Below are 72,089 nucleotides of genomic sequence, written 5' to 3' on the forward strand. Positions count from 1 at the left end.
TGACAAAAATGACAAAAATGACAAAAATGACAAAAATGACAAAAATGACAAAAATGACAAAAATGACAAAAATGACAAAAATGACAAAAATGACAAAAATGACAAAAATGACAAAAATGACAAAAATGACAAAAATGACAAAAATGACAAAAATGACAAAAATGACAAAAATGACAAAAATGACAAAAATGACAAAAATGACAAAAATGACAAAAATGACAAAAATGACAAAAATGACAAAAATGACAAAAATGACAAAAATGACAAAAATGACAAAAATGACAAAAATGACAAAAATGACAAAAATGACAAAAATGACAAAAATGACAAAAATGACAAAAATGACAAAAATGACAAAAATGACAAAAATGACAAAAATGACAAAAATGACAAAAATGACAAAAATGACAAAAATGACAAAAATGACAAAAATGACAAAAATGACAAAAATGACAAAAATGACAAAAATGACAAAAATGACAAAAATGACAAAAATGACAAAAATGACAAAAATGACAAAAATGACAAAAATGACAAAAATGACAAAAATGACAAAAATGACAAAAATGACAAAAATGACAAAAATGACAAAAATGACAAAAATGACAAAAATGACAAAAATGACAAAAATGACAAAAATGACAAAAATGACAAAAATGACAAAAATGACAAAAATGACAAAAATGACAAAAATGACAAAAATGACAAAAATGACAAAAATGACAAAAATGACAAAAATGACAAAAATGACAAAAATGACAAAAATGACAAAAATGACAAAAATGACAAAAATGACAAAAATGACAAAAATGACAAAAATGACAAAAATGACAAAAATGACAAAAATGACAAAAATGACAAAAATGACAAAAATGACAAAAATGACAAAAATGACAAAAATGACAAAAATGACAAAAATGACAAAAATGACAAAAATGACAAAAATGACAAAAATGACAAAAATGACAAAAATGACAAAAATGACAAAAATGACAAAAATGACAAAAATGACAAAAATGACAAAAATGACAAAAATGACAAAAATGACAAAAATGACAAAAATGACAAAAATGACAAAAATGACAAAAATGACAAAAATGACAAAAATGACAAAAATGACAAAAATGACAAAAATGACAAAAATGACAAAAATGACAAAAATGACAAAAATGACAAAAATGACAAAAATGACAAAAATGACAAAAATGACAAAAATGACAAAAATGACAAAAATGACAAAAATGACAAAAATGACAAAAATGACAAAAATGACAAAAATGACAAAAATGACAAAAATGACAAAAATGACAAAAATGACAAAAATGACAAAAATGACAAAAATGACAAAAATGACAAAAATGACAAAAATGACAAAAATGACAAAAATGACAAAAATGACAAAAATGACAAAAATGACAAAAATGACAAAAATGACAAAAATGACAAAAATGACAAAAATGACAAAAATGACAAAAATGACAAAAATGACAAAAATGACAAAAATGACAAAAATGACAAAAATGACAAAAATGACAAAAATGACAAAAATGACAAAAATGACAAAAATGACAAAAATGACAAAAATGACAAAAATGACAAAAATGACAAAAATGACAAAAATGACAAAAATGACAAAAATGACAAAAATGACAAAAATGACAAAAATGACAAAAATGACAAAAATGACAAAAATGACAAAAATGACAAAAATGACAAAAATGACAAAAATGACAAAAATGACAAAAATGACAAAAATGACAAAAATGACAAAAATGACAAAAATGACAAAAATGACAAAAATGACAAAAATGACAAAAATGACAAAAATGACAAAAATGACAAAAATGACAAAAATGACAAAAATGACAAAAATGACAAAAATGACAAAAATGACAAAAATGACAAAAATGACAAAAATGACAAAAATGACAAAAATGACAAAAATGACAAAAATGACAAAAATGACAAAAATGACAAAAATGACAAAAATGACAAAAATGACAAAAATGACAAAAATGACAAAAATGACAAAAATGACAAAAATGACAAAAATGACAAAAATGACAAAAATGACAAAAATGACAAAAATGACAAAAATGACAAAAATGACAAAAATGACAAAAATGACAAAAATGACAAAAATGACAAAAATGACAAAAATGACAAAAATGACAAAAATGACAAAAATGACAAAAATGACAAAAATGACAAAAATGACAAAAATGACAAAAATGACAAAAATGACAAAAATGACAAAAATGACAAAAATGACAAAAATGACAAAAATGACAAAAATGACAAAAATGACAAAAATGACAAAAATGACAAAAATGACAAAAATGACAAAAATGACAAAAATGACAAAAATGACAAAAATGACAAAAATGACAAAAATGACAAAAATGACAAAAATGACAAAAATGACAAAAATGACAAAAATGACAAAAATGACAAAAATGACAAAAATGACAAAAATGACAAAAATGACAAAAATGACAAAAATGACAAAAATGACAAAAATGACAAAAATGACAAAAATGACAAAAATGACAAAAATGACAAAAATGACAAAAATGACAAAAATGACAAAAATGACAAAAATGACAAAAATGACAAAAATGACAAAAATGACAAAAATGACAAAAATGACAAAAATGACAAAAATGACAAAAATGACAAAAATGACAAAAATGACAAAAATGACAAAAATGACAAAAATGACAAAAATGACAAAAATGACAAAAATGACAAAAATGACAAAAATGACAAAAATGACAAAAATGACAAAAATGACAAAAATGACAAAAATGACAAAAATGACAAAAATGACAAAAATGACAAAAATGACAAAAATGACAAAAATGACAAAAATGACAAAAATGACAAAAATGACAAAAATGACAAAAATGACAAAAATGACAAAAATGACAAAAATGACAAAAATGACAAAAATGACAAAAATGACAAAAATGACAAAAATGACAAAAATGACAAAAATGACAAAAATGACAAAAATGACAAAAATGACAAAAATGACAAAAATGACAAAAATGACAAAAATGACAAAAATGACAAAAATGACAAAAATGACAAAAATGACAAAAATGACAAAAATGACAAAAATGACAAAAATGACAAAAATGACAAAAATGACAAAAATGACAAAAATGACAAAAATGACAAAAATGACAAAAATGACAAAAATGACAAAAATGACAAAAATGACAAAAATGACAAAAATGACAAAAATGACAAAAATGACAAAAATGACAAAAATGACAAAAATGACAAAAATGACAAAAATGACAAAAATGACAAAAATGACAAAAATGACAAAAATGACAAAAATGACAAAAATGACAAAAATGACAAAAATGACAAAAATGACAAAAATGACAAAAATGACAAAAATGACAAAAATGACAAAAATGACAAAAATGACAAAAATGACAAAAATGACAAAAATGACAAAAATGACAAAAATGACAAAAATGACAAAAATGACAAAAATGACAAAAATGACAAAAATGACAAAAATGACAAAAATGACAAAAATGACAAAAATGACAAAAATGACAAAAATGACAAAAATGACAAAAATGACAAAAATGACAAAAATGACAAAAATGACAAAAATGACAAAAATGACAAAAATGACAAAAATGACAAAAATGACAAAAATGACAAAAATGACAAAAATGACAAAAATGACAAAAATGACAAAAATGACAAAAATGACAAAAATGACAAAAATGACAAAAATGACAAAAATGACAAAAATGACAAAAATGACAAAAATGACAAAAATGACAAAAATGACAAAAATGACAAAAATGACAAAAATGACAAAAATGACAAAAATGACAAAAATGACAAAAATGACAAAAATGACAAAAATGACAAAAATGACAAAAATGACAAAAATGACAAAAATGACAAAAATGACAAAAATGACAAAAATGACAAAAATGACAAAAATGACAAAAATGACAAAAATGACAAAAATGACAAAAATGACAAAAATGACAAAAATGACAAAAATGACAAAAATGACAAAAATGACAAAAATGACAAAAATGACAAAAATGACAAAAATGACAAAAATGACAAAAATGACAAAAATGACAAAAATGACAAAAATGACAAAAATGACAAAAATGACAAAAATGACAAAAATGACAAAAATGACAAAAATGACAAAAATGACAAAAATGACAAAAATGACAAAAATGACAAAAATGACAAAAATGACAAAAATGACAAAAATGACAAAAATGACAAAAATGACAAAAATGACAAAAATGACAAAAATGACAAAAATGACAAAAATGACAAAAATGACAAAAATGACAAAAATGACAAAAATGACAAAAATGACAAAAATGACAAAAATGACAAAAATGACAAAAATGACAAAAATGACAAAAATGACAAAAATGACAAAAATGACAAAAATGACAAAAATGACAAAAATGACAAAAATGACAAAAATGACAAAAATGACAAAAATGACAAAAATGACAAAAATGACAAAAATGACAAAAATGACAAAAATGACAAAAATGACAAAAATGACAAAAATGACAAAAATGACAAAAATGACAAAAATGACAAAAATGACAAAAATGACAAAAATGACAAAAATGACAAAAATGACAAAAATGACAAAAATGACAAAAATGACAAAAATGACAAAAATGACAAAAATGACAAAAATGACAAAAATGACAAAAATGACAAAAATGACAAAAATGACAAAAATGACAAAAATGACAAAAATGACAAAAATGACAAAAATGACAAAAATGACAAAAATGACAAAAATGACAAAAATGACAAAAATGACAAAAATGACAAAAATGACAAAAATGACAAAAATGACAAAAATGACAAAAATGACAAAAATGACAAAAATGACAAAAATGACAAAAATGACAAAAATGACAAAAATGACAAAAATGACAAAAATGACAAAAATGACAAAAATGACAAAAATGACAAAAATGACAAAAATGACAAAAATGACAAAAATGACAAAAATGACAAAAATGACAAAAATGACAAAAATGACAAAAATGACAAAAATGACAAAAATGACAAAAATGACAAAAATGACAAAAATGACAAAAATGACAAAAATGACAAAAATGACAAAAATGACAAAAATGACAAAAATGACAAAAATGACAAAAATGACAAAAATGACAAAAATGACAAAAATGACAAAAATGACAAAAATGACAAAAATGACAAAAATGACAAAAATGACAAAAATGACAAAAATGACAAAAATGACAAAAATGACAAAAATGACAAAAATGACAAAAATGACAAAAATGACAAAAATGACAAAAATGACAAAAATGACAAAAATGACAAAAATGACAAAAATGACAAAAATGACAAAAATGACAAAAATGACAAAAATGACAAAAATGACAAAAATGACAAAAATGACAAAAATGACAAAAATGACAAAAATGACAAAAATGACAAAAATGACAAAAATGACAAAAATGACAAAAATGACAAAAATGACAAAAATGACAAAAATGACAAAAATGACAAAAATGACAAAAATGACAAAAATGACAAAAATGACAAAAATGACAAAAATGACAAAAATGACAAAAATGACAAAAATGACAAAAATGACAAAAATGACAAAAATGACAAAAATGACAAAAATGACAAAAATGACAAAAATGACAAAAATGACAAAAATGACAAAAATGACAAAAATGACAAAAATGACAAAAATGACAAAAATGACAAAAATGACAAAAATGACAAAAATGACAAAAATGACAAAAATGACAAAAATGACAAAAATGACAAAAATGACAAAAATGACAAAAATGACAAAAATGACAAAAATGACAAAAATGACAAAAATGACAAAAATGACAAAAATGACAAAAATGACAAAAATGACAAAAATGACAAAAATGACAAAAATGACAAAAATGACAAAAATGACAAAAATGACAAAAATGACAAAAATGACAAAAATGACAAAAATGACAAAAATGACAAAAATGACAAAAATGACAAAAATGACAAAAATGACAAAAATGACAAAAATGACAAAAATGACAAAAATGACAAAAATGACAAAAATGACAAAAATGACAAAAATGACAAAAATGACAAAAATGACAAAAATGACAAAAATGACAAAAATGACAAAAATGACAAAAATGACAAAAATGACAAAAATGACAAAAATGACAAAAATGACAAAAATGACAAAAATGACAAAAATGACAAAAATGACAAAAATGACAAAAATGACAAAAATGACAAAAATGACAAAAATGACAAAAATGACAAAAATGACAAAAATGACAAAAATGACAAAAATGACAAAAATGACAAAAATGACAAAAATGACAAAAATGACAAAAATGACAAAAATGACAAAAATGACAAAAATGACAAAAATGACAAAAATGACAAAAATGACAAAAATGACAAAAATGACAAAAATGACAAAAATGACAAAAATGACAAAAATGACAAAAATGACAAAAATGACAAAAATGACAAAAATGACAAAAATGACAAAAATGACAAAAATGACAAAAATGACAAAAATGACAAAAATGACAAAAATGACAAAAATGACAAAAATGACAAAAATGACAAAAATGACAAAAATGACAAAAATGACAAAAATGACAAAAATGACAAAAATGACAAAAATGACAAAAATGACAAAAATGACAAAAATGACAAAAATGACAAAAATGACAAAAATGACAAAAATGACAAAAATGACAAAAATGACAAAAATGACAAAAATGACAAAAATGACAAAAATGACAAAAATGACAAAAATGACAAAAATGACAAAAATGACAAAAATGACAAAAATGACAAAAATGACAAAAATGACAAAAATGACAAAAATGACAAAAATGACAAAAATGACAAAAATGACAAAAATGACAAAAATGACAAAAATGACAAAAATGACAAAAATGACAAAAATGACAAAAATGACAAAAATGACAAAAATGACAAAAATGACAAAAATGACAAAAATGACAAAAATGACAAAAATGACAAAAATGACAAAAATGACAAAAATGACAAAAATGACAAAAATGACAAAAATGACAAAAATGACAAAAATGACAAAAATGACAAAAATGACAAAAATGACAAAAATGACAAAAATGACAAAAATGACAAAAATGACAAAAATGACAAAAATGACAAAAATGACAAAAATGACAAAAATGACAAAAATGACAAAAATGACAAAAATGACAAAAATGACAAAAATGACAAAAATGACAAAAATGACAAAAATGACAAAAATGACAAAAATGACAAAAATGACAAAAATGACAAAAATGACAAAAATGACAAAAATGACAAAAATGACAAAAATGACAAAAATGACAAAAATGACAAAAATGACAAAAATGACAAAAATGACAAAAATGACAAAAATGACAAAAATGACAAAAATGACAAAAATGACAAAAATGACAAAAATGACAAAAATGACAAAAATGACAAAAATGACAAAAATGACAAAAATGACAAAAATGACAAAAATGACAAAAATGACAAAAATGACAAAAATGACAAAAATGACAAAAATGACAAAAATGACAAAAATGACAAAAATGACAAAAATGACAAAAATGACAAAAATGACAAAAATGACAAAAATGACAAAAATGACAAAAATGACAAAAATGACAAAAATGACAAAAATGACAAAAATGACAAAAATGACAAAAATGACAAAAATGACAAAAATGACAAAAATGACAAAAATGACAAAAATGACAAAAATGACAAAAATGACAAAAATGACAAAAATGACAAAAATGACAAAAATGACAAAAATGACAAAAATGACAAAAATGACAAAAATGACAAAAATGACAAAAATGACAAAAATGACAAAAATGACAAAAATGACAAAAATGACAAAAATGACAAAAATGACAAAAATGACAAAAATGACAAAAATGACAAAAATGACAAAAATGACAAAAATGACAAAAATGACAAAAATGACAAAAATGACAAAAATGACAAAAATGACAAAAATGACAAAAATGACAAAAATGACAAAAATGACAAAAATGACAAAAATGACAAAAATGACAAAAATGACAAAAATGACAAAAATGACAAAAATGACAAAAATGACAAAAATGACAAAAATGACAAAAATGACAAAAATGACAAAAATGACAAAAATGACAAAAATGACAAAAATGACAAAAATGACAAAAATGACAAAAATGACAAAAATGACAAAAATGACAAAAATGACAAAAATGACAAAAATGACAAAAATGACAAAAATGACAAAAATGACAAAAATGACAAAAATGACAAAAATGACAAAAATGACAAAAATGACAAAAATGACAAAAATGACAAAAATGACAAAAATGACAAAAATGACAAAAATGACAAAAATGACAAAAATGACAAAAATGACAAAAATGACAAAAATGACAAAAATGACAAAAATGACAAAAATGACAAAAATGACAAAAATGACAAAAATGACAAAAATGACAAAAATGACAAAAATGACAAAAATGACAAAAATGACAAAAATGACAAAAATGACAAAAATGACAAAAATGACAAAAATGACAAAAATGACAAAAATGACAAAAATGACAAAAATGACAAAAATGACAAAAATGACAAAAATGACAAAAATGACAAAAATGACAAAAATGACAAAAATGACAAAAATGACAAAAATGACAAAAATGACAAAAATGACAAAAATGACAAAAATGACAAAAATGACAAAAATGACAAAAATGACAAAAATGACAAAAATGACAAAAATGACAAAAATGACAAAAATGACAAAAATGACAAAAATGACAAAAATGACAAAAATGACAAAAATGACAAAAATGACAAAAATGACAAAAATGACAAAAATGACAAAAATGACAAAAATGACAAAAATGACAAAAATGACAAAAATGACAAAAATGACAAAAATGACAAAAATGACAAAAATGACAAAAATGACAAAAATGACAAAAATGACAAAAATGACAAAAATGACAAAAATGACAAAAATGACAAAAATGACAAAAATGACAAAAATGACAAAAATGACAAAAATGACAAAAATGACAAAAATGACAAAAATGACAAAAATGACAAAAATGACAAAAATGACAAAAATGACAAAAATGACAAAAATGACAAAAATGACAAAAATGACAAAAATGACAAAAATGACAAAAATGACAAAAATGACAAAAATGACAAAAATGACAAAAATGACAAAAATGACAAAAATGACAAAAATGACAAAAATGACAAAAATGACAAAAATGACAAAAATGACAAAAATGACAAAAATGACAAAAATGACAAAAATGACAAAAATGACAAAACTGACAAAACTGACAAAAATGACAAAAATGACAAAAATGACAAAAATGACAAAAATGACAAAAATGACAAAAATGACAAAAATGACAAAAATGACAAAAATGACAAAAATGACAAAAATGACAAAAATGACAAAAATGACAAAAATGACAAAAATGACAAAAATGACAAAAATGACAAAAATGACAAAAATGACAAAAATGACAAAAATGACAAAAATGACAAAAATGACAAAAATGACAAAAATGACAAAAATGACAAAAATGACAAAAATGACAAAAATGACAAAAATGACAAAAATGACAAAAATGACAAAAATGACAAAAATGACAAAAATGACAAAAATGACAAAAATGACAAAAATGACAAAAATGACAAAAATGACAAAAATGACAAAATGACAAAAATGACAAAAATGACAAAAATGACAAAAATGACAAAAATGACAAAAATGACAAAAATGACAAAAATGACAAAAATGACAAAAATGACAAAAATGACAAAAATGACAAAAATGACAAAAATAACAAAAATAACAAAAATGACATAAATGACATAAATGACATAAATGACAAAAATGACAAAAATGACAAAAATGACAAAAATGACAAAAATGACAAAAATGACAAAAATGACAAAAATGACAAAAATGACAAAAATGACAAAAATGACAAAAATGACAAAAATGACAAAAATGACAAAAATGACAAAAATGACAAAAATGACAAAAATGACAAAAATGACAAAAATGACAAAAATGACAAAAATGACAAAAATGACAAAAATGACAAAAATGACAAAAATGACAAAAATGACAAAAATGACAAAAATGACAAAAATGACAAAAATGACAAAAATGACAAAAATGACAAAAATGACAAAAATGACAAAAATGACAAAAATGACAAAAATGACAAAAATGACAAAAATGACAAAAATGACAAAAATGACAAAAATGACAAAAATGACAAAAATGACAAAAATGACAAAAATGACAAAAATGACAAAAATGACAAAAATGACAAAAATGACAAAAATGACAAAAATGACAAAAATGACAAAAATGACAAAAATGACAAAAATGACAAAAATGACAAAAATGACAAAAATGACAAAAATGACAAAAATGACAAAAATGACAAAAATGACAAAAATGACAAAAATGACAAAAATGACAAAAATGACAAAAATGACAAAAATGACAAAAATGACAAAAATGACAAAAATGACAAAAATGACAAAAATGACAAAAATGACAAAAATGACAAAAATGACAAAAATGACAAAAATGACAAAAATGACAAAAATGACAAAAATGACAAAAATGACAAAAATGACAAAAATGACAAAAATGACAAAAATGACAAAAATGACAAAAATGACAAAAATGACAAAAATGACAAAAATGACAAAAATGACAAAAATGACAAAAATGACAAAAATGACAAAAATGACAAAAATGACAAAAATGACAAAAATGACAAAAATGACAAAAATGACAAAAATGACAAAAATGACAAAAATGACAAAAATGACAAAAATGACAAAAATGACAAAAATGACAAAAATGACAAAAATGACAAAAATGACAAAAATGACAAAAATGACAAAAATGACAAAAATGACAAAAATGACAAAAATGACAAAAATGACAAAAATGACAAAAATGACAAAAATGACAAAAATGACAAAAATGACAAAAATGACAAAAATGACAAAAATGACAAAAATGACAAAAATGACAAAAATGACAAAAATGACAAAAATGACAAAAATGACAGAAATAACAAAAATGACAAAAATGACAAAAATGACAAAAATGACAAAAATGACAAAAATGACAAAAATGACAAAAATGACAAAAATGACAAAAATGACAAAAATGACAAAAATGACAAAAATGACAAAAATGACAAAAATGACAAAAATGACAAAAATGACCAAAAAACTTAAAATTTTAAAATTTCACAGTTTGGAAGGGCCACATTTAAGCTTTTATGTTTTCAATAAACCAAAATTAAAATATATGAATTATCAGCCATGAACTTGAGTTTTACGAAAATTAATTTAAAATAGTAAAGACTTTTTTCTTACTTTGGATATTTTTTTTAAAAAACTGATTCTTATTTCTCTTTTCTTCTTTTTCTTATTTAGTAGGTACATGAATTAGCTTTTGGATCGTCAAAAATGTCTCAAAAATGTCTCAAAATCCCATACAAACATGGCGTGATTCTATATTAATTTTAATGCGTTGGCAAATATCAGGTAGAGAAAATTTAACATTCATATTAAGATTAAATAAATACTTTGCATTATGTTAAAGTGAAAGAGTTGAACATATTAACACAATTTATTATTATTATTATATTATGTGTATAGCACCAAACCGAATAGCGACAGTATTACTAGCGACACTTTTTTACTAGCGAGATTCCTGTCATTCGAAGGTTTGTTATTAATTTTTCAGTCTAGTAGGCAATTTCAATGCAGTGCACGAAAATTGTTTACGTTATTTACTGTACATTTTCCCTAGGCCTTCAATCGCATGCTTCAAGTCTCCTAGGAAACTCGCGATGTGTTGTTTTGTTTATATTGTTAGGATCGGAACCGAACGGAATCTATTTTCAGTTGAAAAAATGTCCAACATAATTATTCAAAATGTAAGGCAACGTCATGCCAGTGTGAACACCGTGTACCACGCGCTGTACGGGAATTATTTTCTAGGAATGACCAGGAAAGACATTTCCAAAGTCTACGGAAAATCCTTATCCACTGTTTGCGAATGGTTCAAGAAATTTGAAACAAACGGGTTTTTCGAAAGAAAGAAACGAAAACAAATTTTCAAAAAGTTTGGAGGCCACATGCGTCAATGGATTTTTGATTTGTATCGAAAGGAGCCAGTTCTGTTCCTGGAGGAAGCGAAGATTAAGTTCCAGAAACATTTCCGAATAAATATCAGCGTTTCTTCCATTTGTTCGATTTTGCATGAATCTGGAATGTCGTGGAAAACTATCGAACGCCGTGCCATTCAAATTCGTGACGATGAAATTGTGCGCTTCGTTAAGGAATTGCTCGCAATACCGTGGGATCTGTTCAACTTAGTTTTCCTAGATGAAGTGAGCATCAACAACAAGGACATATTACGGCGCAAAGGATATGGTATCGTCGGACAGAAAGTGGTGTATCGAGGAGAGTTTTGCAGAATGCCGAGGGTATCATTTTTATGCTTTTTGAACATGAATGGATTGGTTGATAGTTTTTTTACGGATGGCACCTTCAATCGCAAAAAATTCTTCAACTGCTGCAGGAATTTTGCCTTGAAAAACTCTCAAGTTCAGAGGTATCCCGGATTTAATTCGATTTGGATAATGGATGGGGCCCGTATTCATTGCCACCCTAATATTGTACGCTACCTTCGATCCATTGGAATAATGGTTATTTTCTTGCCAGCGTACTGCCCTTTCTTTAACCCCATAGAAAATATTTTTGGACTATTGAAGAGGAGTTGCAGAAGACAGCACATTGATCAGAAACCAGTCCTGTCCGAAATTTGTGACGCAATGAACCGCTTCAAAACCTATCCCTGCAGTAAATTATTCAATCACTGTGGTTATTTTGCTGGTGGTACTTTTCTTCCCGAAAAAGGCCTATCCCAAGATCCCAAGAATATGGATTTCAATATTTTTCCGGATTGATTAATAGCTGTAGAAGATTTAACGAAATACAAATACATTTTTTTCGATATTTTTTATTGTTAATAATATGAATAATAAAAATATGAGAAAAGTTAAATGAAGAGTAAAAAAAAAGAAAAAAGAAAAAAAAACAATAAATTAAAGTGAAAAAAAAATTCAACAATGATCAACGTCGTAACTGTCAGTAACTCTTTCGGAAAGGATACCACTAATCTCTGTTTCTTCGGGGCGTGTTGTCGATTCCATTGCGGTGCACAATTCCGAACCGTACTGTCCTCTTAGTTCTAGCGCTTCCATTTTACTTATAGCACTCTGGAGGAGTTTTGATGCCATCGCAAGTTCCCCTTTGATCTCTGTGATACCTCGCATCCAGCCTTCATTGATGGTGTTAGCTACCACCATGCCTCTATGGACGGATTGTAGGCGTGCAGCTTCAGAAACCGTTGCCCAGCGAAAAAATTTTGCCAATTGTACAGGTGGCGCATCGGCTTGCCTTAACAAGTCTCGTTCATGAGCCGGCGACGAATTTATCAAATTGGCCCACAAAAGCCAAGAACTGAAGTGTCCTTCTAAATCAGGATGTTTCTCGCGCAGCTCATTCGCCAACGCGGAATCATCTCGAGTAGAATGCGCTCCTGACCGATCAGGGATTTCCGGGGAGACAAGTTTTCGGAGCACAGTCTGATACTGTGGATTTGTCTCGACGTTGATTGAGTATGGATAAATGTACAAATTTATCACCTTTCCACGCCACTTTGTTAAAATCCGATGGTTTAACTCTCCGACCGAAAATCCCTTCCTCTGAGCCTTATTCTGGAGGGTGATGAAACGTCCGATATCTCCAACATCGGGCTGCACCTTATCGCTCCAATATGGCACAGCATCTTTAAATATCACCTCGCGGCGCACGTGATCTTGTGCAACCTGCCATATAGCTCCCAGTACTTCCTCCATGGTGTCTCCTCCTATACTCACTTCCGTGAGCTCTTTAGGTCGTAGTTGGCTCCGGAAGAACCGAATGAAGAAAAGTCCATTGAAGGAAAACAATTCATTCGCCTGCAGAGGACTCACATTTTCTGTCGCGAACTCCATATCTTCAGGGAAAGACGGCGGAATAACATAATCATTTCCCTCATCCAGTTCTAGGTGCTCTTCGTGCAACCTACAACAAAATTTGTCGTAAGGAATACAGGGACAAAAAAGATAAGTTATACTCACTCATCTTCCAGAGGATCAGACCTGATAACAGACATGATTTTTTTTTCGTGGAATCTGAACCGCAATCAAACTGACACTTCTTGGTTTTGATTCAGTTTGTTTATCCAAAAAATTACATTGGATTTCAATGTCGCTAGTAGGCTGGGCTACTTGGTTATTAGCGCTCATATTACGGTTTTTTTCTAGATGCATAATACTAGCGACACTTTTTACTAGCGAAATTCCTGTCACTCGCAGGCTTGTTATTCTTTTTTTCAATCCAGTAGGCGATTTTCATGTAGTGCGCAAACTTTGTTCATGTTATTTACTGTTGATTTTCCTTAGGCCATCAATCGCATACTCCAAGTCTCCTTGGAAACTCACGATTCGTCGTTATGATTTTCAACGTCGCGACGTATGCATGATTATTAGCGCTCATATTTTGGTTTATATCTGCATGTATAATATAATTTCTTCGGCAAAGAAAAGCTTTTTAAATGACAAAGTAAAAAAAAAGAGGAAATAAATTTAAATATTCTTGAAATTTTCAAGCTTTCTCATGACAATTCTCCTGCATTAGTAAATTCTTTCCAAAATCCAGAAGTATGAGGTTAAGTTCAACAGAAATTAATGAAGCCATAAATATAAATTTTCAAAACGATGCTTCTGATAACAGGTTACGTATGTCATTCCAAATTTAAAGTTTTCGAAATTTATGACATCAAACGAACGAGTCTTCAGAATTTAAGACGTCTTTAAAATTCAAAAATAAAATTTTGCGTCACATGTGATATCTTCAGCATTGTTCGTCCGATTAAATGAAGAATGAAATTCAATACTTTGTAGATAATCCATCAATACTTACTAAAGCTTAAATTACTGGAAAAAACAGTGGTTTCACCAGTATAAATCTGTAATAATGTGATTTTGTAGCCTTCATTGAAAATTCGTGACAAATAATAAAGGAACAGTACATTTCAACTGGCAAGATAAGGTCAAGGATACTTTTGAAGTTTTGAAACAAAAATTAATAAAAATACATCAACAGTTATTACTTAACTCTTAATCAAAAATGAAAAAAAAAAATAATTATGCCCGTTACTGAAACTTTGTTCAAATTTGTGTGCTTTTGGTAAATCTTAGCACCAGGCATCATACTTAAAATATTAAATTTTTTAAAAACCTAAATACAATCAAATTTATAAAAAAAAATTTTCGAGGTGTACAGGTCTATTTAGTTTTCGATTACAAGTATGAAGTATTTCAAATTTCAAAGTATTTCTTATTTAGGAGTTATGAATTTATAATTTGAATTTTATGCATATTCACTTTCTGAACCGTTATTTATTTAATAAGCTTTCCAGTTTTTTTTCTGTACGTATTCAGGCTTGGCAAATCCGGGCATTGGGTTTCTGAATTTTTAACTCAAAACGAGGTAATATCCGGGCAAATCCAGCCGAAATCTAGGTATTTTGCAAAAAAGGCAAGAGAAAAGCTGAAAAATGAACACAAGAAAAATGTTCGTTCCAACCTTACAATTATCCCACAATTTCAAAACTGCATGCGAATTTATTTCGCTGAAAACGGGTAAAAAATTTGGAATTTTATGAAAATTGTGGATAATTCTGGAAAAATCGGCCATTTTTCCTCCGGGCAACCGGACCGGACCTGGAAATCCCATTTTTTTTTTTTGAAAATCTGCTCAATCCCGGGTAAAAACGGACAATCTGGAATATTATTGAGGTATCAGTATTTTTATATAATTATTTTTTTAAAAACGGCTCATACGTGGTATCTGTATTAAAAACCCGATTTAATACACTTATCAGTGGATTGGAGGCTTTCTTACAGAGTGTCAATTATCTTTGGAAATAAATGACACAATAATGGATTCCTTATTTCTGAATTATTTATTATTAATCTATAAAAAAGATTATGATTAAAGAAAATCGATAGCAAAAATTACTAAACTCAATATAAAAAAACCCGATTTAATACACTTAACAGTGGATTGGAGGCTTTCTTACAGAGTGTAAATTATGTAAGGAAACATACTACACAATGATGGATACCTTATTTCTGAATAATATATGATTATTCTATAAAAAAAGATTATGATTAAAGTAAATCGAAAAAACAAAAATTACTAAACTCAATATAAAAAAAAAGATGGCCAGAACGTTTTTTGGAGGATAAGCGAACTGATATTCAAGGAGTTCATCTACTATCAAAATATTTCAAACTGTTCAAGTTTGAGAGCCACATTTATCGACGCACACTAGTAGTCTAGGGGTTAGCCTCCTAGATTCTCATGCTAGTTGACGTGGGATCAATTCTCTGCTGTTTGTTGAACTTTTTGTCAAATTTTCGATCGCCTCCGTAATAAATTTAGCGATTGCTGGCTACTGCTGCTGAGCAAATGACTACCTTTTTTGGATATTTTATGCAAACTTGTGTTAACATGATTATGGTTGAAGCTCTATCATGAATTATGCTCAACTAACAGAAAAGGAAAAAAAATACGGATTAAAAAAACAACTCCAAAGTCGAAGCAGTTTCCTGTGCAACCCCTTTTTATCGACGACTGAATCTAAATCTGAAATATAAACCTGAATTCGTAATCTGAGTTCTGAATCAGAATCTGCATTTAGAATTCAAGTCTTGAGTGAAAATTTTGAATTTAATTTTTCAATATTAGTTCAGAATCCGAATCTTAAACTGATGTCAATTGTAAACTCAATTTCTAAATGAGAATTTCAGTACTAAATCTGCATTCTGCATTTGAATTTTGAAACAAAATTATGAACAAAACTTTTAAATCGATCTGAGTTCTGAGTCTGAATTTACACTTTCTGATTCTTTTCTCAATCCGATTGATGGATCTGAATCTGAGATTGCAATTTGAATCTGAATTCTGAGTTCAAAACATTGAACCTGATATCTATTCTGAGTTCAATTTATAGTTCTTAATAAGAATTATGAACCTGACTTCTAAACTGATTTTAATTTCCATAAGCATTTGAATTTGAAATCTGAAATAAGAATGAAACTTTTTCATCGAAATTTTTCTTATGAGTTCAGAGTACAAATATACAGCACTCTGAGCCTGAACTTTTTTTTAAACATTTTATTCCGATTTTTTAATCTGAATCTGAGATTTTAATTCGAATTTAAATTTAGAATTCGAATTCTGAGTTAAAATTTACAATAATTATTCTGGATCTGAATTTGAACTCTGAACCTGATCACTATTCTAAATAAGATTTATAAAATGGAATCAGAGTTTTAAATATGACTTCTAAATCGGAATCTAAATCTAATGTTTGAAGAAAAATTTAAAACCTAAATTGTATTGCCATTATGTATTGACAAAAAAAAATCAAATTCTGAATGAATGAATTAACTAAGGTGGATTTGGATGTAATATCTTAAGTCTGAATTTGAACCAGAATTTCGCAAATAAAAAGGTTATTCAGAATCTGAATTTGTATTGACGTTCTTTGAATTCAATATTTGAATTCTGATACTGGATTGTGACTTTGAATTCTTAATACTATTAGAAATCAATGATGGCATGCCGTTGAATAAAAAAAATCAGAAATTCTGAATATGAATTCGAATTTAAATTCTAGTCCTGAATTTGAATTATGAATCTGAGTTCAATGATTATGAATTCTGAATTCCTTTAATGTGAATTAAGAATTTCAATCTTATATTTGATTCTAAATTTTGTATTTTAATCTGATTCGGAATATCGAATCTTGATTCTGAGTCTGTCATAAGTTAATGTTTAAATGCAGTGCTCGATCCTTATCATCTGAAAATTTAAGCTTTAATATTAAACTAAACTAAGCTAAAAAATATTGAACTAAATAAGTCAGTTTATTTTGAATTCGATCATGGCTTAAGCAATTGGTTAAGAACTAAGAAAACTGAATGAATGGTAAATGGTGAACATTATATTCGAATTCGAATTTTGTGATCCAAAATATCTTTTAATAGATTCCAAAAAGAAAAAATAAATTTTCATAAAATTAAAGGGCAACTCTTGGTAATTATAGTTATGTCATCTCCGTCGAGGGACGGAAATAATATGAAAATGAAAATTAACCGAATTGAAGCTAATAGAAATTTATAAATTGGGAATCATTTTCATCAATGCTCCTTCAACAGATAAGTCGAATTGTAGAGGCAACAAAAATGTTCAAATTCAAACAACGAAAAGGGGATTTGAAAACGGGTGAGAATAACCACCCACTGTAAATAATGTAATTACCTACTGCATATACAGTAAGTTCATAATACTCACGGTTCTCAGATTGGAAATCATTATTGTTCCTGTCCAGTTAAACAAAATTTCTTTTCTGGATTTATTGGACCTCACAACCATGGACCGTAGGGGTACGAGCATGAAAAATCTTCAAAATAGGTCGTCTACCAAAATACATATTTCCGATCCTCTTTGTTTTTATTATTGCTCCGATTGAGTATGGTTATCCATCGATGAAACTAAAACGAGAAGAAAACCACCCCGAAACCCCCCCGGAAAGTTCCATCAATAAAAAACATTATTACTAATACATACTTTCTACTTTCCTGGGAAAAAAACCGCCACATCAGCCTGGTCCATCGTTCCGGTGATTAAACGGCCAGATCCGGGGGTGTCCGTCGCAAGGAAACTCCGTCGCAGGAAACTCCGTCGCAGCAAACAACCATCAGATCGCACTTGAATTTTTGTTCACTTTGACGTCTCTCGGTTTTGTTTTGATAAGTTTTCGTGAGGGGTACGTTCACAGAAGTGGGTGGAGGATGAGTTCCCTGTTGATAGGTGTGTTCAGTGTTATTTGTAAGATAGGTTTATTCTTATTTTCTTTCGTAAGAAAGCAAATGCAGAAAAATTGGTTTTCACGTACGTTGTTTACATGAAGCGTTTTCTAGTCAATCAGGACAAGTTGAGCTTCATTGCGTCGAAAATGTTACTGTCATGTTTTTTGTCCACATGATACGTTTTTCGAACATAAGGATGTGGTGTAGTTTCAGCACGTCTCAGTGCGACAAACCGATCGATGTTTTGTAAAGTTTATTTAGTCAAAAACTTTCATATGAAGTTTTATTTTACTGAAAAAAGATGTTTTTTAAAGAAATTTAAATCACATGAAAATGCTTGCTGCATTTGAATTTCAGAAGAATTCCCATTGACAGTAGGTTATTATGTTTGATTTTAATCAGGATTCCGAATCTAACAATGATTGATTTCTGATACTAAATTTTGACCCCGTGATTTAAAATCCTTTTAGGAATAAGTGACAGCTTGCTGTTAAATTCATGAAAAAATCTGAAATTCTGATTATGGAATCAAATTCTGAATCTTAATAGCTTGATTGTGAAATTGGAATTTTATAAATGTGAATTGAGAACTTCAGATTCAAAGATTTAGATTATAAATCTGATTATAAATTTTACTCAAGTATTTAGATTGGAATAAAATCATGCAGTTATAAGTTCATTAAAAGTCCTGAATCGGAATTCCATTTAAAATTTTTTTTTCATGAATAACAACAACTGTTGTCATCGAAAAATTGTATCAGTAAGGACAAATTTTGAACAATTTTTATCAAAACTTGCTGAACCATGGGGCCTGAAGAACATAATTTTCAGTTTTTCCAGTTGTAGTATTTACATAATCAAACCATTTTTTCCTTAATTTTTAAAACATATTTTTGCTTCATAGCTAAATTTTTTATAATATTTTTGTTGTAATTGTTATGTAAATAACTGGATATAAAAATTTTTGTAAAAGAAAACTTTTTAGACATATGTCAATCTGGTGTTGTTTTTTTTCGGCCCAATTTTTTATGCAAATTTTTCAGAAGCATCTACAGGTGGGGTTGAGTTTTAGAGGCTTAATATAACTTCCCAATCTGAATCTGAATTCTTAATCTTATTTTTAAATTCTAATTTAAATACCAAACAGAAATAAAAAACCTAAACTAAGTCTAGCCAAACCGAATCAAATCTGTCCTATCTAATCTGAATTTTTACTTTCATATGGACTTCGATTTGAATTCAGAATGTGAATCCAGAATGTGAATTAAGAATTATATTTTTTTAATTAAAAAATAATATTCAGAATTCATATTTACAATTTACCTTCATTCATCTGAAACGGAATCTTTTCTTTGAATTTTAATGTTAACTCAAAATGTCAAGTCTGAACAGAACTCTGACTTTACAAGATTCCTAAATATGTATTTTTTTTCAAAATCGATATCGATATCGATAATGTATCGCGATCCATAAGTTTCGAATCCTTAGTCCAAACAGTAATATGCACAGCGGTAGACTTGATTTCATAAATAAAAGTTCAATGATGAATTCCATAATTCACACACAGCGTATTATTGATAATACATTCGTGACTCATTTTTAACTCCTGAAGGTAGGCTCATTATTACATCGAAGATCATCGTGCCGCGTTCTTCGAACAGAAAAAGAAACTTATTCGAAACGGCGAAAATTTCAAATTTTCTACCATCAGCAAGCTTTGTCCAGTACACATAAACCTTGGATGGATATTAGAAACAACCCCTGCCCATATGGTTATGAAAATAACCTCGGCAAAGTTGGGTGGAAAAAAATATGTCAGATCTGAATTCTGAAACTGAAGTATGATTCTGAATCTGAATTCTGATTTGAAACATTGTGTTAATCTTAATTCTGTCTAAGCGCGCTGTTCTGTCGACGCTCGGCTGGGACTCTCTAAATCATTACATTAAGAAAAAACACTTAAAATTTCAAATTTTAGTGATAAAAATTATATCAAATCTGATTTCTGAAACTGATTTATGAATCTGGATTCAGAACCTTATCCCTGATGATCCCTGATTTTATAGTTTCCTAGCGGCCCACAGATGCCGGTTCCCTACTGCGGACGAGTCTGCGCAGGCCTCTGGCAAAATCGAAAAAATAAAGGGAGCCGAAGCTAAGTATCCTTAGCTTTATAGATCGAACTAAGCTAAACTAAAGCGAAATAGATGTGTTGAAAAAGTTTGTTTATGTCGGTTTTCGACGCACATGAATTGCTTTGAGTAAGTTTTTAGCATGGAGATTTACTTTCCCGTTCCATTTGTAAACTCAAGTTCAAATTCAAGTTATGATTGCTGACAAATGTTTGAAAATTTTAATTTTATATTTCTTATTTTACATGAATTTGATTTGTATTGTAGAACTTCTTCTCAAGCATAATTCTGTCTTGGTATGTTGGTTCTTTTTTTCTGTGCGGCTGCGCTGTTTTGTCTACGCCCGGCTCTCTGAAGGTAAAGCTGCGGTTGTTGTTGCTATGCCCAAAGTCGCCATTTGCTGTATCGAAAAGCAATGAAAAAGGAGAAATCAAAAAAGAGCCAGAGAATATCGGAGGGACCGACAAACCGCAAACCGGCCAAGGCATCAGAAAGGTGCCACTGAGTTTTACCATCAACATATTTCAAAGTGGTCAAGTTTGAGAGACACAATTCTCGACGCTCACTAGTGGTCAAAGGGTAAGCTCTCTGAACTCTCATGATGGATGTCGTGGGGTCGATTCTCGGCTGATTGATGAAATTTTTGTCAAATTTTCGATCGCCTCTGTAATTAATTTAGCGATTGCTGTGGTTACTGCTGCTGAGCAAATGGCTACCTTTTTTGGAGCCAACGTAAGCAAGATATGTTCTATGGAATAGAAAATTTTTAAACAATTTTGTTTTTTTTTGGTTTTGAGATACGACCTACAGGAAAAAAAATGCAATTTTTTGATACTAAATTCATCAAAATCGTGAAACCTAGAATAGGAGTTAATGTGTTAAGAACGTTTTTATGGAACATACAAATTCCCGGACATCATCGTAACTCGTCGAGCTGAGTCGATTGGTACCTATAAAGTGGGGTCTTGGACCCTTAATTAATGATATCCCCAACTGACCGTTCCCTATGCCTTTCTGTAAGAAAGCCAAAAAGATGCATAAAATAATCGATTGCCATTCAAATAAATAAGAAAGGATTGAGGTGGATTTCATAAAATTTTAATGTTGTTACGCATCAAAGTTGTGATTTTTTTTTTTAAATTGATTGGTTCTCATGCGATTTTGCAAATTTCACCAGATCAATTTTCATAGAGGGCATGCGAGTTTTGTTGTTTGATTACAAAACAGAGGCTGTCTCAGAGCTACTTTTTTGAAAATGATAAACTTTGATTTTTCTGTTAGCTACAGCTCAACTAATTTGTTTGATTCACTCAAAAATACACACACGACTTAAAAATTACTAAACAGATTGAAGTATCATCGCAAAATAAATCTTTAAAAAATTGTAAAATTAGGCTTAAAAAATGCTATTTTGCCATTTGGTCCTTTCCGCTTGTTTCTAGAGCGGATGAAATTTCAAAATTCTCTTCTGAACCTATATAAATCTGTATGCCAGGTCACAAGACGCAATTGTCGCTTAAGCACGATTTTATAAATATTTTATTCAAAAATATATGCAATATTAGCGCAGTGAGCTAAAGAGCCGCAGCTTTACATCAGAAGAGTCGCATGCGGCTCAGGAGCCGCAGGTTGCCGACCTATGATTATTAGACAAAAATTTATACTGACATTAAAGACCATATGGAAATTCCAAAATAATTTCCAAATTCATAAAATATCTAAAATTATAAAATTGCCGATACACTCAAAAATTCATTTTGATATATAATAGTCCGATTGTTGGACCCTATGTTACCGCATCGTAGACAGCTCTAGCGATTGTAAGATCATGTAAGCTGTTTTACAATTTAATTGACGATGGAATTGCTGAACCGTTTGGGAGTGGGATTTGCATTATAGTAAGTGAGATGCACATTCATCTGAATAATATTCTCTCTACTAAAATTGCCAGTTTGCCCACTTTTATCCGGGTTTGCCCGGATATTTAATACAAAATTAGAGCACCCGGTCCTGTTGCCCGGATTTCAATGAAAAATTCCCGGATTTATTCAGAGGTTACTTAAAACAAACGATGAAAAATATGAAACCTATGGTTGGGCATCTTGTTTTCTGAAAAAGTTCTCTCTAAATTTATATTCGGTTTATTTTGAGATTACCATATGCTGGGACTCCAAGAGAGTACATTGAGATAATTCTTAGTAAAAAAAAAACGGGATCATACAGGATCCAGGATCCAGCCATTCAAATACCGCCGATTAGTTGCTAATATTGCAATTTATATGATTTTCTTCTTAAATGCTTTTATACTTAAAAAAAATCGATTTTTATTTTCTTAAGAAACCTTCAGAAACCTGAAAAACCTATAAAAGGAAGAAATAAATTCAATCTATTTAAGATGGCATAAAGCCTATCCACTAGGGATTATTAGCATTAAAGCTCTTTTCTACATTCGGTAAGGAATGATAGCATGTCTTTTAAGTTTAATGTCTTAAACTCAGATTCGCTTATAGCGTAAGATCCCAGAGTACGAAAACGTAGACTGGCAAATGAGGGACAGTAACATATAAGATGGAAGGGATCTTCCACATCTGATTCACAACTACCACATACTGGAGATTCAGCGCGCTGAATGTTGTGCATGTGATAGTTGAGTTTACAATGACCGGAGAGTGCTCTGATCAAGATGCTGCAATGAGATTTACTTAAAGTTAACAAGTAACTCGATATGATTGGAGATGGTTTACCTAAAAATAATTTAGTTTGGCGACACGTGTCCAACTCTTTCCAGTATCGTTTATGCTGGTTAGAGGACCAAGTTTGAATTTTGTTTCTGAACCAACATGGCGATATTGGGACAGCCGGCTCTGGTCCGCAAAATTCCTTTTCCGATCCAGCTCTGGCGAGTTCGTCGGCGCACTCGTTTCCAAAAATTCCCTTATGTCCGGGTACCCATAGAAGGTTTAATCCATTGCCTTCAGCAAGTTCTACCATTGCTTTCCGGCATGCTATTACCAGTTTTGATCTAGAACTGGAAGCACTGAGTGATTTGATAGCTGCTTGGCTATCTGAACAGAAATAAATTGTTCTGAACATAATCTTCTTTTGAAGTACAATTTCCACTCCATACATAAATAATAGCATATAGCTCAGCCTGAAAGACTGTACAATATTTTCCTAAAGGTTGAGCATGTTCTATGTTCAACTCGTGACAGTAAATTCCTGCACCTGCACGGCCGTTTGATAATGAACCGTCAGTATAGAATACAATATGAGAGGACATTTGGTCCTCTACGAAACCTGATAACCATTCTTGAGGGGAAGGAAATTTGACTTTAAACCTCATGTAGGGAAAACTACTCGAGAGTGTTAAATTGTTTGGCGCTAAATTAAACTTGTTTAATCTAACTAATTTAGGCCACACATTTGTATGACTCGATGATCTTTCGATATTTCCTGACAGCCAGAGACCAACTGCCTGTAGACGAAAAGCACATGAAAAGGCTTCCTGTTATAGGAACAAGTGTAGAGGTTTGATAGAAAACAGAGCTTCTAGTGCTGCAGTAGGAGTTGTAGTGAACGATCCGGACATCCCTAAGAGACACATTCTTTGAAGGTGATTTAGTTTTGTCCGAACTGTTGCAACTTCTCCTTTCTGCCACCACACTAGACACCCATAGGCCAAAATTGGTCCTACTATTGTGGAGTAAATCCAGTGAATATGTTTGGGTTTGAGTCCCCAGTTTTTCCTGGCATTGTCCGAAGGCCATGCATGCTTTTTTGATTCTGAATTCGATGTGATCTGACCAGTTTAATTTGGAGTCAAGAATGACACCCAAATATTTAACTTGATCAGACACGGTGATTTCGGAACCATAAAATAGCAGAGGGCGCACCCCACGGGTGATACGTTTTTTAGTAAATAAAACAATATTAGTTTTTAGAGGATTAACTGAAAGTTCTACATGAGAACACCATCGTTCAACAGAGCGCAGAGCTTGTTGCATTATATCAAATAATGTGCTTATGCACAAACCTCTTACCACCAGAAGATAATCATCTGCGAATCCATAGGTTGGTATTCCACAGACCTTTTCAGTATGTTCTGCGCATGACTTCTAATAAAAAAAAAATTGGTCTTCAGAGTTATCAATTTTCCACTTCATCAAACCGTACGCCTATCAACGGTCTTACGGTCTTTTGACCTACAAATTGTTCGGCCTTACGACCTCAACAATATAGCATGGCGTAGATAAATCTTAAACCGAATAACTTAGCATTATTCAAAGATTTCTTTTTCGTTTGCAGCTCTAAAATTAATTGACCTTAATAAGAAAAAAGAAAGCTGATTGTTTTCAGCATCCATAGCCTTTCTTAGTGTGTCAAGTAAGTGTATTTGCATGTATGTCTTTGAGTTCCTTAAAGGCTGCCCTGATTTGGGCAACCGAACCCAGCTTTTGCCGTTTCCATACTTCTGGAAACATCCTTTCCTCAATACAAATTCGCAGTACCAATCGAAATGTTTTGGGGAATTTCATGATTGCGGTCTTCACTACAATGATCATAATAATACCTGGATCCGCAGCTTTTTCCGCACCCTAAAGGAATTTCGCGATGTTACTTAGTTCCTAGGTCAAAAGTGTGGAGGAAGTTTTTGCCGCAGACATTTTCAATACAGCGTAGGAATGAAGCCGCCTCGTTGTTGAAATGGCGTGTCCACAACATCTACAACATGATTAAGAATCTTTGAAGCCCTGACAGGTGGTCTTTCTTTTCTCTCCGATCTCAGAAGCTGCTGAGGGATTGCCAAATCGAGGATTATTTGTCGTGAAATCCTTCGATAATGTAGCAGCGGAACGATCTTAAGACATAGTTAACGATATCGTATAGCTTGTCCAAACACAAACGGATATGCAGAGCAAACTCGACAAGGCAGCAAGTCTAAAATTCAACCATGTCGAGGGAAATCAACACAGAAATATGAACAGTTGACGAGAATCATTGCCGGCTGCAAGTGAACCTGCTGGCTCCAGATCCCCAGCAGTGGAAATCTTTTAATTCGGCCTTCTAAATACGTAGGACAATCTGCGCGGATACCTAAAGTATTTAAGTATGTACGTAATTCCAGTAGTGACTCTATCTCATCAACCACTGAAGACAGGTGTCAACACTGCTTTCATTTGAAAATGAATACTGGAATAGTCTTTTTATTAGTGTTAGAGTAGAAGCCATGAGGATGCATCATCCAGATAAAAACCCGTCACAAACTGTGGTATAGAGTATAGAGCCTACCTAACACCTGTACTTGGGCCGTCCAGGAGTTTGAAATGTACCATCATCAACGTACTCGTAGACTTTCTACAGAAATCCTATAAATTTCAATACAGCCTTTCATCGATAAAAATAATTCTTACTTTTCCACTAACTTTTTTTGATTTTTGGAAAAAAAAAACCTCAGAATGGAGGTGTAAGTTGAAAGACGTGTTTCACATACGAAAGTACTCTATATGGAGCGTGGAACGGTACATTATATGTATTTTTTAAAGATTTAAATTTAAGGTTTTTTAACTAAAGTCATATTCTGAGTTCATTCTTCAGTGGATATTCGTAGAAGATGGCATTGTTTTAATATCGAGTGTTCCTAGAAATATTAATCCACTTTTTTGTGTCCCCTGATGGCCAAAACTTCATCAGCGAGCAACTTTGTCCCCGAACGAAAGAAAAACATGGAGGCATCTCCAGATTTAGCGATTGCGAAACAAATTAACATAATCAAAGCCATGAATCCCACAGCATCTGCCCGGGCAGCCAGCAGAGGGCCCCGGGAGAGTTGTCCTTACACATTGTCCGGAGCCACAAATTTGCCAACGCAACAAAACAAACAATCTGTGAGCAATTACTGGATGGATTTTTTTTGTTGTTGCTCTCTCGCCCCTGTTGTTGGTCCTGCTCTTCTTGGTTTCAGCACCCGCGCCTAACTTCGTCAACAGTTTTCCTTCGCCAGTGTCGTCGTTATGTGTTCACATTTCCATCAACCCCCATGAGCGGCATTTCTGGGTGGCCTGGGCGAGAGTGTGTTTGTGGAAATGCGTTTTTTTTTTGTTTTTGAAATAACGTACAACAATGTTTTTACGACGTCTCGGAAGGGAAACTTTTCTCGAAAAAAGATTCAACAGCTATATGGTGCAAACATTTATTTTATTTTGTAAATATTTTAAGATTTTCTATCGATTATTTCTTACAGAGATTTTAGAAATTAAAATTGAATCAAGCATAATAAAGTTAAACATTCTGCATATCAATTCAAACATAACTGAATTTGATAATAAAAATTGGTTTTATCACAAACCAACATGTAAGCAAATATGGAAATTAATTGCACATTCGCGCATCTTATCTTGACATAAATATCGCTCAACGGCCACCCAACGACAATCTCACCAACGAAAATTGTATAAAAGCTAGCTTTTGATATCATCTCATCATCAGTATCCAAGGGCCAGCAGCCACAATCCAAGTTACACTAATCTTCTCCAAAATGAAGACCTTCGTTCTGTTGACCGCAGTGCTATGCACGATCTCGGGATCGGCTATGGCTAAGCCAAAACAACATCGCCCATCCACCACTGAGGCTGCTCCAGCCGGAACTGGAGTCTACAGCTGTCCAGCATGTCCCTATGACTACACTCCGGTTTGTGGCTCGGACGGACTCACCTACTCCAACGATTGTGTCCGATACTGCTCGGCTTCACCCTTCGGATCCGTGGCTGTGTCCTATTCCGGAGAATGCAATGTGGCTCCTGCCGGAAACACCGATTATAGCTGCCCCGTTTGCCCTGCATACTACATGCCAGTTTGTGGATCTGACGGTGTCACCTACGAGAACGATTGCTTCAGATATTGCTCGGCCTCTCCCTATGGATCGGTTGCTGTGGCCTCTTTCGGTGAGTGTAACGCTGCCCCTGCCGGAAACACCGAGTATAGCTGCCCTGCTTGCCCCTACGATTATACTCCGGTTTGTGGATCTGACGGATTAACCTACTCCAACGATTGCGTCCGATACTGCTCGGCTTCACCATTCGGATCGATTGCTGTGGCCTACGCTGGAGAATGTGCCTAAGTCGCCTGACGAAACCTTGCGCTGGTTATCCAATCGAATATGAGTATTGTAATTGTCATCAGATGAAATCTTCGAAGATCATCAATAAAGTTAAAATAATGCATTGAACTGAGTGTTTTTTTTTGTTATTACTGTTCTAATCATGTACAGTAGTAGTGCTTAAAAGCGAGTCCACTAAATAATTTTTTGGCTTAACAGGGTGTGATCCGTCTTCTGGAACGCAAAATATATAGCAATGTTAACTGAAGCTACCAGAAGGCGCGCAGAAAGTCGAATTTGCGATAGATATGTACCTTCGTCTCGTTAAAATGACCGAACACAGCTTAATCAGCTAAATCAATGAAGTTAAGTTCATAATTGAAACTTTGAAGTTCCATTACCAATTTGAATGGCCTTCTATTCAGCTCACACGTATAATTGTAAAACGAACAAAAACTAAAATTTTATTTTCTCCTCTAATCTCTTTCTTAGGTCAAAACCAGCCCTATTTTAAAACTCTGCTGCCCTTCATGTAGTGCTGCCCGTTTCTCGGCATTCATTCAATTTCTCCCATCAGCTCTACTCATCTTACTTATACCGTATTCGTTTTCGTTCAGTTTTGCACCGGTGCACTACCAATAGTGCACTTTTTAGTGTTTTGTGTTTGTTTGTGCGCTCATTTTTGCACCGGTAGTGAGGTGGCAAATTCTGAAAATATCCAGTGTTGCTTGTGCCCTTACCAATACTATCGCGAGCTTTGACAGGTCGTGCTTCCCGATGTAAAAAAATTGTTTACAAGCGATTATAAATACCAGCTGGTGATGGATTTCTCAGCTTGATATTACAGTTGGCATTATCGGTTTGACGTACAACAACTCAAAATTTGAACGAACTAATGTTCGTTTTTGGCCGGGACGATGCAACACTAAGCGTGTAGAGAAAACGAATATGGAATTGATTGCTTTGTTTTGATTGATGCCGACACGTACGCGATTTCTGCTACATATTTGTTTTATTTGCTTACTAAAGCAATCAAATAATCAAATGATAAAAATCAAGTCCCGATGCCAGACTTGATCCGCTACCCTTCGAGATGACAGCCAAACACGCTGCCACGAGGCCACGCCTAAACTAAATCTTAAAGTGGTAAAAAGCTTTCCTAGAATACTTGCAGGAACAGCAAGCGGCCAGCACCTAAGGCGCGTGTTTATTATTATGTAACAACATAACAAACATTGAAATTCCACTTTCTTACCTTAAAAGTATAAAATTATTATGAATTTATCTAGATACTTTCTAGATTCATGATTTGCGTAAATTGACTTTAAATGTGTGATAAATTTGTAGTAAAGTAAACGCATTTGGACAAAAAAAATTAAAAGTATAAAAATACATCGGCCCCTATTCGGTGCCGCTCGTGAGATGACGATAGTCGAGTCTCCCAAATCACTCGATTTTAGGAGCCGCTTCAGGTGAGGATGAACTTTGGAAATAAACCTCTGTCATTTCACTTACACCGGCAATTGAAGTGCTACATTGAAATAAACATATAAATTGATCAAAACAACAATTTTTTATTTCAAATTCATTCAATTTCTCTTGAAAACAAATTACTTTTTCAAAATTCACTGGTAAAGTTCGACTTGTTCGCCCTTGAGTTTAACCACTCGCCGCAGATGGTCGAGGAACGCATCGTATGAGGCCCGAAGGTGTTCTTGTGGTATTCCCAGGCTGCCACGAGATGTCGCTTCAGGACCTCCACAACGTCACGTTTCTTAGAGCAGACTTCGGCCTCCAACATACTCCAAACAGCGAAGTTCATAGGGTTCAGGTCTGGGGACTCGCCGGCCACTCGCACGGATAAAAAAGTCTACTAGTTGTTATAAAAACTCGTATGGTTGCCTCTTCCATGCCAATGATTTTAAATTTAACGTACCGTTTTACTTGATCAACATCGATATCTACACCCATAGAAGAGGTTGCAAAAATCCAATGCCTTTTTAGCAAATCTCTGTGCCGATAATGCTCTGAAATGTGCACTGTGCCGAAGACGGTATGTTTGAAAAACCGTAACTGGCATAAGGACTCGACTCCCAACCAAAATGATGACCACTACATTCAAGCGAAACAAGAAAAACATTTTATGGGATTTCCTTCCTATTGGATAATTCATCCCGGAAACAAGAAAATAAAAATTAAAACCACAGCGCTGTAGTGAGAATCGAACTCACATCACCAATTGTATCGTCTTGCCAGTCCGACATTCTAACCAGTGTACTATTCGAGCTTCATGTAGGACGAGGTATATTTGTCATAGGCTTTCTGTTACCGATCAATCACAAAAAACGTACAACAGCGGCTTCCCGGCGTTTGGCCTCCTTTCAATGCATTCCTTTGCCTTAAGATGGAAACGGGAAAGGGAACGGGAGTGAAGGAACGGGAAACCCATTGAATGAGAACTGTGCTTTGCTTACTGCCTGCTATTACATACACACGCTACATATACACAGCTGCTAAAGCCGGGCAGCTTGGCCGGTGTTGTTTGCCTGTGAATTGAAGGAATGTTTTTGTTGTTGCTTTTGCTACATACACACGCACAGCTTAGCCGTGTTTGCCGGTTGATTGAATTAGAAGGATGTTTTTGTTGTTGCTTTTGCTACATTCACACGCACAGTGCTCGGTTCGCTTGCTGCCTGGTGTTGGCCGGTATTTATTTCCATCCTTCTTCGGCTTGTGATGCGATGGGGAGGGACGCGAAAACGTTTTTATTTTGTTTCATTCAGACATACGCAATTCGGTTGCGCTGGGAGGTTAATGCCGGTGGGCGCAAATCGAATCAGTGCCGGTCGCGTTATCTTCTTGTACCAATGATGCTATGAAATTGACTACACGCCATTGGCACAAAGGCTGAATTTTGGGTGTACGAACAAATCAGCGTTGCTGTAAAGTTGTTTTGGTTATCGAGGATTTCTCATCTGCTCATCGCTAATATAAGCTAGCATATGGCGAATTTGGCTATTTTATTCAAGTCAACTTAAAGATTCAAAAATTTAGTTTTAGAATGTCACAAAAACAGAAGATGGTAGAAGGTTTTTTTTGAAAGACACACATCAGAAAGCGAAAATGTAAGTTTAATTTGTTGTATAAGTTGATTTATTCTACTAACAGTTGTTTTCTGTTTCAGATTCATCCGCATGTTGCAGCGCGCATACTTTGATTCCGGTAGGCCGAAGCAGAGGAAAAAACGAGATCCCCCAAAATGTCTTGCCGTCATAAATATACGATATTTAGAGATTTGCACTTCGTTTCACAATTAAAATCACAGTCTAAAGGAGGTGTGTTGTACACACAAAAAAAAGCATAGTAAAATTACTAGATCCGTGGTTTAAATGAACAACACGCAACCATATTTTTGAGTCAATAATGTTTTGTTCTTGATATCACCATGCACATAGTAATTTTACTTTGTGGTAATTTTGGCTGCGCATAGTAATTTCGACTACGTTCATAGTAAAATTGTCAATGAAATCATGAGTATTTTTTACATCATGCATGGTAAAAATAATATGTTCAATTTTCAAAATAGTATGTGTTATGATAGAAACAAGCATATTAACATGATCCAAGTAGTAGAATTACTATGCAGCATGGTATGAATATCTCGTAGCATAATCGATTTTACTAATTATTCTGATATTTTGAGCCCTTTAATTGAAAATGCAATTTTTTCATATTACTTTTTTATTTCCTTAGTAGTGTTTCACTAGCATATCTTTTCTTCGTGTGAAGCACAGTACGCCGTACCGAATCACATCGATGATAAATTGGAATATTCTGAAAACAAATTTATAAAAATCAATTATTGGGAATATTGATATTAATTATTTCAACTTACGCTTAAACCGCTGAATCTCGTTTTTTTCCACACCGATTTGGGATGTTTCGGAACTCCTTTTGGCCATCGATGTTAAACTTCCGGGGCGGGGGTCTGGGACTTAAGCAATTGCCTCTTGAAATCGAAGTGCCAATGAATAAAATTCGGCTTCCGGCTCCAGCACTTCCAGTAGAATTTTTTAGCGATTTGAGCCGGGACCGAGAGATGGCCGGATAGGAGGCCAGCTTTATGATCACAATTTGATTGTTAAACTAAACACACAATTTTATCCGCGCCGGACAGCTTGTTTGCGTTCCTAAATCGCGACGAACGACCAAAAAGAAAACAAAACACATTCAAACGAAGCGCACAATGAAGAATTTACCATGGATATAGTATTTCCGACTTCACAAAAGACGATTACCATGCGCATAGTAATTGCAAGAACACAAATCGTGCAATATCCAAATATCACGCGCATGGTAATTTAGACACGAGAAAATTACTATGAGCTGTCAAAGTTCGCATAGTAAAAATACTATGTTGTAGTACTTGAACCCAGATTTCTGGTAGAAAATACTAAATCGTGGTAGAAAACACTAGATCAAGGACATAGTAAAATTATCATGATGCTGTATTTGGAAAACCCATGCAATTTTTTTCCGTGTACTCTTGATGATATAAAGCAAATAGACCTCCGATTGATTGTTGAAACGAGACGTTATGTGAGGTAGGATGGAGTGTCATTTTTTTTTATTCCTTTTTTCTCAGGGATTTTAAACCAATGAGCAGTGTTTTACGATTTGGGTCATTAAACGATTTGACGAACGCCTTTATGTTGCGTGTTATGTTTATTTTTGTGATTAAAATACGATTTCGGAAAAATCAATCAGAAATTCATATGTGATGTGTATAAAATGTTTATCAACAGACTCTTAAAAGAAATGAATGAATACCCATGTCATAATACGCCACCCCCCTTCATATACATTAACCAAATACCCAAATACGATGGTTTCAAAATGTTGAATTTCGCCGACTAATTTTATTTAGATCTGCCTAGTTCAGTTATTTATTCGAGTCTCATTCTATTTGAGAAATTTGTATGTAAAAAAACTGATTTAAAATTAGCTTTGATTACAGTACCAAAAAGAATCAAAAGCAAAATCAGATTCCGATTAAGATTCACAATTCAGTTATTCAGTACAGAATCAGATTGCTGATGAAAGATCTATTTTTTTTTATTTACATATAGGGGAGAATGAGGATACTTGATCCCTGGGGATACTTGAACCCTTCGCTATATCTCGAAACAGGAATGTCCTACAAATATCAAGTGTTCTAGGAAAATGTGCCAAACAGAACAGAACAACACTGCTGTTATCTTAACAAATTTAAAAAAAAATAATTTTCGAGTTGTTGAACTTGGTTTGAAAAATTTTACAAAATGTGATTAGAAGATCTTTTTCTATCACTTTAAAATGTTTCTCACATGAAAAAAAAAGAATAAAAAAATTTATTCCAATATGTCAATCATTAGCGTGAAATATGAACTTAATAACGCCATATTTTCAAAGCAATAGTAAACTCTCAATTTTTTTAAGAAGAAGTTTTCTAAAATGTATGTTATGGGTATAATTGATCCCTAGAGCCCAAAAAGATATACTTTTCATCTGAATGGATCGTAATCATTGGTTATCATGAAATTACTAATATTTGACCAATAACTAATGTTTATCGAATAACTATCTGCTAAAAAGGGCTAATAATACTGTATTTATCTAGAAACTAGAAAATTGCTCCTTAAAGTATGCAATAACTCTAGGGTAGAAGTCAAACCTTTATCATTATCTTTGTCTGATACTTACAAAATGTAAAATGAGAACTAATATGGCAAGAAAAAGTCAACGGACCTTTTGTCTTCAAATTTTATTAGATTTTTGCCTAGGGTCAGGGCACCCTGAATAAGGGATCAAGTCTTCTATAACTTAAAAAATATCACAATTTTTTTAGTCTCACGAAAATGCTTGCAATTCACCTACTAGTTCATGTATAGTTTTAATTTTTGGAGCATATAAACTTAAAATTAAATGCTGTCAGAAAATGCAAAAGACGGCGAGTTACTGAATTTTCACAAAAAGATATGATGAAAATAAGAAAAGGGGATCAAGTATCCCCATCCTCCCCTATAGTTTTCCAAAACCTGAATTGTGATGACGCGTGTTGAAGGTTCACATTCAAGATTGTTATACTTATTCTGAAAATAAAAATGGGGTGAATGACTTGAAGAAGTTAAAATCCCAATAAATAAGTGTTTGAAAAAAATACTAAATAAGAATTCCCGGTTCGAATTTTAGAACAAACAAAATTTTGTATTTAACATTATGTGAAATGTCTCATTGAAATATTTAACATTATGTAAAATTTATCGACGACTGTCGGTTCTGCGGGTTCGAAAAAGAAACTGCAGAGCTTCTTCTATGCAACTGCTGCGCCCTCATAAATCGAAGAGAGCGTATACTTGGGGCTTAATTGATAAGCGCACAAGACATATGGTTGTACATAAGTCCTAAGAAGGTTATATCATATATCTTTGATATCATACCCGATTGGAACAAGATGCTCAATCAGCAATCAACTGTTACTTCAATCAACAGTGCAGGGGAGTCTGATAGCATACAGTAACGCGGGGTAATTACCACAATAGATCAACTACTGGTCGCAGTGGGCTCTCCCCTACAAGGAAAAAAAATGATCTCAAGTTCTAGAAACATAATCACTTACCTTACTAGAAAAGCTGGCATTTCAAAAACCACCACCGCAAGTTTTCTTTCGGCTTTGATTGTAACTAGTCGTTCCAAATTTTCTTGACAATTTTTATTCTTCTATCATAAGCCATATTTTAGAATCCTTTGCCACCGTTTTTTAGTTAACCAAAAATTTAAAATATAAACCCAAGACTTACCCAACGTAAAAGACAGTGTGAGCCAGTTCATTTCCGGGGCTGTTTCCTGTCATGTAAAACGACTTATTTTATCATATCGTAACAAAATCGTAATTCATTCGCCTATTGCATCTCCTACGACGAATATGCGATAAAGCCGAATATTAAGTGTATACATTTACGAAACTGATTTTTGCCGTTGATTTCTTTTACGATTTCATGTTGGCTGGGACGCGTTTAAGTCCCACTTTACTTTTGGTTGCTACTTTGGGTACTGCTCAAACAGTATCTGTTTTGCACCGGTAGTGCTCCAGTTTTGAACTGAGCTTGGAAGGTGGAGCGAGTGGGGCGAACGAATACGGTTTAAGCAATGCACAAAGGCTGAACCTGCGGGTTATTTGACCAAACCGTATTGGTTGCTATTTCGGTCGTCGATCAGTTGCGTTCTTACCAACTCACTGATTTTTTAACTCTTGGTTGTTATATGACCAGGTTTGTTCACATTTTGTTACCAATATTTGTAACCAACGGTTCCCCAGACTGCTCATCCGAGCAAGAACCCTCCCTCTAAGCCTTAAGGTCGGCACACTCGATAAGTTTTCGGAACAAGGAAACACCTTAAATGCGCATTAAAGAAATCCCACCTTTATTTCCCTATCTTGGGGTACACACAAATGGTCACCGGAACTCTCCCTAGATTAAGCTGGGTTGTCCTACTTAGGGTGGCGTCTTACAGGTGGCGAGCTGCTACAGCCGAAGCACTTGGGCCAAGGAAGGGCTTCTCCCCGGAACGGATGCCGGAAGGACCCCTGGAACGTGGGTCACAGGTAGGTCAACGGGTCACTGCTGGTACTGCATGCACGGCTTGCCCACCTCTGACGTCCTGGCCGTCGGTTGTTGATGGCTGCCTGATTGCACTACACAAATTCCGAACACCTCTGGGGGGAATTCCGGTGCAAATGGTCGACACACGCGGTCAGTGTACGGCCGGTCGAAGAGCCAGGCCAGGTGCGGCACGGGATGACGTACAGCAAGGTTGACTGAGGCCGGTAATCCGACCAATGGGTTCAAGCCCTAGAATGGCCAGCACGGGTAAACGGATGCTGCCAAGGTTGACGGACGCTGGCACGGCGGGATGGTTTTCCAAAGCCAAATATCGGGGTCCTGGATGTTCGAACGCTCTTCACAGCTGGTTGATGGCGTTCACAGGATTGTGTGGCTTCGTCGAGATCTTCCATCCAAATGAAGCGGATCTTGCATGCGGTCTTTGACCCCGATCCAGGTCAAAGGTTTTATGGTGCATCCATGGATTCCTCCCATCATGCCCTCTTGTCATTCTTGGTAATGGTGCTACCAAGACGTACAGCACCATCTATCCGCCAAATACGCTCCCGTTGACCTAATCGCGCTGGTTGGTGGTGCGCTAGGGAATGTCAGGTGGTCCTCCTTCGTTGCTCACTAAGGCGCTTCCTTGCATGGTACGCGCTTTAATCAATGATCCCTACTGAACTAGGCAGTACAGGTTATGCTGGTTACATATTCGGTTGTATACAATGTACACTGTACATGCAAACATTCAGTAAAAAACCAAATATATTAAAATAAATATACCTCACTCTCAGCCTTCTCCATACATCTCATCAAGGACACGCATGTCAGCACCACCTACTGACGAAAGTTCTTACTAAAGCCACTGATCGTACCGCCATCACCACCTCTAGCAGCAACAGCGCCACCTACAAGTCAAAAATCTGCCAAAAGTAGTTCAGATCGTCGATGTTTATACATGGTAGTTAGAACTTTCTCCATAGGATGGCGTGCTCGATGTGTCGCCTTGGTTTTTGAAGAGTAAGGTATATTGATTTTACTATATTTGAAAAAACCCAAATGCTATTTCTCGAATACACTCATGGTGCAATGATGATGCAAAGCACTCGATTTGAGGTTTAGCGATTATAGTTGGGGTTGGTCTAAGCGCACACCAAAACGTCTCGACTGCGAGGTGGCATTCCCATTTCAAAAGCAACGCGATCTTAGAGCGCGGTTTAACCCTAATCCGGTCTCCTACGTGTGGAGAAGCTTAAAAGATTTCCCGTACTCAGCTTCGATCTTTTCTGCAGCAAAAAGAAGTGCAAAAATCATCCGGGTGGTTGTGCCAGGATTCTATAGCTTGGTAGTATCCCAATCGGCCAAGTCCTACGGAAGTGGATGCTGTTACGGACGAGAGTTACTTTGAAAGTAGTAGTTACTTTGAAAGTAGTTACATTTAAAAAAAAAAGCGTTACCTAATCAGCACACGTCACGGAGTCTTCTTCTGCACCAGTCTGAAGTTTGCGAAAGAGGAAAAGAAGAAACAATTTTTTAACGTCGTCTCGGAAATCGGAAAGGGAAAATTTTCTCTAAAAAAAGATTCAAAGGCTATTTGGTGCAAACGATTATTTTACTTTGTAAAAAATTTAAGTTTTTCTATAGTTTAATTCTTACAGAGATTTTAGAAAATAAAATTAACTCTGAAGCTCTAACAAGCATAATAAAGTTAAATATTCGGCATAACAATCAAAGATACACAGTAAACGAAAATTACCGAGTTCGGTAATTTTTTTACCGAAATCCTAACATGTGGAGTTCGTTAAACTGTTCGGTAATTTTTTCATGGCCAAGAAGTGACAGCTGTCAAATATTACGGACCTTTTTCGGTGAAAAATACCGAAACTCGGCTGATCATGTCTAAGTTCATCTGTCAAAATATTGACAGTTGTCAACGTGACAGCTCGTTATATTACAGATCAGCCGGTATTGTTGAACCGAAATGCCTGTAATTAACACCGAAAAGCCGGTAATGTTCAACCGAAATGCAATAAAAGCTCAGTAATGTATACCGAACAACAAGTACAGTTTACCGAAACACCTGTAGTTATTACCGAAATATCTTAAATTATTACCGAATACCTGTAATTATTATCGAAATACTTGTAAATATTACCGAAATACCGTGTTTTTTTTACCGAAAAGCTGTTAAAGTTCGGTAATATTTACCGAACAACCGGTAAATTTTACCGAAAGCCCGGTAGTTTTTACCGAAATTTCTGTAATTATTACCGAAATGCCGGTAATATTTACCGAAAATAGTAAAATGTTCGGTGATTTTAATCAATTTATTGGTTTATCGGTGGACGTGGTGTTCTTTTATTAAGAACATTCAAGATTAGGAAAATTACAGATGTGTTAAAATTAGAAGAAATAAAAAAACCTTGAAAATCAGCGAATTTTATTTAGAGGCATTTTCATCACACGTCATGAATTTGTTTAGCACCGATCAACTATTTTGAAGTAAGGCTGTCAGAAAAAGTTGACCCCACCATCCCAAAGTAGTTGACAAAGTGAGGTTTTCCCAGCAAGTGAAGCTTGCAGTGAGAACGAATGATCGTTGATGACATGTGATGAAAATGCTTCTGAATCAAATTCTACTCGATCATTTTCAAGGTCTTTTGATTTCTTCTAATTTTTAACACATCTGTAATTTTCATAATCTTAAATGTTCTTAATAAAAGAACATAACTTTCATCGATATGGCTAATAAATTGATTAACATAACCGAAAATATTTTAGTTTTCGGTAAACGTTACCGGTATTTCGATAATACTACAAAAATTTCGGTAAAAGGTATGGTGAGTTAATATAAAACAACTAAACTTATATGGTTATGTTTCTGAATAAACATTTGTCTTTATTTACGTGGATGATAATGCATGTTGCGGCCGCCACTATGTTAATTCCCATTCCGGTAGTAGTGACGTTCTGCTCTGGAAGAAACGGAAATGCAAGTTGATTAAAGGAAAAAAAGTGCGGATGTTTGGTGATTTTGACATTCCAGCTGCTGTGCACTTTTGCTCCATCTGGACGAATCCTATTGCAGCAAGTGTGGGGCACTATTAACAATTTCATACTTACCTTTAATTTGACGCTAAAATAAACAAACCCACAAACAATTCCACGCACGCGAACCGACGATCATGGCGACCCTTGCTTGTTAAATAATTTGACGGACGGCTTCTCAAGCACACGATTCAACACGGTTGCAAAAGCGAGAAGGGGAATGAGAAATACTGCCATCGAATTTTGACGTTTGTCTTGAAAGAAACGATATTTTCAGTTTTACTTTACAGTTTTCGGCGTTTTTTACCGAAAATATATTGCAAAATGATTTGTTTACATATAAATTATCGAGCTTCGGTAATTCTAGATGTGAATTAATGAAGATCTGTAAAAATAGACGTCAGTTCAATCAATTACCGAAAATTTTCGAATTACAGAACTGTTTCTGTAAAATAAATTACCGAACTCGGTAATTTTCGTTTACTGTGTAACTGTTTTTGATAACCAAATTTGGCGTTATCAAAAAATCAACATGTTAGCAAATATAAAAACAATTTGCACATTCGCGCATCTTATCTTGACATAAATATTGCTCAACGGCCACCCAACGACAATCTTACCAACGAAAATTGTATAAAAGCTAGCTTATGGTATCATCTCATCATCAGTATCCAAGTGCCAGCAGCCACAGTCCTAGTTACACTAATCTTCTCCAAAATGAAGACCTTCATTCTGTTGACCACAGTGCTATGCACGATCTCGGGATCGGCTATGGCTAAGCCGAAACAACATCGCCCATCCACCACTGAGGCTGCTCCTGCCGGAACTGGAGTCTACAGCTGTCCAGCATGTCCCTATGACTACACTCCGGTTTGTGGCTCGGACGGACTCACCTACTCCAACGATTGTGTCCGATACTGCTCGGCTTCACCCTTCGGATCCGTGGCTGTGTCCTATTCCGGAGAATGCAATGTGGCTCCTGCCGGAAACACCGATTATAGCTGCCCCGTTTGCCCTGCATACTACATGCCAGTTTGTGGATCTGACGGTGTCACCTACGAGAACGATTGCTTCAGATATTGCTCGGCCTCTCCCTATGGATCGGTTGCTGTGGCCTCTTTCGGTGAGTGTAACGCTGCCCCTGCCGGAAACACCGAGTATAGCTGCCCTGCTTGCCCCTACGATTATACTCCGGTTTGTGGATCTGACGGATTAACCTACTCCAACGATTGCGTCCGATACTGCTCGGCTTCACCATTCGGATCGATTGCTGTGGCCTACGCTGGAGAATGTGCCTAAGTCGCCTGACGAAACCTTGCGCTGGTTATCCAATCGAATATGAGTATTGTAATTGTCATCAGATGAAATCTTCGAAGATCATCAATAAAGTTAAATAAATGCATTCAACGGGTTCTTTTCAATGTTTAGTATCTGGAATAAAGACGTGAGGCTTCATAGATCTCACCAACACTAAAGAGCTACTGGGGAATTTTGCCTGGATTTGCCTGACTTAAAGACGAGAAAGAGACGTCTGCTCGTGAGCTCTATAGGTAAAGCTCAAAAGGTTAAATTGATAGTCAGTTGACAACCTTGTTAGAGGCGCACTATTCAATTTTGAACTTATGATATCTTGTTTTGATTCCACCCTTCTATAGTACAGCTAGAGTTTAATTCTGAAAAGTACGTCCTGATGCCCCATAAGTTTGGCCGCCGCTCGTGGCACAGAAAATAGCCTTCAAGTCTTCAAAGCCAATGGTCATGAGATCGAATCCCGGTCACAACATACATAATAGGACACTTTCTGTTCGTTAAAAAAAAGTACGCGTAACTGAGCGGCTTCTCTCTGTTTGTCACCCTGGACGAACAGGACGCCTTCAACAGTATCAGCAATTACTTCGACGCTATTATGGATGAGGATCAAGGCATTGCTGTAATTTTAAGAAAACCTCTTTTCAAACTCGCTAGGCATAGTATTTGATCGGCTAGAGTTTTTTAAAGACACTGGAAGTCTAATCGACAGCCAGCTTATCTTCAAAAGCCCCGTCATATGCATGCAAGCGAGCAGCCACTCTAACAAGGATCATATCGAATACCTAAGTGATACCAAGTTTTACTTCCAAACATATGAGAGCAAAATTTGTTTCTTTTTGCCTTAAAAGTCTATTCGAGACCATCTTCCGAGTTTTTGAATATTGATACTCAAAAACTATTTTTTTTTTTGAAAATCTTAAAACTTCCGAAAGATTTTTCCAAACGATAGACCAATAAGAAAAACTTGGATTAAAGATCAACAGATTCAAATTAACCAGAAAATTTGTTAAAATTTCGATCCCGAATACAAATACTGATAGATTTTTTTTTTCAAAAGCGGCATTTTCAAAGTACAGCCAAAGTTTCTGAAGAAAAATATCAAATAATTACATTTCTGTCATTTGTGTAAATCTTACTCGATGGTGAAGCATTTTGGACCACTGCCAACGTAAGCATGAAGAAATAATAACCATTTAAGCACCTCCATGCAAAATTCCGAAACCCACCGAAAATTTCTGCTAAAACACTCCCATTAGCGCACACCGCAGAATGGGTGAGTTCGGTGAGTGTGGAGACTCCTGGAGCAGCAATTTCAGAAAATGGAATGTTGTGACTGCCCTGCCGGGAATCGTTTGCCCGTTATTTCGGAATGTGCGGGTGGACAATCGAAACAATTTCACAGAAGCACCATCATCCACCGCCCATCAACTTCATCACACCGGCAGCAGCCGAAACCTTGTGTTCAACGAACTAGACTCCGACGTCCACTTCTTACTTTTGCCGGTTAAGGGAACACAAACGACGAAGCAGAGAAGAAACAAGTTGAAAAAACAGCATCCCAGAAGAAGCCAACAAAGAACGGCCTCTTCCGGTTCGAATGAGGAAAATGGTTCGACGGCGTGATGCAGAAAATCGATATTGTAACTGGTTTTTATTCCTGCCCTGCTACATTAGTACATACATTCGTTCCAGGTTCGTAGGTTTTGGCTGATGGCTGCTGATGGTGTTTCTGAATGTGGTCTGCTCTCCAAAAGTCCTGATCCCGGGCATCAATGGTCGGTTGCTGGAGCAAAAAATATGCCGATCTCGCTGCTACCACGTCGCCCTAGCGCCGTCTTTTCGTCGTTCCTCCGCCGTGTGTTTTAGGGTAATGATTTTGGTTGTTCCCTTCCTTCGCTATTGATAGCTACAGCTAGGCTTACCAGACGTCCGACTGTTGTAGGACGTGTCCTACTTTTTCATCCTTTGTCCTATCGTCTTATTTTTGGATGATAATGTTCTACTTGCCCTTTCAAATTTTTCATTGTTTACATGACCGAATCTTCATGGAGATTTTAAGGGTAAACTTCACTTTCTCCAATGTTTTATTCGTTCAAACGGCGGCAACCAGCTCTTAATGGGAAAAATGGAACCAAAAAACCAAAAAAATTAAATCCGCAAACTGGACACCCGATTTACAAATGTTAAATTTTCTCAGAAATTTAAATCCGCTGTAGCATTAGGCTGGAGACATCTGGGTGCAGTGGTATTTGGTCCTTATTACACAGAAAAAAAAAACAGAAATAACTTCGTGAAACTGAACATGAAAAAAAACGGCTGTGTGGCCCGCGAAGGTCATTTTGAAAAGGTCATGTTCTAAGAACTGATCGGCTTTCTACGTATGTATATCATTTGGAAAAATATATCTGAATCTACTTTTACTAAATCCAAATCAAAGATATGGAAATCTCTTTGAAGTGTCATAATGCAAAGGGGTAAAAGTGTTTTAAATCAAATTTCAGGAAAACATGCATTTGAATTGTTGTGTTTGGCCTTTTTCCATACATTTTTCAAATATTTGCAATTTTCTTTCGAACGTATAAGTATGCGAATATAATTTTTAAAATCTTAAAAATTTAACAACTGTTTAGCATTATTTACTCAAAATCGATCATTTTTGCACTTTGGCTCTGCGGGTCCATATAATTATACAAAAAAAGGTTACTGTATAAAACCACAATTACAATACCAATTTTAAAATTATCAAAATTGCACGGTATTTGACACATTATTTGTAAATTCCATCACACGTTTTTAATGTTTGAATTATAGTTTTGATTGAAATGAATAATTTTTGAAAGAAAGAATTAATTTTTTGAATCGAATAATTTTGGACTTTGATTTTAAACAAATTTTTGATTCAAAAGAAATTTTTCAATTCCATATTTATTTTGAAACAAAGTAAATTTTCTTTCAACCAAAGAAAAATGTTTTCAATGCAAAGGAATAATTTCTTAAAATAAAAACTTCAAACTTAGAAGGTTTTTTGCATTGAGCAAGAAGTATTTAAAACGAAAAATCGATTCAAGTTTGGCTGGTCGTGTGAAAATGTGGATCAGGGTTTACTTAGTTAGGAGAATTCAGGATGAAGTATGGTAAGTTTATGTTGATTAAAGAGTGAATATAGAAGATTTTCAATAAGTGCTTGCAATTTTACAGGACCACGGCTGATGGATGGTTTTCCAAGTGAACCAGTTTGTGACCCAGTGTTTAATTTCTTCCAATTGGAATAAATGGAAAATGGTTCAATGAATAAATGCTTTTAAATCTAAATTAAATTACATTGTGGCAAAAGAAAGTTACTTTGAATCAAAAGAAACTGTTTTTGTATCAAAGCATTAATATTTTGAATCAAAGATTTTCCAAAAGACAAATTTTGCAACAAAAAAAATTTTTATTTATCCCAAAATCAAAGGAAAAAATCCTTTGTTTTTGTGGCACTTTCCTTTGAGATAAAAAATCTTTTCGCTGCGTGATAAATTCTATTTCAACAACTTTGTTCATCCATCCAAATTTAATAACTTTTGTAAATTATTAAAAAAAATTGAAGTTTCCAAATTTTCCCAATTTGTTATTGTTTGCTAAGCATTCACAGAAAAGGGTGCATTTATGAAAATTACACCAAATCCAATATATTTTAATTTCCATCTTATTTATGAACATCAGTAATGAAAAATTTGACAGAGTTTACAGTTGGGTAGCAAAATTCAACTAAAACCGGTTTGGTACTGACAGATATGTATATCAGAAAAACGATTTTTTAGCAAAGTTTTGACTTGAAAAAGATGCAATAATTCAAAAAGACTCAAATTCATATTCATCCTGTCCAAAACCGGCTTCCAAATTTTTTTGTCAAATCGAGGTAATGAAAAATTTGGAAAGAGTGTGATTGAATTGAGGTTGAGGTCCGTACTTTGAAAAATCAATAATATTTATGATACAGACCCCGTTCTTTTTTGGCAACATTCGATTTTGGCAACATTCGATTTTGGCAACATCCGATTTTGGCACATGTGCCAAAATCGAACGGTTTTTAGAAACAACATTACCTTTTAGTTTTCGCTTTAACAGAACTAATATAATTTTGATAAACACCATAAATACGTTTTAACGTTCTGAAATGGTGATGGAATATAACAACAAAAACAAAAGTTTTTTTTTAATATAAAATACTCAAGAATGACAAAAATAAAGTGTAAAATTCAAAAAGTTAAAAAACAAATACAAACGAAAGACTAAAAATGACAAAAAAAAACAACTAAAAAATGAAAAAGAACTACAAAAACAGCACATATGACAAAAAAAATAACAAGCATTATAAACAAAACAAGATAATAATTGACTAAAATGGTCGGAAATTGACTGAAAATAACCTTAATGATAATAATAACATTTATTTTTTTAAAATATGAGAAAAAAATTTAAGAAAAAAAACCGTTCGATTTTGGCAACATTCGATTTTGGCAACACAAAATGTTCGGGCATGTTGCCGAAATCGAACGGGGTCTGTATAACTAGAGTTCGTTGAAAAAATTATTCTTCTATATATCAATACCTTGTGAACGCTACTTTTTTCAACAATACCATTCTGCGGTTTTTGTTTATTTGTCTATCAAATTTTTCTTAGGAAAACGATGAACTTGAAAACTTTGTAAAATATATTCGGAAACCATAAAATTGACTTTAATTCCATTGTAGTCACGCCATTTGACATTTCTGGGAAGAATAAACCGATGAGAATTTAAATGCCTCTAAAACAATGACGTACATATGTTGGGAGGGATAGTATTTTTTAAATGGTTGTCAGAAGTTTTTCAGCACGTATCCGGGCCGGAAAAATCCGAACTATTTTCATCTTAAAACCTGACAAAATCCGGTAATTTGAATCCGAAATTGTCGACCAAAACTTCAGGCAATATCAAAAGAAAATCAATATAAAAAAAGCTTAAAGAAAAAGTCCATCAAAAGTTATCAGCAGATTTTAAATCGTATTTTAGGCTTCCACAAAACCTTTCATGATTATATTTATAGAACTTACTCAAAAATTCTCGTTTTGGATGCAAAAATGAAAAAAAACGTGTATAAATGCCGTTGGTTCGGACTTTTCCAAATTTTTTTTTTAAATATCCAGGCAAACCCGGATAAAACAGGACAACCTGGCAAGCTTAATCTTTACTCGATGTGAATTAGACAAAGGTTTTTATAGCGTTTTCAAAAATCTGTTATTATTTTTTTTTCGAATACTCCAGAACAATTTGATTTTTTTTTGGCCCGCCAGCCAATCTCATTTCTGAAATTTGGCCCGCCTGTTGAAAATGTTGGCCACCCATGCTTTACACCATTGAATTACTTGAAGTCTTTGTAGGAATGATATGAAGGATATGTAGAAAATAAACATACATAGTTTTTAAATGAATAAAATAAAATGAAAATTCAGTTCGGCAACGCCGGAAAAAAAAATCTATGAGAAATGATAACTGAGAAATGAGAAATGAGAAATGAGAAATGAGAAATGAGAAATGAGAAATGAGAAATGAGAAATGAGAAATGAGAACTGAGAAATGAGAAATGAGAACTGAGAAATGAGAAATGAGAAATGAGAAATGAGAAATGAGGAATGAGAAGTATGAAATTTAAGCAACATATAAGCTAACGTATATTTCCAAAATTTCTCTAAATGCTGACTTTTGAATCAGTTTTGAAAATGGTGAATACTGATCCAACAATTAGACTCTGAAGAAAATTCTCCTAGGTGTCCTCGCAACACTAGGCAAAACAAACAAAACAAAGTCAGTCATTGATCTATTCTTGTAAGCGACGGAAGTGTCTGAGCTAGTGACTCTTTGAAATGAGATTCGTAAGAATCGTAAAATCACGACAATAATGGCGAAGTTGGGTGAATAAGCACAATGAGCACAGATATTGAAGGCTGCTGCTACGATTGTTTGTTTATGATTTGGAAAAAGACGTTTTGGCTGAGAGAGCGCAGATTTTCAAGCCTTCTGCTACGAAAAAAAATGTTAGGCCGGTGAAAAGGCGGATTGGCTGAGGGATCGCCAATTTTTTCGGCTCTGATAAAGAAAAAGAAAGAGCGGGAGGAAAATCACAGATTGGAATGGCTTTTCCTAAGAATGTTTTCGAACTGTTTCGGCTATGACAGAACTGCAGGAAAAGTACAGATTGGCTGAAGCTATTGTTGTCGGATTGTTCCGGCTTTGGTGATAAGAATGCCTGTTGATGCCTGTTGATAGCAATATTTCGGATTGTTCCAAAGTTTTGTATTTTGGCAACACTAGGCAAAACAAATACAGTCAATAATCTATTCTTGTGAGCGATAGACGTGTCTGAGCTAGTGAATTTCTGTATTCAGATTCGATAAAATTGTAAAATTATATTGTAGAAACCTAAGGTTTCCTATCGGTTTCAGTGTAAGAGTGATAAATAGCTATCGCTTATGTGATAGCCTGTACTTTAAGGACTATACTGACGAAAACGAATAAACGATAACTTTTATTTAGTCCACCCCTGAAACCTGCGTTGAATCTTTCATTTCAATTCAACAGAAATGTCTTGCTACAATGAGATTTTTCTCATTGGCGTAGAAAAATGGTGAAAAGTGCGCTGTAATTGATAAGTATTCAATTTTCATATTCAGACAAACAATAATTTTTAAGGATGGGTTTATTGTTTAACTTAAATTGAAGGTTATTTTTTTAAGCAACTATTTCGAAGAACTGCCAGCCTACATTGATTGATCTTTGGTCGTAAATCAAACGAATCCTCTGAAAACCCGACACAATATATACTGGCGAAAACTACAAAGAAATGTGATGAAATATATTTCATAAAGTTTTTTAAATTGGCAGCCTCTTTTTTTAAATTCGAATAAATTATGAAAAATGAAATAAATGACGTTTAATATTCCTCGAAACGCATCCTCTGGCCACTGTAAATACATACTCAGTGTATGATTTTCTGGTGATCCCCTAATCCAGATCTTGTTCTTAGAGCAAGTTCACTCGTGTTGAGAAAAAGTGGTAGAAATTATGACACTTGCAGCACATTTTGAAAATTGTACAATGCAAACAAGTTTTCAAGATCTTTGGGCGTTGTATTTTTTTCACTGTTTCTATTTCAGCCGTATGTGATAGTAATCGAGCTATTCTTGCATCACAGCATGCGAAAATAGAACACGTGTTGTTAAAAAAAACTTGAAAGCCGCACCCCTTGAAAATTCCTTCCTCCTTTTCCCAACACGAGTGTACTTGCTCTTAGGATTCGCATTTTTTTTAAAGCATTGATCTTAACACACTCTCAGGATATTAAAGATATCCACTTTAACTTATGAGCCACGATTCTTCATTTCTGTAGGGATGAATGACATCAGGATGTTAAAATCTTAAGGACCAAATAAATTAAAAAAAATCATTTCTGTCTACAAATTCAACCTACCACTTTTGTCCTACTTTTGAACGTCCTACTTTTTCAACAAAATATTCACCATTGCCTCCAATTTTATTCTGGTAAGCCTAGCTGCAGTACATCTCAGGCGCGGGCAGGAGAATCCGTTTTTTGCCCGCCTTCTCATAGGTTTCCAACTTTGCCGATCCCATCATCCCAACATGGCTGTGGTGCTGCTGCTGCTGCTGCCGGATCTGGACCATGTCCCTCTCTATATTACTGCCACATACCACAAAGTCTTGACGAGTTTGCACGACTTTTGCACTGTGTCCGTTTCCGGAATTCGTTATGAGAAGAGCGGACGAACTCACTACCGTACACTAGGTATTTGGAAAATGGTTCTGGGGGCAACAAGGCACAAGGCAAGCAAGAAGGGCCGCTACTGTAACAATAACAGAAACCCGTTTGCAATATTAACCTTTGTTGGATTCAATGAATCGGAACGGTTTCTGAGTCATTAAGCTGAAATCTCGAGACCACCCCCATGGAAAAGCGATGCACAATTATTTTCCCCCAAATAATAGGAATAAAACTTGTTTTTTTTTTGCTCACGGGAAAGCTTGTAGTAGAAAAAATAGACTATTGTCGATCTGTTACAGCACACTTTCAACCATTAAGTATATCCAATGAAACCACACAAAAATCATACTCGTTGAAAATATAATACTGAAAAATAAGTAAACACGTGCTAGGCATGATGATTTCACAAAGTACGAATGGAATAATAGCTTTACGATGTTGCTTGCAGGAAAAGAAACGTAATGATTCATTGAGAAATTGAAAATTAATAGACGTGATTCAAATTTCGCTGGTCGTTGGCATGATTATTTGAACTTACATTGGAGACTCACTTTAACTATGAAGTGAAAAATAATTTTTAAAATATTTGAAAAATTTCGAAAAGATAAAATAAACCGTTATCATTTTTGTCAATTTTGTAATTTTTGTCATTTTTGTTATTTTTGTCATTTTAGTAATTTTTGGCATTTTTGTCATTTTTTGTCATTTTTTGTCATTTTTGTAATATTTTGTCATTTTTGTCATTTTTGTCATTTTTGTCATTTTTGTCATTTTTTGTCATTTTTGTCATTTTTGTCATTTTTGTCATTTTTGTCATTTTTGTCATTTTTGTCATTTTTGTCATTTTTGTCATTTTTGTCATTTTTGTCATTTTTGTCATTTTTGTCATTTTTGTCATTTTTGTCATTTTTGTCATTTTTGTCATTTTTGTCATTTTTGTCATTTTTGTCATTTTTGTCATTTTTGTCATTTTTGTCATTTTTGTCATTTTTGTCATTTTTGTCATTTTTGTCATTTTTGTCATTTTTGTCATTTTTGTCATTTTTGTCATTTTTGTCATTTTTGTCATTTTTGTCATTTTTGTCATTTTTGTCATTTTTGTCATTTTTGTCATTTTTGTCATTTTTGTCATTTTTGTCATTTTTGTCATTTTTGTCATTTTTGTCATTTTTGTCATTTTTGTCATTTTTGTCATTTTTGTCATTTTTGTCATTTTTGTCATTTTTGTCATTTTTGTCATTTTTGTCATTTTTGTCATTTTTGTCATTTTTGTCATTTTTGTCATTTTTGTCATTTTTGTCATTTTTGTCATTTTTGTCATTTTTGTCATTTTTGTCATTTTTGTCATTTTTGTCATTTTTGTCATTTTTGTCATTTTTGTCATTTTTGTCATTTTTGTCATTTTTGTCATTTTTGTCATTTTTGTCATTTTTGTCATTTTTGTCATTTTTGTCATTTTTGTCATTTTTGTCATTTTTGTCATTTTTGTCATTTTTGTCATTTTTGTCATTTTTGTCATTTTTGTCATTTTTGTCATTTTTGTCATTTTTGTCATTTTTGTCATTTTTGTCATTTTTGTCATTTTTGTCATTTTTGTCATTTTTGTCATTTTTGTCATTTTTGTCATTTTTGTCATTTTTGTCATTTTTGTCATTTTTGTCATTTTTGTCATTTTTGTCATTTTTGTCATTTTTGTCATTTTTGTCATTTTTGTCATTTTTGTCATTTTTGTCATTTTTGTCATTTTTGTCAGTTTTGTCAGTTTTGCCAGTTTTGTCATTTTTGTCCTTTTTGTCATTTCTGGCTTTTTTGTCATTTTTGTCATTTTTGTCATTTTTGTCATTTTTGTCATTTTTGTCATTTTTGTCATTTTTGTCATTTTTGTCATTTTTGTCATTTTTGTCATTTTTGTCATTTTTGTCATTTTTGTCATTTTTGTCATTTTTGTCATTTTTGTCATTTTTGTCATTTTTGTCATTTTTGTCATTTTTGTCATTTTTGTCATTTTTGTCATTTTTGTCATTTTTGTCATTTTTGTCATTTTTGTCATATTTTTAATTTTTGTCATTTTTGTCATTTTTGTCATTTTTGTCATTTTTGTCATTTTTGTCATTTTTGTCATTTTTGTCATTTTTGTCATTTTTGTCATTTTTGTCATTTTTGTCATTTTTGTCATTTTTGTCATTTTTGTCATTTTTGTCATTTTTGTCATATTTTTAATTTTTGTCATTTTTGTCATTTTTGTCATTTTTGTCATTTTTGTCATTTTTGTCATTTTTGTCATTTTTGTCATTTTTGTCATTTTTGTCATTTTTGTCATTTTTGTCATTTTTGTCATTTTTGTCATTTTAGTCATTTTAGACATTTTAGTCATTTTTGTCATTTTTGTCATTTTTGTCATTTTTGTCATTTTTGTCATTTTTGTCATCTTTGTCATTTTTGTCATTTTTGTTATTTTTGTCATTTTTTTCATTTTTGTCATTTTTGTCATTTTTGTCATTTTTGTCATTTTTGTCATTTTTGTCATTTTTGTCATTTTTGTCATTTTTGTCATTTTTGTCATTTTTGTCATTTTTGTCATTTTTGTCATTTTTGTCATTTTTGTCATTTTTGTCATTTTTGTCATTTTTGTCATTTTTGTCATTTTTGTCATTTTTGTCATTTTTGTCATTTTTGTCATTTTTGTCATTTTTGTCATTTTTGTCATTTTTGTCATTTTTGTCATTTTTGTCATTTTTGTCATTTTTGTCATTTTTGTCATTTTTGTCATTTTTGTCATTTTTGTCATTTTTGTCATTTTTGTCATTTTTGTCATTTTTGTCATTTTTGTCATTTTTGTCATTTTTGTCATTTTTGTCATTTTTGTCATTTTTGTCATTTTTGTCATTTTTGTCATTTTTGTCATTTTTGTCATTTTTGTCATTTTTGTCATTTTTGTCATTTTTGTCATTTTTGTCATTTTTGTCATTTGTGTCATTTTTGTCATTTTTGTCATTTTTGTCATTTTTGTCATTTTTGTCATTTTTGTCATTTTTGTCATTTTTGTCATTTTTGTCATTTTTGTCATTTTTGTCATTTTTGTCATTTTTGTCATTTTTGTCATTTTTGTCATTTTTGTCATTTTTGTCATTTTTGTCATTTTTGTCATTTTTGTCATTTTTGTCATTTTTGTCATTTTTGTCATTTTTGTCATTTTTGTCATTTTTGTCATTTTTGTCATTTTTGTCATTTTTGTCATTTTTGTCATTTTTGTCATTTTTGTCATTTTTGTCATTTTTGTCAGTTTTGTTAGTTTTGCCAGTTTTGTCATTTTTGTCCTTTTTGTCATTTCTGGCTTTTTTGTCATTTTTGTCATTTTTGTCATTTTTGTCATTTTTGTCATTTTTGTCATTTTTGTCATTTTTGTCATTTTTGTCATTTTTGTCATTTTTGTCATTTTTGTCATTTTTGTCATTTTTGTCATTTTTGTCATTTTTGTCATTTTTGTCATTTTTGTCATTTTTGTCATTTTTGTCATTTTTGTCATTTTTGTCATTTTTGTCATTTTTGTCATTTTTGTCATTTTTGTCATTTTTGTCATTTTTGTCATTTTTGTCATTTTTGTCATTTTTGTCATTTTTGTCATTTTTGTCATTTTTGTCATTTTTGTCATTTTTGTCATTTTTGTCATTTTTGTCATTTTTGTCATTTTTGTCATTTTTGTCATTTTTGTCATTTTTGTCATTTTTGTCATTTTTGTCATTTTTGTCATTTTTGTCATTTTTGTCATTTTTGTCATTTTTGTCATTTTTGTCATTTTTGTCATTTTTGTCATTTTTGTCATTTTTGTCATTTTTGTCATTTTTGTCATTTTTGTCATTTTTGTCATTTTTGTCATTTTTGTCATTTTTGTCATTTTTGTCATTTTTGTCATTTTTGTCATTTTTGTCATTTTTGTCATTTTTGTCATTTTTGTCATTTTTGTCATTTTTGTCATTTTTGTCATTTTTGTCATTTTTGTCATTTTTGTCATTTTTGTCAGTTTTGTCAGTTTTGCCAGTTTTGTCATTTTTGTCCTTTTTGTCATTTCTGGCTTTTTTGTCATTTTTGTCATTTTTGTCATTTTTGTCATTTTTGTCATTTTTGTCATTTTTGTCATTTTTGTCATTTTTGTCATTTTTGTCATTTTTGTCATTTTTGTCATTTTTGTCATTTTTGTCATTTTTGTCATTTTTGTCATTTTTGTCATTTTTGTCATTTTTGTCATTTTTGTCATTTTTGTCATTTTTGTCATTTTTGTCATTTTTGTCATTTTTGTCATATTTTTAATTTTTGTCATTTTTGTCATTTTTGTCATTTTTGTCATTTTTGTCATTTTTGTCATTTTTGTCATTTTTGTCATTTTTGTCATTTTTGTCATTTTTGTCATTTTTGTCATTTTTGTCATTTTTGTCAGTTTTGTCATTTTTGTCATTTTTGTCATATTTTTAATTTTTGTCATTTTTGTCATTTTTGTCATTTTTGTCATTTTTGTCATTTTTGTCATTTTTGTCATTTTTGTCATTTTTGTTATTTTTGTCATTTTTGTCATTTTTGTCATTTTTGTCATTTTAGTCATTTTAGACATTTTAGTCATTTTTGTCATTTTTGTCATTTTTGTCATTTTTGTCATTTTTGTCATTTTTGTCATTTTTGTCATCTTTGTCATTTTTGTCATTTTTGTTATTTTTGTCATTTTTTTCATTTTTGTCATTTTTGTCATTTTTGTCATTTTTGTCATTTTTGTCATTTTTGTCATTTTTGTCATTTTTGTCATTTTTGTCATTTTTGTCATTTTTGTCATTTTTGTCATTTTTGTCATTTTTGTCATTTTTGTCATTTTTGTCATTTTTGTCATTTTTGTCATTTTTGTCATTTTTGTCATTTTTGTCATTTTTGTCATTTTTGTCATTTTTGTCATTTTTGTCATTTTTGTCATTTTTGTCATTTTTGTCATTTTTGTCATTTTTGTCATTTTTGTCATTTTTGTCATTTTTGTCATTTTTGTCATTTTTGTCATTTTTGTCATTTTTGTCATTTTTGTCATTTTTGTCATTTTTGTCATTTTTGTCATTTTTGTCATTTTTGTCATTTTTGTCATTTTTGTCATTTTTGTCATTTTTGTCATTTTTGTCATTTTTGTCATTTTTGTCATTTTTGTCATTTTTGTCATTTGTGTCATTTTTGTCATTTTTGTCATTTTTGTCATTTTTGTCATTTTTGTCATTTTTGTCATTTTTGTCATTTTTGTCATTTTTGTCATTTTTGTCATTTTTGTCATTTTTGTCATTTTTGTCATTTTTGTCATTTTTGTCATTTTTGTCATTTTTGTCATTTTTGTCATTTTTGTCATTTTTGTCATTTTTGTCATTTTTGTCATTTTTGTCATTTTTGTCATTTTTGTCATTTTTGTCATTTTTGTCATTTTTGTCATTTTTGTCATTTTTGTCAGTTTTGTTAGTTTTGCCAGTTTTGTCATTTTTGTCCTTTTTGTCATTTCTGGCTTTTTTGTCATTTTTGTCATTTTTGTCATTTTTGTCATTTTTGTCATTTTTGTCATTTTTGTCATTTTTGTCATTTTTGTCATTTTTGTCATTTTTGTCATTTTTGTCATTTTTGTCATTTTTGTCATTTTTGTCATTTTTGTCATTTTTGTCATTTTTGTCATTTTTGTCATTTTTGTCATTTTTGTCATTTTTGTCATTTTTGTCATTTTTGTCATTTTTGTCATTTTTGTCATTTTTGTCATTTTTGTCATTTTTGTCATTTTTGTCATTTTTGTCATTTTTGTCATTTTTGTCATTTTTGTCATTTTTGTCATTTTTGTCATTTTTGTCATTTTTGTCATTTTTGTCATTTTTGTCATTTTTGTCATTTTTGTCATTTTTGTCATTACAATTAGACAATGTTATGTAAAGACATCTCATACCCTCATTCGCTCCACTCACGATGAATTATGAGCCAATTTCTCCTGTCATAATCCAGCTGGAGTTCGCACAGGCTGCCATAAACAAGACATTTTAAGATCAAATTATGGCAGCCTTAACTTTCCGGTGAAATTAATTAAAACTACGGCCTTGATTAAAGTCCCGCCGATCTATAAATCCCTCAGGCCCATCAATTATTTACCTTGGAAAATATGCTCTTAAAATTACAAAAGTACTTTCATCAATTATTCAAACAAAAATTAAAATTCCCGCCCTTCCTCGCTCTTCCCAGGCACCTGAAAGCAAAGTGCCACCGATAAAAACCTACCGACGACGACGTTTTTCCCTCTAATACCCATTAACACATTAACTTCTAACCGGAGGAGTGCTCCCAAAATAGCCCCTCAAGTTCACAACCGTCAATGTTGTGCCAGCAAATTTTAACATTCCCCCCACCTCTGGCAGCAGCTATTTTCGATGCTGATGCTGCTCGTGACATAAACTGAGTACCGTGTCGTCGTCGTCACCAGAATCATCAACTTGATTCCAGAGTGAACAATCTCAACTTAATGCTTAATCCTCTTTACCTACTTGGGCGCCGCACACATCAGTGAGAACGGGAACGAGAAACCCGGGACGATAGACTGTGAACATATCTTACAGACATCAGACAAGCGAAGGATCTGGGCGCACACATACGCCCCCACTGACGGATGTCAGATAGAAGAGGAGTCATTCTAATATTCTAATATCGGCTTCAATTTTATCGATAAATAACCCATTTTGAAACTGGATTAAACTTGAACCACCTTGAACCCTGAGACAAAAGGTTCAAATAGTAAAAACTTAGAAAACATTTTTTTAAAGTTTACTCATAAGTTTACTCAAAAATTTGTATTCAATTTAAGAGCACATTTTTCCAGTAGATTTGGATAACGGGCCGCTTTTAAGCTCTCCTCCATCTCCGTTTTAGACCCTCATATACCACCATTAGGAAGACCGAAGCAAATAGGAAAATCGAAATTGACGCCAAATGACTTAGAAATGTATGAAAGATCGAGTACTGGTGTTATCTAGAAGAAAGAAAAGTTTGGCTAAAAATCCACTTTCTGGGACTCAGCTAACTCCCTAACTCGACTCCCACCACTCAGGATTTTTAAACGACGGTACAGCCGTTCCAAAACGAGACAATATTCGTGCACAATAGTATTCACTTTCCGAGAAAATATAATCACACTTCATTTTTAAAACTTTGATTTTCAATCCGTGACTGCTGCAAACCTCGAAAAACAAAAAGCAGGGGTCCCTTGTTGTACACCTCTTTTTACGAAGAATACACTGGAAAATATCGGTGATCCTAATTTTAAACAGCACTGATAAGAGGGCGTCGATGTTAATCATGTCGGTATAGAACGGGTATTTTATAACATCTAAACATGATTTTGATACAATCCAACTCATTCCAGATGACATTTAAACAGCTTATTACCACTTTCTGCTGTAGTTTACAGTTCAACTCAAAACTCTGTGTATTGTGAGCTCCAAATTTCATAATTTTCGTGGAAATGGGAAGCATTTCCTTGGAAAAGTGCAAAAATATCGTGCAAAAATGGTGTACTATCTCCAACATTTTGCTGAGTTAGTTGACGAAAATGGAAGATGTAAGCATTGGAACGATCAGCAGGGAAAGCAGCTTCGTGAACAAAAAAAAATCTGAAAGGTGACCGGTGGACAAAACTTTAGACCGGAAAGTCATGGGTGTCTACGCCAGTTAGAACACTGTCTAAGTTTAAGATGTGGTTAAAAAGTGAGATCCTCCCTCAGCACCGTCCATAGCGCCAAGATAAGCTCTAAAGACAGATAAGATGCAGATGAAGCCAGAGCGGAATCTAGAACTGTGCTGCTTCCTTCTGAGTCTCTTTTACCTATCGGCACAATGCGGAAAATCTTCCAAAATTTCAAAATCTGACCACTACGAATTGAAACTGAGGCTCTTGGCTGGCTGTACCAAGATGTTTACGCATTTATAGGAAAAAAACGAATTAGAAATTGTATCAAATCCACTACCTTAGGATTCATCGAGCTACAATTTTTTTAGTAGAACATCCGTGATCGATATTCTCATCCCAAGATTCGCAGCCAACGTGCAATCTAGCCCCTTCGAGGGTATTTTTTTTTTTTTTTTTCTTTTTGATAGGAGTTTAACCCGTTAAGGTCATTCTTCCTCGTTGAGGGTATTTTCGTTGTTGTGTAGTATGATCAATTTTCCGGAATTTACTCCGTCCTACGTTTGGAGTTGACGTATTTCCGAAAACTTTTCGTCTCTGACTGAATACCTCTTTGAAGTTCATTCCAGTAGGTGATACGCTGGGCTCTATTTTTTTATTTATTATACGTCAGATCACATGTGGATCCAAATGATAGATTAAAAATTGAAGACAAAATACAAATAGATGGAAATTACCCTACACTATATTTCAAGCACTAAGTATTCTTCTTCGGAGTGATTCCCTCGGAAAGTCGGAATCAAAATGATCGGAGAAGCGATAAAACGTTCTGATTGCACCAATTAGCGCTGTATTAGCTCCGTAATGGTTCTGTCTGAGAGGACAAAGAGCTAAAGATCACGATTCCTCAAGCTTTGAGGTTGCTGAGTTGGATGCTTCTAACAGTGGGGGGTAGTCGATTTTTGACGAGAGCATATCAGCAACGATAGAGGCCCGTGTTGCGGTCTTGTCTAACTCAAGCAACTGCCTCTTGTCCAAGATAATAATCAGTCGATAGCGGGAGCCGCCTGCGTTAAAATAAAATTACGGTAAATTTGTTAGGATTTAAGGGAATACAGTTGACATTAGACCAGGTGGCAGATAAATTAAACTGGCTCTGAAGGACGTTGACAACTTCGGGGCTGTTGGAAGGCATTTCACGTCGTCGGCATACGCAAGTTTTGGTCTATAGAGTTTCACTCATTTGGTAAAATGAGTTTCTGTCCTACCAGGTAGCTATGGAACCATTCCAGTGAAGAGCCACAAATACCGATACGATCTAATTTGGTGTTTGTGGTTTTGTAGTTCACCTGTTCGAGAGCCGCGTAAAGGTCGGTGCAGATGACGTCTGAGATCCCATAGCACATTGTCGACGTGATGAAAGGAAGATCTCTGATGAGAGACGTTACTAGCCGCATTAGTTGAAGTATTGAAAAAAAAATCCCGCTGAGTTCCACTGTTTTGACCATTCTTTAAAATTTATGTCGCGGTCAATCCCGAAGCACCAACCATTGGCGATGTGGAGCTAGTTTTCCTGAGGCACGCCAGCGATTATGGAACCTTAAATGTATAAGAGTATGGTGGGGTAAAAGTATTTACGACCTAAGTACTATTTTATTTTTAAAAATATGTCTGGATGTATGCAGTCTAAATCATCATATGAATGCTATCGCTGAAGCTGAATAACGCGAGAGCGTCAATATCCCAAACAAAACAAAAGGCTGAAGCTTTTCACTTTGTAATGCATCACTGACATAACAGATCTCTCCTGTAGGTATCCTTCAATTTCTACTTACTTAATGTTCCCACACCGATCCTCCGGTGCATAGGGCCGTGGTAAAAGACCTCCACTTTTGACGATCCGGAGCCAGCGTCTTCACTCGGTCCCAGACGAGATTCTCGTCGACAGTTCGGATTTCGGCGGCTAGGCTTCACCGCCACGAGTTTCTGGATTCCATTCTAGCGTTCTTCTGCAAATCTCGTTCTCATCTCTTCGCAGCGTGTGCCCAATTCATCTCCACTTGCGTTTCCGAATCTCGATATCTAGCGCCCTCTAATGACACCGGCGATGAAGTTCCTCATTGGAGATCCAGTTGCCAGGCCACCAAGCGCGTATGATATTCCGAAGACAGCGGTTTACAAATGCTTGCAGTTTTCGCGTCGTTACCGCATATGTGCACCAAGTTTCTCACCCCTACAGCTATACGGATTTGACGTTTGAGTTGAAGATTCGGATTAGTTCGGAGACTCGCAAACGCAAATCGGGCCTTTCTGATCCGGGTTTCGATGTCTTTCCTGGTACCACCATCAGGCGTTATCTGGCTACCAAGATACTGGAAGCACTCCACTTTCTCAACATGTTGCTTAGCTACCATGAAACTGGAGGGATTTCCTGTGTTGATCTCCAACGACTTGGTCTTTCCGACATTGACTTTGAGACCTGTTGCCTTGGAGCTTTTGGAGAGGTCGTCGAGTTTGCTTTGCATATCCGGTTGTGTTTGGGCGAGCAAAACAATATCGTCAGCCAGGTCAAGGTCGTTTAGTTGCTCCATTGTTGAAGGATTCCGCGGCAATCCTCGTTTTGATGCCCAGTCGATCGATCCAGTCAAAATCTCATCCATTACGATTAGAAAAAGTAGCAGTGATAAGATACATCTCTGTCTCACTCCAGCAGTTACCGAGATTGGTTCGGACAAGACACCGTGGTGCAAGACCTTGCACGAAAATGCCTCGTATTGTGCTTCGATGAGAAGGACTAGTTTCTGTGGGACTCCTCGTCGCCTTAAAGCCGCCCAGATGTTTTCATGGTTAAGTAGTTTGAATGCTTTTTCGAAATCAATGAACACCAGCAGAAGAGAGTCCTGGAATTCGTTGATTTGTTCCAGTATGTCCAGTTCCAGTGGTCCACACATGATCGTCGAGATCGGAATCCAGCTTGTTGTCATCGGAGTGTAGCGTCGATTATCTCCTGGATCCTGATCAGGATCACTTTGCAGAGTACTTTGAGAGTTGTACAGATCATCGTTATGCCTCGCCAGTTACCGCACTCTGTCAGGTCTACATTCTTCGGGACCTTTACGAGGATACCCTGCATTCTGTCGGCCGGGAATGTTGCAGTATCCCAGATGTCAGCGAAAATACGGTGCAACATTTGTGCTGATAAGACATATTCGGCATTCAGCATTTCAGCACGGATGCAATCGATCCCAGGTACTTTGTTGGATTTCATGTTTTTGGTTGCCGTTTCTATTTCAGCCAGCAAGGGCGCTTCCGAGTTGACGCCATTTATGCGACTTACTGTTGGCGCTTCGAGCTGCGAATTCTGTTGGCCATCGCTATTCGTGACTCGGAAGAGTTGTTCGAAGTGCTCAGTCCATCGTTTGAGCGGTCAATAACTGACCTGCTCGGTCTTTCAGCGGCATTCTTGCATTAGTCAGTCCTTGCACCACTGAGGCGTCGAGAGATGTCATAAAGTAATCGGATATCTTCATTGGCGGCGGCTCTTTCTCCCTCTTTGGCTAGGGAGTTTGTCCAGGCTCTCTTGTCTCGTCTACAAGCTCGTTTAACTGCTTTTTCCAGCTCCGCATAACGTAAGCGAGCGGCTGCTCTGGCTGACCCGGTACATGCCTGCTCAATTCCGACTTTCGCCTTTCTCCGATCATCGACCATCCTCCAAGTTTCATCCGACATCCATTTATTCTTCTTCCACAAACTTTACCGAGAGTCAAAATTTCTACCACTTTTTCCTAACACCCGTGAACTTGCTCTAATGGATAAGATCTTGACTGGATCGATTGACTGTAGACCAAACCTAAGACTGCCGTGGAATCCTTCGACAATGGAGCATCTAAACGACCTCGATCTGGCAGACGATATTGTTTTGCTCGCCCAAACACAACAAGATGTGCAGAGCAAACTCGATGACCTCACCGAAAGCTCCAAGGCAGCAGGTAAATCAATGTCGGAAAGACCAAATCGATGGAAATCAACACAGAAAATCGATCCAATTTCATAGTAGCTGGACAACAGGTTGAGACAGTGGAGTGTTTCCAGCATCTTGGTAGCCAGATTACGCCTGATGATGGTACTACGAAAGACATCAAATCCCGGATCAGAAAAGCCCGATTTGCGTTTGCGAGTCTCCGAAACATCTGACGGTCACGCCAGATCTCTCTACGAACTAAAATCCGAATCTCCAACTTAAACGTCAAATCCATATTGTTGTACGGGTGTGGAACTTGGTGCACATATGCGGTGACGACGCAAAAACTGCAAGTATTTGTGAATTGCTGCCTGCGGAGTATCATCCGCGTTTGGTGGCTTGGCAACTGGATCTGAAATGAGGAACTACATCGCCGGTATCATCAAAGGGCGCTAGAAATCGAGATTTGGGAACGTAAGTGGAGATGGATTGGGCACACGCTGCAAAGAGATTAGAACGAGATTTGCAGAGAGGCGCTTGAATGGAATCCACAAGAACATCGAAGGACCCAAACAGAACCAGAAACTCGCGGCGACGAAGCCCTAGTCACTGAAATCCAAACTGTCGACGAGAATCCTGGCTGGGACCAAGTTAAGACGCTATACATATATTCACTACAGTCAACAGTGGAGGTATTTTACCACGACTCTAGGCGCCGGAGAATCGACGCGGGACCATCAAATAAGTAAGTAAATTTGATAAAATTTACCGGTTACCCTTCTAAAGTATGCGGGATGAAATAAAGTCAACAACTTGCTTCAAATATTATAAACAGAAGTTATGAAACGAGTGCCGCCATCCGAAAGAAATTATCCTTGCCTTCAACTTTGCGCACCATGAATCGACGATCAACGTGTCAATAATCATTTTTTCACTTATCGAATCCGCAACATTTGAAATTAAACGTAAGCGTACTAGAAATCAATTTTTTGTTACATTTGTAGCTGTTTGTATCACGTTTCTTTTAAATAGCAGTTAAAAAAGTAACATACCTAAATATGTGGGCCGTTAACCGCTGCACCCGTTACAATCCAATTTTGAGTTTCTTCAGAAACAAATTCAACAGTAGGAAGTCTGTTTCAAGTTCATTTTTTATTTTATTTATCCCTTAATCTCATTTTTGTACATTTTAGACTATTTGGCTTAAAACAGTAATCAAAATTTAAGAAAATCAACTGAACTGCACGTTTTTCATGGCAGATAATCTTCGCATTCAACATTTGGAAAATTATGAGTTCAATCGTCCCACATTTCTAGAGTGCCCATGGCTTAATTTCTCGTTGCCATAATCTACCGCTGTTGTTTTAATATTCTAGGTGCTGGATATGTCGTTGCTGTTGCTGTGAGAGTTGTTTTGATCTATGCGACTTTTGGTTACTTGAAAAGTTTACAGTATCTTGCTGTTTGGAGTTCAGATTGAGCCTGTACTTACTAGGAATAATCAAAATCTTTTCTAAGCAATCTTCTATTAAAAGTTTTATTAAGTTAGACAAACACCTGCAGGACGACTGTCCTGCAAAACAGGTCTTCGCTGCCAATCCGGTAGGAACGAGACGAACAGGGGCGCAACGAGCGAGATGGTTATTTTTATTTATTTTTTTTATTGATCTTTATTCATGTAATATAAGATCTCAGATCTTTTAATGCTTTACAATATGGTAAATTCCCTTGACTTAACTACGATTGTTAGACCAAGTGAAGCGAAATCTGGCGAATGTTGGATGCCCGAGAAGTCGGAAAACGATTGCCATGGACCGATTGAATTGGATGAATATTGTTCATCAGGTTATGTCATGAGACGGAACACCAAATAAATAAATAATTAAGTTAATAGTAGAGATGTACCGAATAGTGGTATTCGGCGAACGGCCGAATACCGCATATTGGCCTTTTCAACTATTCAGCCAAACGAATATTCGGTCGAATATCCAGTTGAGTTTCAAATATAAATTAAAAAGCGACAATTTCATTTTTCTTCTACTTCTTCCATCTTAATACTCCTTATGTATTTGAATCGATTCTTTTCAACGTGATGTATAAAACATAAGATCTTCTTTAATTAGAAGTCTCTTTGATTTTCAAAAAGTCACCAATAGTTAGAAGAACATCAGATGAATTTTCGCTTCTAGGACGTTTATCACCAAAGAGTCTCTTTGATTTTCAAAATGTCACCAATAGTTAGAAGAACACCAGATGAATTTACGCTTCTAGGACGTTTATCACCAAAGAGATGGAAAATTTGGGACAAAACATATGAAAGCAGGTGCCAAGCTATTTGAAATTGCTTATTTAGTATTGAATTAGATTAATGGCGAATTTTTTAGAGCGCTGATGTGGTCTAGTGGATAGGCTGGCGAAAGTCTGGTAATCCAGGCGTACTGGGCTCGATTCCCGGTATCGGCAAGAAAACTTTTGGGTTCGAACCCCATAAGGTGGCGACAGGTAAGATGTGTTTAATTGTATAAATAACTAAATGTACTAAATATTTCAAAGGGAATGCATTTGAGGGATAATCTGAAGAAACTATTGCAAGCGGAGTGGATTGCCAACCCATTGTAAGTCTCTGAAGGTTGGATGCCTTCCCTCGACGAACCATCGGCCGTGGAAGCCCTAGAAGCAATTCGAAGGCCAAGCCACACAGACATAGGCAGGACCTTGCTACCGATGGGGGTATCATACATACATACATACATACATACATACATACATACAATTAGATTAATGTCGAATTTTAGCTAGATGTCTTCAAAATAGTTACCAAAATAACGATGATCTTTAACTTTAAGAATATTTTGGCTAGGTCTGGAATATTTTTTGAAAAGTTTGTAAAAATAGAACATATCTCAACAGATTCTAGAATAATCCCTAGACTCTGTTGATATCTGCGAGACAAACAAGAGGAAAAAAAGGAAAAATAAACATACAAGAGGAAAAAAAAGTCAATACTTGAAATTTAATGTCATCGAATCACAGCAGCAGTTTTAAAATCTTTTACAAGGGTTAATGAAAAATTGATGTTTTGAACGCAAAATCTGAAAATTGTGAAAGAGAAATTTGAGTTTTTATTTGATTAAGCAAATAATCTAAAAAAACCGGGTAAAATCCGGAAAATTTCAAATAATATCAAGCCATCCCGGTTACATTTGACTTTTCTCAAATTCTTTGTTTTATTTATTGACAAGCCTGGATATATGAAAAAATGGAATAAACGATAATCAAAGTACATATAAAGCTATCTATAATGAAATATACACGGATACACCTAAGATCTTTTACTGAAACCATACGTTTTTGATGATTTTGTAGCTTTTTCAACATTACTTTTGGATATTTTATAAATAATCCATCCTCAGTTGAAACTTTTTACAAGTCTGTTAGTGTATAAAATTTAAAATATAAGTATTCGGCGTATTCGGTCGAATACTTGGCTCAGCTATTCGGTGGGCCGAATATTCGGGTTAACGGTTTTTGGCGGTATTCGGCGTCGAATATTCGGCCGACCGAATCTCTAGTTAAAAGTCTAAAAGAATAAATGATAATCGCTTTAAACTATTTTTGCCTCTAATTTCGTTTTTAAAGCATTTAAAAAACTATAATAATTTTCATTTCGAAAATATGTTTCAAACGGGATAAGCATCAATCGAATTTTACCTGGTGCTGGAAACCTGTGTTCCATTGATTGTGTAGAACCCGGCTGGTCCTGAGCTCAGCCACCACCCACAACCTCCTCACCCATGTAGGCTTACTTCGGCTCTCACATTCATCAGTAGGTAGTAACCTCATCCAAAAATGACACGCTTCGCCACCGTTCAATAATAAAAAGCAACAATGGCACCAACAACCAAATTACCCTTTGCTTTCGCTATCGCTGGGAAAAAAAGAACTCATCCACGTTCGAAAATACATCACCTATCGGTCGAAACATCCACCCAACGTACTTCCTTCAAGCATTCACGTACCTATACTTGAACGCTCAAATGGGAGAAAATCATCAAACCGCCCACACATTCAGCCACCCGATGGATGCTGGACGACCACCCACTACACACTCATACACACATACAAAGGAAGGAAAATTTTTGCCGGGATTTTGCCGGGCGAGCCGCACCCTGACGAGGATGATGATGATGATGATGATGATGGGTGGAAAATCGCACGTTGCCAAGGCAACCATCAGGGTTTTCCTCCACGAAATTTTCAGCAAACGAACGGGCATCCCCATGGTACATTTTTGCTCAAGCGGCTCATCGGAAGAAGTTTTGAGTGTGCGGTTCTCAAGAAAGAAAACTCGGGCGGAGGAGTGTTCCTGTACTTTTTCTCTGGCTTAATGTTTTTGAGAAAGTTATCGCTTTAAAGAGGCAAGTAGGTATTCAAAAATATGTGGCGATAAATCAATCCGGAGACTTTGAGAACCTTTTACCTCCACAATGGATGGCTTCATTCAAATTCGAGCTGGTTGCAGTGAATGGAAACGGAACTTCTCTCACCCAAACCCTCTCCTTCCTCATCACCTTCCACGAGCAGACCGTCCAGGGACGAACAACGGATCGCGTGATTCTGACCGGATTTCTGCGGACCATTTTCCGCAACACCCACACACGTCTTCGCAGATTTTCTCTCCTGCCTGCCTGCTTGCTTTGCTAACTTACTTGCTTGCTGTTGCTGTTGCCGTGATAAAAGCGTAATAATATGTGCACAAACGAGCGCCGGGCACCCGATTATTAGCTAACGAAGCCAATCAAAGATTGAAAGTTCAGCCTTACGGGAGGATTTAGCAGAGCACCAATACCAGCATACTTGGAACAACAAAGTGTTGTGCATACATAGATACTCACAGGCTCTGTTTGCACGGGCGTTACTGAGAGCTTATGTGATTTATTTATTCATATTCTGCCGGCAGCTTAAGATTGATATCTTTCACTAACTAAGCTAGAGAGTGTAACAATTTGTACATATTCATTGGGAATCTTCCGGGAACACATGCAGAACAACAAAAGTTTATCAATTTTGGCCAAAATCACACTTGAACGAAGCTTTATTCCAATGCGGCATTTCAGATGAAAAATTTTAAATAGAGGTTTATTGTTCACATTTCGAAGAAACAATTGAAACCTTATTGAACTTGCAAAAGAATAAGATACCGTTCGGTAAATCTTTCTATTCGATTTTATTTATTTTCATAGTATTCCATCTCACGACAGAACTTGATAAACAAAATTCCTAAAATTCACTCGGTCCATGGCAACCGTTCTCCGATCTCTCGGACATGGTCTAATGAGCGTTGTGTACAGTTTACACTTCGTGCGAGGGCCACGTCTTCTCGGCCGCAGTTGCTTGTGGAGTCCGCTGATCATTCGTCGCTGGATCTCACGGCTGGTGTCATTGTCTGCGGTCACCAGTGAGCTGAAATAGACAAAGTCTTCGATTATCTCCAGCTCGTCGCCGTCGATCGTTACCGTGACCTTCGTCGGTCTCGGATCCGCAGGCCAGCATATACTTCGTCTTGGACGTACTAATCATTAACCCAATCCTTCATGCTTCGCGTTTCAGTTTGTGGTAAATCTCCTTCACTACCGCTGATGATCTGCTGACTATATCAATGTGTCGTCGGCAAAGCAGATAAATTGACTGGATCTGTAAAAAATCGTGCCCTGCATTTCGCTCGCAACTCGTCGAATAACACCTTCTAGCGCCACGTTGAACATCATGCAGAATAGACCATCGCCTTGTCGAAGCCCCCCTGCGTGATTCGAATGAACTCGACAATTCGCCCAAATTCCCCACACAGCACTGCGTTCTATCCATCGTTGCCGTAATCGGTCTTGTCAGTTTCTCGGAAAAGCTGTTCTCGTCCATAATTCTCCATTGCTCTTCACTGTCGATTGTGTCGTATGCAGCTTTGAAGTCGATGAAAAGATGGTGCGTAGGCACTTGGTGTTTACGGCATTTTTTGGAGGAATTGCCGTATCACCTTGCTTGTGGCGTTAGGCGGCGGATCGAGATTCGAGACAACACTATGTAGGCGACATTTATGTAGAACTGTGATCGCTCGGTAGTTCTCACAGTCCAATTTGTCACCCTTCTTGTAGATGGGGCATGTTACCCCATCCTTCCACCCCTCCGGTAGTTGTTCTGTGTCCTAGATCCGGACCGTCAACCGAGTGAGGCAATCAGTCAACTTGCCCGGGCCCATTTTGATGAGTTCAACTGCGATGCCATCCTTCTCAGCCGACCTGTTGCTATTCAGCTGGCGAAATGGCTTCGTTAACTTCACTCATCGTTGGGAGTGGCTGCTCTATGTCGTTGGTTACGCCGGCGATGTAGCTAATCCCATCGTCTTGGTCTCCTGCATGTGCGCCGTTCAGGTGTTCATCGAAGTGTTGCTTTCACCTCACGATTGTCCGTCAGGATGTCTCTGTCCTTATACCAACACATTTCTTTTTTTTTTTTTTTTTGTAAACTCTACCAATACATTTCGGCTTGCGGCACGAAGCCTTTGCGAGATTAGTTGAGGTTCTGATACAACTTCCGTGTTTCTTGGGAGCGATGCAGCTGCTCCAGATCCTTGAGCTCCTCCTCCTCTATTCGGTGCTTTTTTCCTAGAAAATTATTACTCGCTACCATTTCTGCTGTCGGTGATTTTTCACATTTCGACGGGTACTTCTTTGCACTAAATACTGCCGCCCGTGCGGTGTTCTCTTCGTCCATCACCCTCCTACATTCTTGGTCGAATCAATCGTTCCGTCGAGTTCGTTCTAGTTACATGTCCGATGACGTTTTCCGCAACATTGTTGATGGCTGACTTGATGGCATTCCAACAATACTCCAGAGGGGCTTCGTTAAGATCGCCCACTGTCAGCGCCGCTTCGAGTGATTGTGTGTAGCCTGCCGCAACCTCAGGTTGCTGCAGTCGTGCGATATTTAACCGAGGCGGGTGTCGGTTTCATATGTTGTTCACTACAAATCAACCGTGTGTAGCGTTCTCAAACGTTTCCGTGAGATGCGTACTATAGATCGGCAGTTTCATACCAAGCGTTATAGTGGACCTAAGAATCAGAAACTGCATTTGAAGGTGTTGAGAACGATCAAGGAAAACACAGGGTAGTCGGACTATGACATTGCCAAGAAATTCAACGCCGACCGGTGCACCATCAGCAGAATTCGTCTACGCGAAGGAATACGATCCTATCGGACCAGTAAGCAACCAAACCGGACATTGAAGCAGAATTTAGTAGCCAAAGGACGTGCCCGCAAGTTATACAAGAAGATTCCAACGAAGTTCGACGGATGCATCCTCATGGATGACGAAACGTACGTGAAGATGGATTTTGGGCAGCTTTCTGGCCAAAAATTATGTAAAGCCACTGCAGTGGTGCACTGCACTGGTCATGGTGATGTCCCCGGCAACTTCAAATTCGTTTTTGCTGATAAGTGTACAAGAAAATGTTTGATCTGGCAAGGTATTTGCAGCTGCGGACGAAAAATTCCGGTTTTTGTGAAAAACAAGACCATGGACTCCGAAATTTACAAGGAGGAATGCCTGAAAAACTTTTTTTTTCGTACATTAGATCTCACAAAGGACTAGTTAAGTTTTCGCCAGATTTGGCAAGCTGCCACTACAGCTAGGAGGTTCTACAGTGTTATTGGGCCAACGGGTGGATTTTGTTGAAAAGAACATCAACCCACCCAACTGCCCTCAATTCCGCCCTATCGAAAAATTTTGGGCAATTGTCAAGCAGAAGATGAAGAAGAATGGTAGGACGACTCGGGAAGCAACAGAGATGGAGAGATTGTGGAACAAAATGGCCGCTGAGGTCAGCGAATAGGGTGTTCAAACTATAATGAGTGATACTCAACCAAAAGTTCGAAAATTCATCAAAACAACATCGGAATAATTTTTTTATTATTTTTCCTTTAAAGTGCAATAAAAACCCTACATTTCAAGTACAAAACATTTTTATTTCGTTTACATAGCTCTGAGATAGACCCGTTTTAATGCGTCCAGATTTGTAGTGATCCATGCTTTATCATTTCAAAACAAACAAAGCAGCAGCCTTTCTAAAGATTAGCGATCAAAATACACGAGCAAAATTTCAGGTTTTCGGTAAAACTTCAAATTTTACATTTCTGAGCTAAGATATGTATGTTAATACTGTAAATAATATCAAAAATTTTGATGAAAATGATGTTTAATAATTTTTTTTGCAAAAATGATAAATTTCTAAGAATTGAAAATTAACAATTAAAATTATCCAAAATTAACCTTAAGAGCACTTTCAAAAAGGTTTGTATTTATGATCATTTCCATGTAGTTTTGAGTTTAGTGAAGAAAGTTACAATTCAATCATCCTACGATGAATTCTACAATGAAAGAGATATAAAAATTATTTTCCAACTCGATAATTATAGTTTCCCGAAATTTGATGAGGCTTTAAGTGATAGCCAAAAATTAATTCAGAATAAAAAAAAAACCAAGACCGAGTGTTTGATCATTCTCACTTTCTTCATTGAGATTTGTAGAGAGCATTCTCTTAGATTTATAGAAAAAGTTCAGGACCTACAACGGTAACGTACGTTTTAAATTCGAAAATCATATTGATATAAAAATTACAAAACATCATATGTATTTCTTACATTATAAAAAAAAAGTTTTTCGCAAGCAAACATTCATGGAAAAACAGAAACTTTGTATTTTTTTTTCTAAAACTACACCCATAGGTGTCTAAGTAAGGTTGCCAGAATTTTTTCAGTAAGTGTCCGGGCCGGAAAATCCGGGCTATTTTGTCTAAAAACCTTGCAAAATGCGGGTATTGAATTTAAAAATTGTCGACCAAAAATCTGGGCAAGATCCAGGCAAATTTGATCAAAACTTAGGAATTACTCAACAAAAGTAAAAATAAACACGTTTGTTCATAAAGACTTTGTGGAACATAAGCTTTACACTGCACTGGCTGAAAGGCGCGACCTATCTCAATAAATATTGTTGGCTAACTGAGGATGGCTCACTGCACGACCGCTCAGCCGCCGTGTGTATGCGTGTAGTGAGGACGACGGATTGAGATTGGGCCTGCTAAAAAGAATAAAGTCTGCTCTTTACTCTTACACAGATGTCCATAAGAATGACAGCTAATCGGAGTGAAATTGGAGTGATGGCTATTTCTCTCTCTGTTTAACACACGAGAAATCGTATACCGGGACTGCGAGCGCGCCCATCGCCCATAGAGATTATCGACTCGGAATGGCATATCGAGCAAGAGGGAGAGAGTGTCGCGCTCGCAATGATCGGCTACACATCTCCCCCTACATAAAATGATTAAAAAATAAGAAACAATATGTTTTGGATTCACGATTTTAAACTGAGAATATGCAAACACACGCATATTTTTATAGCATAGTAAGACATACCGCCATGAACTTTTGTTAAGAAATCATAAGATGGAGGTTTTATTGGCATACTTTTCAGGCAGTTCAGGGTATCATGTTTGTCTCTCAAGCAGTGAATCCAAATCATAAAACTTCATCCTTCGTTTTGAGAACGAGTGATTTATTTGTTTCAAATATCGGCTTCAGATGTAATTAATCGCCTCTTAATTCTGATTGTGCTTTCATATATTTAAAGACACCAAGTTTTTCAGGAATTGATAATCAAAAATGTCTCCAGACCACTTGAAACTGAAATCTGAACTCATCATGTATGAATATATTCGATTCAGATAAATGCAATTGATGTAGACCTTCCGTCTCACCTCATTCTCTTTTGTTATCTTTTTTTATAGGCGCACGTAATTTTTATTCCATCATTTACTGAAGCAGGAAACCCCCTAATCTCGTATCTCATGAAATCGAGACAAATTTTATTTTGAGCTAGCTCAAACCAAATTGCACTTCATTTGATTATATGTTATATTCAGGTTGCCAAAGTTTTTTCAGCACGAATCCGGGCCGGACAATCTGGGCAATTGTCTTTAAAAACCTGGCAAAAGCCGGGCACTTCATTTCTAAATTAACGACCAAAAATCCGAGCGATATCAGGGCAATTTTCAGCAAAACCCAGAAATTACTCAACAAAAACCATGATAAAAAAAAATTGAAAAAACATTTTTTTTTCATCAAAACTCATAAACAGATTTTAAATCGTATTTTAGGATTCGAAAAATCATTTTATGATTATTTTTGCAAAATCTGCCCAAAAAATTTTGTTTCGATGGTTAAATAAAAAAAAATCCTAAACATTTTTTTTTTGTTTGATTTGCCAAATAAAGTGAAAAAATCCGGACAATTTTCAATGAAATCCGTACAATCGGGCCGGGCCGGACTGTTCCCAAATTTTCAATGAAATATCCGGGCAAACCCAGAAAAACCGGAAGATTTATTTAAAGATCAGAGATTTCAAATTTCTTATTTGAACTCAATTTAGATTGTGCTGTGTATCCCCTTAAAATGGATATCTTATAACCATTCCCAGGAACATCATAAATTGACGATTAAAATAAACCACTTTATGTGTGAATTTCAAAGTTAAGAAGTATTGAAACGCTTTTAAATATTTTCAATTTTTAATAGCCTTAATTTATTTCACACTCAATGGCTGCTTTATGAAAATTTGCAATACTCTGGATGGATAGTAATCTCGATCCCATAGTCATCAACACTTGAAGAAGACATACCAATGCGTGATAATCATGAAATTAATGTAAACCCAAAATTCATCAATATACTTGATTTTATTTTAATTTAATTTGTTAAAATATTGTGTAGGGGGGAGATGTGTAGCCGAAAATTGAGAGCGCGACATTTTTCGGTCGATTCCGAGTCGATAATCTCTCTCTATCGTCCTCACTACACGCATACACACGCCGGCTGAGCTGTCGTGCCGTGAGCAGGGAATCCAAAAATCGTTATCTTCCAAAAGAAATTACCGATTAAAACAACCGTGAGAGAGATTTTCATCCGCAAGAACACTGTACTAGCGCTTATCAACTTCAATTTTGCTCTCGGTAAGTTGTAATTTCCGATTCAAATTTATCGTCTCTTGTAACGTTAAGCATAAGTTCTCGCTCCCGGACGAGAGAAAATTTGTCACTATTTTGCATGGAGTTAAGTGCGCGGAGAGTCAGAATGAACGTAAATAGCTAGAAAAAGCACTCTCTGTGCGTTTGTTTTTATGAACGCTTCCAGTTTTGTCGGAGAATATTCTCAGAACTAGAACTGACCGAGAGAAAATAATTTTGGACTAGTTATCTTGATCGGCATTGGAAAGCGATCAGAAGTCATCGCGTTCTCATATTTATCGCTAAGTGTTACACAAGCGATAAACCAGTTATCATTATCAGATCTCATGGATCTGCTTCCCTGGCCGTGAGTTAGATTCGTCGTCAGTTAGATTTCGGTAACGAATTTAGAATAGGGCGAATGCGCCAAATGTAAACAAATGCAATTATCAGCATGATGATAAAGTACGTTAAGAGACCTTCATTTTGATGGTACAACGTTAACTGAAGGATAATTGGTTTTCGCATAAAAAATGATAATACAATTTATTTTTTTTTGTTCCATTTGGAAAATAAGGAATAAATCCGGGCAAAAACCCGAACTTTTTCAACGAAGCCTGAGCAACCGGGCCATACCGGACTTTTCCCAAATTTTCTATTGAAAACCCGGATTTAACCGGTCAATCTGGCAAGTTTAGTCTAAAACACAAATAATTTGATAGGAGAAACATAAAACGTATTGTAGAGTGATTGAATTGTAACTTTCTTCACTTTACTCAAAACTACATTGTCTTTCTTCCAAAGAAATAATCATGAAGAATACACCTTTATTACAGTGCTCTTGTTAGTTTGCTACAGTGATGCCAGTTAATATATAGGCTTATTCTAGATAATTTTCTTTGTTATTATGAATTTTTCTTCGAAATTTTAAATTTTTGCCAAAACTATTGTTTAAAAATCTTTTCTATCAATTTTTTTAAAATTTTCATTTATTTCTGAAGTAATTTTAACATATCCAAGCTCAAAAATATCAAATTTAAAGGTCACAGGAAAAATTATTTGCCGAAAATTGAAAATTTTGCTCGTGTTTTTTGTTCGCGAATCTTCAAAAAAAAGTTGTTTTAGATCCCCTACCGATTATTTTCCTGAATAGTGCATTGAATAGGGGAGAAGTTGCTTAATAATGTAGCAAATTTTCAGAGATGCAGACTTGTTTTTCTTGAAATTGTCTTGAAAACCGTGACTTATGTA

General features: G+C 34.2%; 3 protein-coding genes across 3 annotated transcripts; 2 read left to right on the forward strand and 1 right to left on the reverse strand.

Moving 5' to 3' along the window:
* Positions 1-11,950: 11,950 nt before the first annotated feature.
* On the forward strand, positions 11,951-13,114 carry LOC129743019 (uncharacterized). Its single transcript, XM_055734964.1, has one exon. The coding sequence runs from the start codon at positions 11,976-11,978 to the stop codon at positions 13,095-13,097; it is 1,122 nt and encodes a 373-aa protein (XP_055590939.1). The 5' UTR covers positions 11,951-11,975; the 3' UTR covers positions 13,098-13,114.
* Positions 13,115-13,253: 139 nt separating this feature from the next.
* On the reverse strand, positions 13,254-14,350 carry LOC129741550 (uncharacterized). Its single transcript, XM_055733292.1, has 2 exons — positions 14,316-14,350; positions 13,254-14,259 (listed from the first exon to the last, which is right to left on the reverse strand). The coding sequence occupies exons 1-2, from the start codon at positions 14,348-14,350 to the stop codon at positions 13,254-13,256; spliced, it is 1,041 nt and encodes a 346-aa protein (XP_055589267.1).
* A 13,374-nt stretch (positions 14,351-27,724) lies between these two features.
* On the forward strand, positions 27,725-40,450 carry LOC129741551 (serine protease inhibitor dipetalogastin-like). Its single transcript, XM_055733293.1, has 3 exons — positions 27,725-28,367; positions 35,803-36,202; positions 39,684-40,450. Exons 1-3 carry the CDS (start codon positions 27,789-27,791, stop codon positions 40,340-40,342), a joined length of 1,638 nt encoding a protein of 545 aa, XP_055589268.1. The 5' UTR covers positions 27,725-27,788; the 3' UTR covers positions 40,343-40,450.
* Positions 40,451-72,089: the final 31,639 nt, after the last annotated feature.

This window comes from Uranotaenia lowii, chromosome 2 (assembly GCF_029784155.1).
Source record: "Uranotaenia lowii strain MFRU-FL chromosome 2, ASM2978415v1, whole genome shotgun sequence".
NCBI lineage: Eukaryota > Metazoa > Arthropoda > Insecta > Diptera > Culicidae > Uranotaenia > Uranotaenia lowii.

Coding starts and splice junctions, on each gene's coding strand:
- LOC129743019 (XM_055734964.1), top strand. CDS start 11,976: ATGTGTTGTTTTGTTTATATTGTTAGGATCGGAACCGAACGGAATCTA.
- LOC129741550 (XM_055733292.1), bottom strand. CDS start 14,350: ATGTCTGTTATCAGGTCTGATCCTCTGGAAGATGA. Junction 14,260..14,315: donor TCTGATCCTCTGGAAGATGA/GTGAGTATAACT, acceptor ATTTTGTTGTAG/GTTGCACGAAGAGCACCTAG.
- LOC129741551 (XM_055733293.1), top strand. CDS start 27,789: ATGAAGACCTTCGTTCTGTTGACCGCAGTGCTATGCACGATCTCGGGA. Junction 28,368..35,802: donor CCTACGCTGGAGAATGTGCC/TAAGTCGCCTGA, acceptor TGCGCATTAAAG/AAATCCCACCTTTATTTCCC. Junction 36,203..39,683: donor ACGGGATGACGTACAGCAAG/GTTGACTGAGGC, acceptor ATTGTATAAAAG/CTAGCTTATGGTATCATCTC.